A 72089-nucleotide genomic window follows, 5' to 3' on the forward strand; every position below is an offset into this window, starting at 1 on the left:
CAGCAATCTAACAGAAAGCAGAAAAGTCTTCAGTTGGTTATCAGACATATCTATACCCACGAGCAGCGTGACTACGGAAAAGTGACTTCTGTTTCCTAAACCCCATTTTCCTTATCGGTAGAGTGGGAGTAATGAGATATGTAAGATTGCTATCAGATTTACATAACATGTGACTGTACTATGCAAGTTATGATAAGCTATTCAAATAGAAACACAAAGAGTGTTTTATTCAAATAACAAAGAGAGCACAATAATTCTCTTTCTAACTTCATCAGCTCATATTCCATCAAATGCAAGGATGTCCTTCTCCAATTTTTACATCTTAACTGAGTAAACTTAGAATATTACCACCCCTCTTATAAAAAAATGACACTAGTAACCCCCAATCAGTTGGGAACATGGCTTAAGCAGTTTCTTCGTTCTTGCAGTTGTGTTTGTGGTTGGAAAACCACACTTCCTGCCCATCTCTGTTCACCTCATGACCAAGGCCATGCACGTTTGAGAGAATCTCAGAGTATGCAGTTATTCTAGTGAAGAAGTTCTCAGCACGTGCTCCAAGAACTTGTGGGAATCCATGGGACTTCTTTAGGAGTCTGTAAGGTTCTTTTTTTCAACTACACACCTATATGATGCTGGGTGTTCTTCATATTCTCCAACCAGAACGACTTATCCCAACATATGCAACGTGGAAGCAGATAATCCAGCACTTTTCCATTAACCCAGGCGTTCGAGTTTGCAAAATGGTAAAACAATGTTACTCGCCTGGTTTTTTTTTTTCATGTTTTTGATAATATAGCTATATATTTTTAGAATTATGTTACTTTTACTTTATTGTTATTATCAGTAAGTCAGTACTTTTTACATCCAGTTTCTGCTAGGGTAAATATTGCCAATATAACCCATACACACAAAAGTTCTTTGGAGTCTTCATAATCTTTAAGAATACAAAGGGGTCCTAAGAACAAGAAGTGGGAGAAACCTTATAGTGCAATCGCCAACCTGCGCAGCATTCCTAGCAACCCTCTTATTTCAGCAAGGGTAAGCTCTAATTAGCTTGTTTTCATTTACAGAAAGCTAATTACTTGCTTCTTATGTTTTCCTTCCTGCATAGGATCCACCCTTTCTTTTCATAAATTTTATGAAGAGGATAAATGAGTGAATATGGGCCAGGCTCTGTCGAAAACTTTGACATACAAAAATAATGGAGTCCTGCTATCAAGGAACGTGGATCCTAGTGGAAAAAGCAGACAGATAATTGAAATGAATCATAAAACACAGGAACATGGGGTAACACAAGAGGGCATTCTGCCATCTGCCCAGGAGATCAGAAGGACAGAAACTATACTCAGAACATGACAGGACATGACAAGACCTTTAAGCTTGTGGGTCAACCCTACTTCCAAACAAAGGTCCCCACTGTAGGTCCCATGGCTCAGCACTGCTCCATGTCTCTTTAGGAGACAGCCTGCATAGAGGGCAGCTGGCCAACAGCCTCCCCCTGTAATGACTTCAGGAACCACCTCAACTTTCCAGTCAAGGCAGACAACTAAATGCAGCTCAGGTATTAGGGCCTGACCATGTCTGCCTACATCAGGCTCATCTCTGCTGTGCTAGCTGGGGATCTCAGAGTTGTATTCCTGAGTCTCTTTCTCCACAACCCTCTTTCCTTCCTTCCTTTCACGGGAGTGAAATCCAAGGCTTTGCCCTCCTCTTCCTCTTTCCTCTCAACTTCCACTTTTATGGGCGTTGGTCCCTAATAAATTCTCTGAGTCTCAGATAATACTCTCCTCATACAATTGTGTGATAATTAAATGACCTAATATATGAGAATTATCTTGGTACAATGTAAAGTCCTACATAAATAAAATGACTAAGATGATTATTATGACTTCCAATGACAGAGGTGTACATGCAACCAAATAACATGCTACAACTATATGTCAAGTTTTTTCTTCTCTATTTCTAAGAGTACTATTTCTCTATTTCTAAGTATACACGCAACCAAATAACATACATAATGGTATGTCAAGTTTTTTCTTCTCTATTTCTCTATTTCTAAGATCTTTCATTATTTTAATATGCATTCCAGAACAGTGGCTTTCAAACTTACACTCAAGGCAGGGAACTTGGAAATCATGATGCTTTTTGCTCTTTACCATGAGATACAGGTACATTCATGTCCATCATAGTACTAGTCATTCAACATATATTTGAGAACTTATTGTGTGCCAGAAATTATTCAGCGTGCTAGGATTACAATAGAGAACAAGATTTGGAGCCTATTTTTAATTAAGAGGGATAAGTTTTCTAACAGAAATAAACACACTAATAAATGCAGTCAGATCTTCATAGAGATCTGTTATTTATTCATTTTGTCTTCTCAAAACCAGATGAGGCAGATAGGGAACACAATTATGTACATTTTATAGATGAGAAAATCAAGGCACAAAAAGAAGTAAAAATAACTTCCAAGATCAAACATCTGGTGAAAGGCAGAGGCCAGGCTTCCCTCTCAAGCAGTGTGACTTGAGTCCTTGCCAATGTTTAAACCAGTGATTCGCAACAATAGCTGTATCAGGAACTCTGGAAAGGGGATTGTTAAAGCACAGATTGCTGGGACCTACTCAGAATTTTCCTGATTCAGTAGGTTATGAGATAGGGTCAGGAATTTGCTTTTTTACAAATTCCAAGAAGATGTGGCTGCTGCTGGTCCTATTGGTTCTGGGACCACACTTTGGGAACTACTTCTAAGCAAGGCAGCCTCTCTATAAACTTACTTGTTATAATAATCTGAGAACCAAATTCTAGTTTGCATAGAAAATCAGTTGGGTTGTGGGGCACCTGGGTAACTCAGTTAAGCATCTGCCTTTGGCTTGGTCATGATCCCAGGGTCTTGGGATTGAGCCCTGTGACAGCTCCTTGCTTGGCAGGGAATCTCGCTTCTCCTTCTCCCTCTGCCCCTTCCCCTACTTGTGCTCTCTCTCCCTTTCTCTCCTTCAAATAAAATCTTTTAAAAAATCAGTTTTGTATCATATCATTTCGATACATGCCAGATTTTCAGGAATGAAACTTCCAGGTAAATCAATAGGAGATTGTACTTTGTTCTGCTGGGACTTGACCAAGTTATCTAGCACTGACACCTGACCAAGATTTATCCAGCATTGACACCTGACCAAGAGCTATCTAGCATTGAGACTTGACCAAGAGTTATCTAGCATCAACAGCTAGGTATGGTAGTATGGTAGTTGAATGACCTGATGAATATCTGATGAGATATTTGTGGGGTTTTGTTGTTGTTGGTTTTGTTTTTGTTTTTTGTTTTTTGGCAGGGTGCAGAGTAAGAGACAGAAAGAATCTTACTTAAGCAGCTCCATACCCAGTGCAGAGCCTGATATGGGGCTCAATCTCACAACCCTGAGATCATGACCCGAGCCAAAATCAAGAGTCTGATACTTACCGGACTGAGCCACCCAGACATCCTAATATTTGTGTTCTAACTCGCTGAAATGATTTCTGTTTTCAGAGAAAAGGTACCCGTCATTTTTATCCTGATTCTATAATTTTGCATAGAGGCAAAAAAAAGTATCTGAATATCTTATTCTGTTTTCCAGTATATTGATCCATGGGCATTTTAGATGTTGAAATATGTCTTTGAATTAGAAATTGAATTAAAAATTTGGCATATTTTTCTTTTTTATTAAGTATATAACTGGCTTATATGTACATTTCATTTCAGAGTAATAAAGATCTCTATAAAATATTTGTTAAAAATTAAAACTTAGGGCCGCATCAGTTTCAGAATCACCGATTTTCCTCCCTGCTAATGGAGACAGGGCAATATTTTATTTTGAGGGGGAACAGTTTGGGAATTAGTAGATAATTGGAGTAAACTAATTTTTTAAAAGATTTTATTTATTTATTTGACAGAGAGAGAAATCACAAGTAGGCAGAGAGAGAGGGAAGCAGAGAGCCTGATGCAGGGCTTGATCACAAGACCCTGAGATCATGACCTGAAGGCAAAGGCTTAACCCACTGAGCCACCCAGGCACCCTGGAGATAAACTAAATTTAAAATCAAGTTACCTGAGGCTTATTTTTGAATCTCAGTAACTGGCAATGTGACATTGAACAAGTTATGATCCCTGGATCTCCATTTTCCAATATTAAAATGAACCCGTTAGACTAAAAGGTCTGCAAAATCCCTTTTCAGTTATCATTCATTGAATAAAGACTATGTAGGGGCACCTGTGCGGCTTAGTTGGTTGAGTGCCTGCCTTCAGCTCAGGTCATGATCCCTGGGCCCTGTGATCAAGCGCCATGTCCCGATCCCTGGTCACCGGGAAGTCTGCTTCTCCTTCTCCCTCTGCCCTTCCCCCTGCTTGTATGCTCTCTCTCTCTCAAATTTAAAAAAAAAAAAAAAAGACTATTTAAACTTTCTTCACAATTAGGTATACTACTTTGATTACAGCTATCAAAGAAAATTACAACGGGACTGTTGAACTCTTTGACTCTTTGATATTGACAACATAGTAAAAGTTTTAATGTTTTAACAACAAATAGCTTGCTTTCCCAGGGACTTGGAAAGGCGGTGCTACATCTCTAAGTGTGTTAGCTTAATTACATGATGTCAACTTTGAATCTTAAGTATAGGACTATAAAATCTAAAAGGCCCCACCCCTGCTTTCGCAGTTTGTGCCTGCATTACTGAATATGTACACTTCCGAGCTTCCAAAGTGACTCCTCTTGCCAAACTGAAATCGGCTTTCAGGCTGAGAAACTGAGGTAAATATCAAGGAGAAGAAAATTTTCTTCTACCCTTCAGAAGTCCTTCTGGCAGGGCTAAGAACTAAATTGACATGGATCAGATTAACAGGAGGAAATAAAATGTGATTTTGTCTGTACAGGAACCCCACATACATGAGCACTTCAAAGCCAGAAAGGTGAAATGAGGTTATGTACGCCAACCTGAGCTAAGGACGGGATAGGGGCCTGGCACCTCAAAGGAGAGGTGTAGGATTCACACAGCAGTAAGAAGAGCAGGTATTTGATAATTAGATGTTTGCCCTACAACACAGATGAGTTAAAAAAAAAAAAAAGTTATCTCTGGTAATAACTCTCATTCTGAGAAAGATCCCATTTTAGATTCTTCTAGGTAGTTGAGGGGCAAACATGCTTCTCTTGACCTTGTAGTCTTAATTACCTTCAGCTCAAAACAGTCCACATGCACAAGGGGCACATTTTGAGAAGACTTGCTCTGAGCCCCTTCACTTACGTATTTAACACTCCAAGAAAGTTTGAGTGTTTTTGCATTAGGATCTAGGGAGACAAAGGCGAATCGTGTGGAAAATGTGCATATTTACTTGTAACCAGTGTGATGAGGGCAAAATGCATGTGCCCTACAGGGCAGGGACACAGAAAAGTTTGTTTTGTTCAACACTTGCCCTTGATGCTGACACAAGGCCTGACACGCACAATGGGTTTTGTGTGCAAAAGCAGCCCCAACTTCCACCAACAGCCAGGAAAGTCAGAGAAGCTCTCACAGAAAAGGGTGATATTTAAACTAAGCAAAGAGGCACTTGGAAACAGTGCTACCTAATAATTATTGGCAGTCAGACTGGCACACTGGAACCTGCTGGTAAGAGCAGCTTTCTCCCACCAGCTTCCTTCCTCACTCTGGGCAAGTTACTTCCTCTCTCTGAGCCTCCTGCTTTTCATCGTTAGAGGAGAAGGGGTTGAGTCACAAAATCTGACATCTTTTGTGCATGTGTGTGCTTGTATGTGTTAACCAAATCCTATAAAGTTTGCGGGGGTGGGGGGAAACGAATACTCAAAAACTGCAAGTTTGCACTGCAAATGAATTCTCTTGTGGGTAATAAATAACATTAACAGGAAACTAGACAAAACCAAGCAAAAAAAAAAGGTTGTGAAAGTTTTGTTGGAAAAACGGAAGGAAGAGCAGTTCTCAAACAGCTAGGGTGACTGGGGGTAGCGAGTAAAATTTTTCCGAGGAAGGGGGAAAAAAAAACTGAGTTGGTTGAGGACTAAGTGGAGAAGAAAAGCAAGTAAAAGAAAACCCCACTTATTAGATCTCTCCCTATCTGGGAATGTTTCCTGCCTTCCGTCTGTTCCCTCCTGCATCCCTAGCCTTATCTTCTTCAGTCTCCCACCGAGGACCTCTTTCTGATTTTGGTCTCCTCCCGCCCGCACACATTCTCTCTTTTTCTCCACGTACCCCTCACCCTGCCCAGTTACTTTTCAAGAAGCAAAGTCACTGTGGCTCTTAAGTCCTATTTTGAGACGTCCCATGGTCATAGAACGTGTGCCTCGCTTCTCCCACGGCTCAAGGTCCAGCGGCAGCCAGGTACCGAGGAGTGCGCACTCCGGGCGCCTCACCTGCGGGCGGGACTGCTCCCGAGCGCCCCTCCCCCCGCCCCCGGCGCCCCAGACCGCGCCCCCGCCCCCGCCCCCGCCCCCGCCGGCCGCGGGTTTCCGGCAGCTCTGGTTATTTTAAAGCACGCGCTGTCCGGAGCGCCTCGCTCTCGGCGGTCCGCTGTCTGTCTCTTCTTTTCCCCTCCGGAGCCCCGCCAGCATGGGTCCCTGTCCCCGCTCACTGCTGGCCGCCCTCCTCCTGGTCCTCTGCGGCGTCGGTCCCACACACGGCGATACACCTGCCAACTGCACCTACCCTGAGCTGCTGGGCACGTGGGTCTTCCAGGTGGGCCCCGTTGGTTCCCAACGCAACGTCAACTGCTTGCTTATGGGTAAGCCGCCGCCACTCCCGGACTCCCACCCTACCCGCTTTAGCCCGGGACTCCTTCCTTTCCGTCCCCCGAGCTCTTCTTTCCGCAGCGCCCACAAGGAGCGCGCCCACAAGGAGCGCCCCCACCTGGGGCCGGGGCCGGTGGGAAGCCGGATGGACCTAAAGCCCCTTGGGGTGCCCTTTACCGCTCCAGGACCAAGAAGGCTAAGTTCAGCAGCTGAGAACTTCTCATTTCATGTTTCTTTGGTTGTTACCGGACCTAAACACTTTCTTCAGGAACTTGCCATTCCCCTTGGGTTTTTGTTTTTTGGCTTTTTTTTTTTTTTTTTGTCTTTTTAGTTTGGAAGAGAGTGGAGACAGTGTAGTCTAATGATCTCCCTGTCCAATCTGAATTTTTAAAAATTTTGCCCATGGAAAATGAGCTCAAACACCGGAAAGCATAACAAGAAAATGTTTTGTTGTTGTTGTTGTTTGGTGTTTTTTTTTTTTTTCCCTTTTCTTAGCTTGTGGGAAAGAGCCCTTATGCCCAGCGTTTTTGATTTACACGTGTGTTGATGCTGCTTGTCCAAGAAAACTTTTGGTATGATGCTACATTGTTTCATGTATTGCAGGGAGATATATAAAAGTTGCCCCCCAACACTCCCTGTTTCTTTGTTTCCGTTCTTTTTTGGGAAATAACTCTTTAGTCTGTAATTATTTTTGGGAATGCCCAGAGACAAGCACAATGTCTGGCTGGTGGAAAGCTGTCAATAAATACCTAGTGTTAGAACACCACTGGGATATTCCACATGCCTTCAGATAACATAGCTACACCGAGGAGGAAGAGTTCAGTGAAGGGAGAAGGAAAAAAGCTATCTCCCGTTCAGAAGAGGCACTCTTGGCTCTACGCAAACCCTTAACCACCCTGTGGTATGTGCAGAGTAAGTGAATCTGTCTTCTGTGATTTCCTTGTCAGCAGAAGGATGATTGCCAGGTCATTTGTTACTAAAATAGACCTGTTCAACTGTCCAACTCCAAATGACTGTGTGACATTTCCTAATCCTGGGCATTCCAAACCTTCTGTTTTAAATGTGTAATGTGGAGGTCCAAAGGAGAGGGAGATCAGGATTGGTGCTATTCAGTCACATGCAATCTCCTGTTTCAGAGCATTAATCTGAAACTTGGAAAAACTGTCCAAAGTGTGAAACCTCCAGATGGACAGAGCAGAACCCTTTAGGCAGCCTGTGTCTGTAAGTCAGACCTTTGACTTTAATCTAGTAAAGACGCACACAGATCTTCTGTAAAACTTTCATCTTCTGAAAGTTGAAAGCTTAGTTCCTGTCAGCACAAAATATCTTTATAGGATAGAATCCTTGCATTTGCTGAATACTGTGGAAGGATTCAGATTCTGAGGTTCTGAACTAGAGAGCCATTGAGTTGAAAGAGACCCCTTTTCTTCTCTGAAGAGATAATTCCCTTTGTATTTATAATCTGATAGCAAATCCTTTTATATTTCCTTTTTTTTTTTTTTTTTTTTTGATAGGCATCCTGTATTCAACCCATTTCTGTGTATCATTTTAAACATCCTTTATTTCTCCTTTTCCTTAGTGGACAAATTTCCTCAGTGTTTGGATGTTCTGGGAAGGTAAGGGCTGTACTTTCTGGGGTCTCTGCCTGGTCAGCTACTTGACAGCTCTGTTGAGCCCTCATTTCACAGGCTTGCCTCAGATCCCTGTGGGAGTGTGCAGAGGGAAGCAACAGGATGGAGACTGGTATCTTCACAAGCTAGACTGGTCCAAATCCAGTAGCATGAAAGGAAAGCTGCTTAAAAATAATGGAAATTATAGAGGAGATTTCCCCTCCCATTTGTTGAAATCCAAATAATTTTCCTGTGTTGTGATTTTTTTTTTTTTTTTTTTTAGGACAACCGGAAAAAAAAGTAGTGGTTCATCTTGAGAAGTTGGACACAGTACGTGATGATCTCGGCAATACTGGCCATTTCACCATCATTTACAATCAAGGCTTTGAGATTGTGTTGAACGACTACAAGTGGTTTGCCTTTTTTAAGGTTAGTTTTGTTGGAAATGCGTTTGTATTTTCAGTGATTTGGTATCTGAAGCTTCTTCTTATCAGACCCTCAGGATTTTGATTTTTGGTTTAAGATAACTAGAAGTGACAGCACTGGGCATCTGGGTGGCTCAAGTCGGTTAAGTGTCCAACTCTTGATCTCCACTCCAGTCTTGATCTCAGGTGAGTTCAAGCCCTGCACTTGGTCTTGGGATCATGGGGCTGACTAATTCGCTCCTGATTCGCCCAGAGCCACAAGAGAGTGTCCTACTGCATAGTGCTAGCCCAGGAAAATACTAATAGTTCATTTCTGATTCTTACTGAATGTGTATAACTTTCACAACCTCGTAAAGCCCAAGATGGTAAGTTGGACCGTTGTAAAGTCGGGGACTGTTAGAATGTGCTAGATATATTAATGTGAATAACTCACTTTACTAAGCTGAGACAAAGAGAGAACTTGAGTTACTCCCTAGGCTAAAGTAAAAGGTAGCCCTGCCAGTGCAGCCTGTTTTCTTCTTTCACTGGAGAAGTCTTGTCCGTTCTTCTCTTCTAACACAGTGCTTCCAACTGCAGACACGTTTTAGGGTAATGTTAGCAAAGTGCTAACTGGTTTAAGTACATTCAGGACACAAACCTGAGACTTGCCGTTTCTTACTATAAATAGAGATAAACAAACAGACTTTCTCAGAAAGTAGGGTTTACAACATTTGGAACATCTGCTAAGAGTTAGCCAATTGTAGCGATTCATGGGAAAGTACGGAAAGAATCTGTTAAAGATGATGGAAAAACAAAGCACCAACAAAAACGTAACCTCTAAATGTATTGGGATTTCTTGCGATTTAATCACTATAGTATGGTGTTACATCCAAGCCAACTATTTTTCTTAGAATAATAACCCCCCCCCATGAGAATCTCCCTTTAGCATGAAAAAAGAAAAGCCGGAACAAGACGAAAAATCATCCCCTCATGCCAGGGTTGACTGCTCTGATATCAGTGGGTGGGCGCTGATCTGTCCTTCGGGCTGTGGAGGGCCGGCTGTTCATTTTAGTGGTTGGAGCTCATGCTTGACCATTTATGAAACATTTCACTATCACCCCTGGATACTGTGTATTTAAAAAAAAAAAAATACATGACAGTACCTGTATGAGTCTTTAAAGTTGTAATACTTTGGTAGTGAGTATAATTCATTGCGAATATAATTCTGGTCTGCACATTGATGAGCCTAGGGCTCCACAGACTTGTATGTACTCCGCTGCAGCCCTTTGAAAATTCTTTGCCTTCATGTTGAGAACCACTTGCCTGTGGAACTGAGGTACAAGGAGGTATTCAAGGCCACCCCCCACCCTGTCCTTTGTCGCCTGACACATACTACGCACTTGGTCGAGACTTTGTTCAAAAAAATGAAAATGAATCTGTGAAGTAGAATTCAGTTGAGAAAGAGATTGAATAAAAAATTATTTAAGGGTTAGATGGGAGTTGTATTTAAGTGTAGATGAATTAATAAAATAGTTTTACCCGTTTGGCTTAGGAAAGTTTTCCTTCTTCCTTTCTGTAGAATGGGAGAAACTATTGGACAGACTTCTAAAGTCACCACTTAATTTCCTGAGCCATAACTGGAAATAGATACAGACAAGTTTCCCTGCATTAGTACTTTAAGTCTGCTCTCAGCTTAAAGAAGAATCCAGAGCTGGTAGCGACAGAGGCAACAGCTGGTGGCTGGATGAGGAATTGGAATACCTCTTTGTGTTTCTCTTTAAATCACAGTGTAAGCCCATTTGGTATTTTTCCATAGCCTTAGAACATAAGTCCTAGGTCAGTAGAGAGCCACTTGATAACGCCAAATGAGGTTATAAGTGTACTCAGTCACACTGTTTTAGGCCAGAACCCTACCTAATCGCAGGCTCCTGAATGGTGTTCTCTGATTAGGAATAAAAATAGGAAGAATGTTCTTCCATTAACTGATTACAGTATATTCTTGAAGTGCCTGTTTGACCAGAATCGTTATCAGAGCTGTTTTCGTGCTAAGAAATCAATCACTCTGACTAGACAATAGTTAGGCTTTGTGATAAGATCATAATTTCAGTAAACAGAGCAGGATATATATAAGATAGTTGGCTTTAAAATTTCTGTTAACCTAATCAAGTAGTTCTAGGTCAACATGTTTTGTAGTGTGATAAAATCTGTGTCCTTTTAGCAAATCCAGCTGACAGGGTAATGAGGAACTGAATTTTTTAAAAATCTGAGAAAAATGATAAAGTGGAATTGAGGTTTTTTTAAAAATATTTTATCTTGTGGGAGCACCTGGGTGGCTCAGTGGGTTGGGCCGCTGCCTTTGGCTCGGGTCATAGTCTCGAGGTCCTGGGATTGAGTCCTGTGTCCGGCTCTCTGCTCAGCGGGGAACCTGCTTCCCTCTCCCTCTCTCTCTGCCTGCATTTCTGCCTACTTGTGATCTATCTCTCTCTTTCTCTGTCAAATAAATAAATAAATAATCTCTAAAAAAATTATGATTTATTTTGCGAAAGAGTACTATTGAAATGCACAAAGCACTCTTGGCTTCTTTTATAGACTTAGAAAATAGCTTTGAGAATCAACATTATTTTTAGAAATGAAGAATTACTGAGGTATAAGCAGAATTTTGTATTTAAAATGTGTCCTGTAAACTATAGCATCCTCCATTTAGTCTACCGCTGTTAAAGAAACATCTGACATTTTTGCCATGTCCATCTGTCCTCTTGATTTTGTCCATTGTTGGTCTACACATCAAGTGGATTTCTAGATTGCTCCTTTGACTCATAACAGACCCTATTGCTTGTTTCCCTTTGTCCTCTTCAGATATGCTTTCATTACATGACACATTTGCATTTGATTGTCTGTTACTGTTGCTACTAGAGTTTGGGAGCAGAGCAGGTGATCTGGGCAGGGTATTCTGTTGGGCTCCTGGGCCACCTGCTCCCCAGACTACCCTACATCTCAACAGAGCATACAGCTTCCATGTCATTCTCCCTGCATGCCAACTTTGAAACAGTTGTGATACCACTGCTATTGGTAGGAATTTGCCTTATTAAAGTTTGCAGGCCTCACTTGGAAGACGGGCATTTTTCATGACTCAAGGTTTGTAAGCCCTTTTCCTGTCACCCACCCCCCACCTTAGTTTTACCTGCTTGAGACACTGGGAGTGAAATCCCAGTGTGATTTTTTGCATGTGATTTCAAGCTAGATAAAAGCTTGGAAGGAGATACATCTTGACACTGAAAGTTTTTGGATAGTTTCAGTTTTGCAGGAAGTACTGGGTATATATTCTTAGACGGTAAGTTTTTTTACTCAACTTTCCACATACATTCAATTATCTGAACGCTTTGTAGGGGGTTACAAACTCAAATGCATTTAGGGCCCACCCAGGCAGGTACCTAAGCATTTGAAATGACCCTAATGTAAAACAGTAAGGAGGAGTTAGAACCTATCACAAAATGGAAACTTTCTTAGAGGCATTCATATTCAGTTTCCTTTTAAAATAATGTACTGGCCAAAATAAATGACAGTACTGACTGCAGGTTGTTTTCTAAGAGTCCTCAGATTTAATCACTTTACCATTTGGTTGTAATTCTCAAACCCAGGTACCGCTTGAGACTATCTGCAGATTAAAAACAGCTGACCTCTTTTTTTTTTTTTTTTTTTTAAAGATTTTATTTACTTGAGAGAGAGTGAGCAAGAGGGAGAGAGAGAGAAAAAGCACAGGAGCTAAGGGAGGGGAACGGAAGCATACTTCCCACTGAGTAGTGAGCCCGAAGTGGGACTTGATCCCAGGACTCTAGGATCATGACCTGAGTTAAAGGCAGACACTTAACTGCCTGAACCACCCAGGTACCCAAGCAGCAGACCCCTTAAATGAAAACCACATGTAATGAGACAGGATGTTTAATTATGGCAACTTGCTGTTGGGTGGATAAATGACTTTTTATTATTATTTTTTATTTTTTATTTTTTTTAAGATTTTATTTATTTATTTGACAGACAGAGATCACAAGTAGGCAGGGTGGCAGGCAGAAAGAGAGATGGAGAAGCAGGCTCCCTGCCGAGCAGAGAGCCCGTTGTAGGACTCTATCACAGGACCTGGGGACATGACCTGAGCTGAAGGCAGAGGCTTTAACCCACTGAGCCACCCAGGTGCCCCCAAAAATGACTTTTTAATGCTTTTATGTATTTTGCTCACTTTCCACTGTCTATCTAATTGTACAGAGGAAGAAAGTCATATGAAAGATACTAAGTCCCAAAAAACACCCCCAGGTTTAATAGACTTTCTAGCCTTTTCCTGCTTCTCATTTCACTTTCTCCGAGACTATAGAAAGAAGCAGTAGAGCAGGAACTGATTTTGTTTTGAAGATTAAGTCACTCAGGTGCTGAAGATGTATAGAAGGGAAACTAGACTCATGGCTGAAAATTTTGTTTTATGACCATCAAGCAAACTTCATAGATTTTGTTTAGGGCCCACTAGTCTTAGTAAAACTCTAAGCTAAAAAACACTTCTATGGGTATTCCAAAAGCAGGTTGGTACTGGAAACGAGCTGTATGTTGGGAAAGCCATACCAGAGGATTTATAGCTCATTTTGTGTGCTACTGACTTGTCAATTTCCAGTTTGTCTCAACAGCCAGAAGTGTCAATTATGTTTCTACAATTAAAGATTTGGGAATCTTGTCACATTTTTTTCACTCCGCTTTCTGGGTTCATTTTTAAGATCTGATGGTTCAGCTTTCGGAATACTTGTTTTTTTCGGGTAATTTATTTTAATATAGATTCAACATACTGAGATCCAGATTTTGGTGCTTTTTTGTTTTTTTAATTTTAACAACTTGTGGTTTACTCTTTTTTTTTTTTTTAAAGATTTTATTTATTTATTTGACAGACAGAGATCACAAGTAGGCAGAGAGGCAGGCACAGAGAGAGGAAGGGAAGCAGGCTCCCTGCTGAGCAGAGAACCCGATTCGGGGCTCCATCCCAGAACCCTGGGATCATGATCCAAGCCAAAGGCAGAGGCTTTAACCCACTGAGCCACCCAGGCACTCCTGTGGTTTACTCTTAAGAGTGTTTCAGTTTAGGGAATGGATGGGAAGTTTAACAGTCCGTGCTTAATTTCATTTTCTTTCATGGTGATGCTTAATCTTAACATGATGACTTAGTTTCCCATTGTGAACTCTTCATAGGATGTCACTGATTTTATCAGTCAGTTGTTCATGCAGCTGGGAACTGTGAGGGTACATGATTTGAGACATCTGAGGAACAAACTGGGTGAGCTCTGTTGAAATTTTTAACTTCTTAAAAGCGAGCAATGTTTGTTGATTCATCTGGGTGAGAGACTGGAAAGATTAGGGATTTTGCACAGATTCCTTGCTTCAGCCTGCTTATTTGCAATTTCTTACCTGCCTGCACTATTGTATGTGAGTGAGCTTTCACTTTATTCTCTTTGCACACATCAAATTGGTTCTCCCGAGTCTGATACTGCTACCCTGAGCAGACATAAACCCAAAAAGATCAAGACTCAGTTAAGATCAGCCCAAGGTTGTTTCACTTCCCTGAAGCAGCTGTGCCTCCTGGGGTTGCTCATTTTTTTTTCTAAAAGGGCTCAAGAGGGAACCATGGGAGGCTCTGACATTTTAGGTCTGTCTTCTGGTAGAGAGGGCAGCTCTTCTAGAGAAATCCACGTACCTGCCGCTCATCCTTGGGAGACTCCCCCATCTTTTTCACACTGGCTCCTGGTCAGAGCACAGACTACTGACTAGGAGGAAGAGGACCTTCTTCACTCTTTACATTCTCCTCATACTTAGAAAAGTTGTTTAAATCTCACTCTCACTGGATCCATAAATATAGAGGTCTTAACATTTTTATGGGCAAAGGGTGATTAGAGAGTAAAGTTGATAGGGACTTAACTATTCCTTGCATTTTAACACAATGTTATTTCCCCTTTCCTTACCTCTTTTACAATCTCTGAAGTACAGAAGGGGGGTATGAAAAAGGGAACTGGGGGCAAGTGTTGGAAGTTCCACAGCTTTATCCTGTATCAGCATTTTCCAGACTGTTGATGGCCTGGCAGCGGCCCACACATCTGCTAAGTAGGAACTGCTCATCAGTTCTGTTCACTCCATCCTGTGAACCTTTGAAGGTGGTTCCAGGCAGCTGCTGTGAATGGATCAAAGTAGAAATTAGCCAAAATTAATAAGCTTTTTTTTTTTTTCTGAATTCCTAGTACTTGAATAAGTATAGATGGTGTTGAATCATTTCCTTTATTTCAGAACTTATCAGGATCTTTAATATATTAGATAGCTGTTGCTTAGGAAGATAAAATAGGAAACTTTCCCCAGATAAGTTCATCACTTTTTCCTCGCAAAAAAATGAGGTCTTCTCATTTTTGTGCAGTTTACAAAATTCTGTCTTAAAACTCTCCCTGTTCCTTCTAATTAAAGGGACACCTCCATCAGAAGATAACTCCCCTCCCCCCTGAGTAGGTATTTGCTCTGTAAATGGGTAAATAGCCTGGTACATGGAAATACAGATCAAAACATCCTTAAGCCTCCATGTAGAATTTGAACGATACACGTGTTAATGCATCTGGGTTGTTAGATTAGCCTGTTTATTCTAAGTACATTTCAAAATTAGATTTCTGCAGTGGTAGTTAATTTCAAATGCATCTGCATGTGCTTCTTGAGCATGTTGGCTGTGTGCCTGATACATGTTGCTTAAGCATTCAGCTTTTGAGAATGGCAGCTTTTTGTGAATGTCTTAAATAGCACTAAAAATGTACAAGCATTTCAAATGCTAGTACTGTTTGTGTTTGTGTGTGTGTGTTTTACGTAAATTAATATAATTAAACATTCTTAAGAGACAGTGTGATCCTTGTTGGCTTGTAACTCTAGTTTTTATTGTCTTTTAGTTGTTAAATAAAGCATCTGTTGAGGGCCTCTTTTAAAACAGCAGCCACACAGAGACTTTGGGGCTAAGAGGCAGAGCCGCATGCAGCCATGGACCTGCCTTCCTCTGACAGCTAGCAGAGGCCTGGGGCAGCTGCATTCCCTTCTGGAGTCTTGTCTTTGCCTGTAAAATGCTGAGGAGTCCTGGTGACCTACCTCCAAGGCAGCTGCCCTCCTGAACATTTCCTTGGAAAGCAGCAACCGCCATTTTGAAATGTGAACAACCAGAGACTACACAGGAAAAAGGAAAGAAAAGTCTGGAAGTCTTAGGTGGCTCCACCATTCAGCCTTTGAATGAAAGGAACGATACGCAACTCCCGTTTTTCCCTTTCGAATATGCTCTATGGAGATGATTGTTTCCAGATTGATGAGGATTTGAATGTTGTGTTTAATTTATTTCATCGTGCAGATTTTATTTCCAGTTATATTATCTTCTTGTGCACCTTCTTTCTCTAATTACCTTGAGAAACCCCAGCACCTGCTGTAAGGAGAAAATGCTTCACGATATCTTGAGACGCACAGATAGGTTGTTGGTGGAAAGATGGTTCTGGTCTGGAGGACCGGGCTTGCTGAGAGATAAGTCAAACTGCTAAAAGGTAATTTTGCTGCAGATCATAGGCCTGCATTACCCTGGTCAGAAAGATGGGGTGATTAGTACTTTTTTTCATCTGTTTTTTGATTAGATGCCAGCTTTGTTCTAAGAACTTGACCTGCCTTACCTTACAAGAATCTTATGAAGTAGACATTAACTAACTTTATTTTATAGATGGGGAAGATTAGTCTCAATGGTGTTTAAGCTCACACTGCATCTAATTATAAAATGACAAGAGCTAATCTCTTAAGCCTAAGGACCTCCTTGGGGCTAAAGAGTAAAAGAAAACCCATTTCACAAAGAAACTGTGGTACTTGGAGTAATATTTCAGTAGATTTTCTGGTGAGTCCTAGTTTGTTAGCATCACAAATGCTAGTTTAATGGAATCAATTGCATTGCATGGCTCCTTTTGAAATTTTAGGAGAAGCTTCTATTTCCTTACCAAACTTGGCTATTCCCTTTCTTTCTATCAAGAGGATAACTTACCTTCTTTCCTTTTGTAGTCCTCCAGATTGGAAGGAGAGTTTTGTTAAGTTTCAAATTAATTACAAATTAAGTACTCTTGCCAAGTTGACATCTTTCATTACACTATTGTTCACACTGATGGATATCTTTCAGCTCTTTCCTACTAAACAATGTACTGGTTTCCTGCTCAGTTCAGAATTAATACCACCCATGGTAAATTGAAAATGTGGGGTTACACCTAGTCCCTATATTCTGGGAGGGCTTTTCTCCTGAATCTTTGCTTCAATGGAGGGAGCTCAAGATAACAGATTTTCATTATTTTATTGGTTCAGATAACTTTTATGATCTCTGAGAGGTCTGTTATTCTGGGCAGGTCATGCCTTATAAAGGTAAAGTCATCCTATACCCAAGTACTTAAACCTAGATGGTTTGTTCCATCCTACCTCTGGACCTGGTAATTCATCACTCAGGACCTTGATGCTGCCTCTGTGAAACCTTCCTCAGCTTTCTCTATTAGTGGGAGAAATGGCATTTGGTTCATGTTGTTCTTTGCAATCACCTCTGCTCAGGTAGAACTATTCTAAGTGCTGTAAATGTGGAGTGATGTTTGATAGCACGTTCTCACCTTCTTCCAGATTGAAAATCTGTCACTCTCCCTGTGTGTCTTCAGAACCCAATTACTTAGGATTTTTAAGTGTTTGGAAAATTGACCGCACTTCCCTTGTCTCTTCAAAGGCTTTTCATAAGTATTATCAGCTTACAAAGAATTAATTCTAGAGGATTCTAGAAGCACAAATCAGGAACAATGCTATTTAATATTTTTCATTCTTGTGTTCTAAAAAACATACCTGGTTACCTGTCTCCAGAGCTCTAAAAGAGTTGTGTATTTTCAACCTAACTTCCAGGATGTGAATACTGACAAAGCAGCTAATGTGTATAAGAATGTATTTCATATGGAATTTTAAATCACCTCTACGGAAGTCTTTTTTTTTCTTTTTCTCTGAGCAACTTTGCACATAAATGTTTTGATTATGGAGAAGACAACTTGATGGGTACAGAATTACAGATATTTGTATTAGGAGGCTCCATATTATATACTGCTTAGCATTCTCTCTCATGATTGCTGTTTGTCTTCTCTAGTCTTTAAATTCTGAGGGCAGGAATGTACTCTGTATCAACTAATCATTTTGTTCTCTATGTATAGCGTGATCTGTGATAAATAGACCGTTAATAAATGTCTGTAGAAGAAAATTGAGTAATATTTGTTGTGTTGTCCTGTTGTTTCATTGATGTGTTCCTGGGTGTTCTGTTACCTTTACGAACTGAAAGTCTGTTGTGGTGGACCCTCAGGCCATATTTGTTGAATGACATGGTAGAAAACAATGGAGACATTTAGACTTTATTTGGTTTGCTTAGATTTTAATTTTTGTGTGAGATTGTAAAGGCCAAGATAGGGCTCAAAATCCTAACTTTCAGAATTACTCAAAACTAAGTTAACTGTCGGGGTAAATAGTGAGCTTTATGATGGCAAAGCCTGGAGAGGCAACAACCAGGAACTAGTCTGGAATGCTCTAGGTTATGCCCTGCCTTCCTCTGTCTTTACAATAGTGAGAGGCACCAGCCAAAAGTTAGATAAGGTGAACTCTCAGATATCTCTTAGTCTCCCAGTTTAACAGTTTTATAAGCAAGGAAGTGAGGAGTTAGCCAAGCGATTTTGACTACTTTGTTGAGTGACAACCTGGTTTTAACTAGTTCTGGGATATATATTTTCATTTAAACTGAAAGTCTTTTAAGGAATGGAGGCAAATAAATGTATGCCCCTCCCTTTTCACATGCCCATCCAGCTGCCAGTTCCTTCAGTAAAATGCTAGAAGGTATTTTTGTTGCAACCACTATAATGATTTCCTAGCAGTTTCAAAATTCTTCGAAATTCAACTTTTTAAACAATAGTTAAGTCAGAAAACTAGAGCTAATCCTTGAAACTGACAGAGGGAAGTAGGTTTCTTTCTGAGGAAAAATGTGGTACTCTTGGGGGAAGTTTGGCCAAGTATCCATTTAGAGGGTGTGTCTTATTCTCTTTTGTTTGGCTTTTACCCACACTCTAGACCTGACTGCAATTGAAAGCAGTTAATCTACATTTACATAGATATATACAACAAACAAAGGGCAATATGCTAGTAAACATTTTTTGTTATTCAGCATTGCTGGAATGTAATATCTCTAGTATATGGTGTGCCATTAAGTCAATCAACTTCGTGCTGGGTGTTCTTTTTGGAAGACCTGGTACTCCAAAACTTTTATTATGTATTCCATGGTGTATAAAGGTACACTTAATAAATTATATACCTACAGTACTGTACTGATGTTCGCTGTCAGACACATGGCATATTAAATGATTAAATATTTGATTCACTTTCTATCACAAATACAGGTCCTGCCCAAACATATTTCATGATGATATTCTTTGAAAATAATAGAAAAGTATGCTTCATTATCATAAGAATCTGTTCCCTATAATTTTCATACTGAAAATTTTAAACATTTGGAAGCAGTTTTTCCACTGAAAATCTTTCAAAGATTTCACTAGTTTTGATTCATTTTGTTAAAAGTAGGAGTCTCAAAGTTCAGTCAAGTTTGGAAGAATTGATGTTTGGTATTAGGGTTAGTGACAGTTTAGTGGACAGTTTTTTAAATGGAAGTATAGTCAATACACAATGTTAGATTAGGGTCAGAGGTACAGTATAGTGATTCTACAGCTCTGTGCATTCTGCTATGCTCACAGGTGTAGCTGGACAAATTTTAACTGAAATGTTTGTTTTGTTGATAAATAAGATGAGAAGCTGAAGACTGCAGCAATGGAACCCTTCCAAAACATCCGATTTCAAAAACTCACATTTTTATATGGCTGACAGTTCCTACTAGGAATAGGACAGATGTAAGCTTTGCCCTTTTCTCACGTCTGCTTAGATTTATTTGCAAGTTCTGGTTTCTCTGCAAGTATTTTAAGCCATTTGTTCATTTTGTGAGAATTAGCCGAATTAAAGCAGAGACGTACATAAATCAGTTTAGGCAGGCACGAGTACAAGGGAAGATGCAGTGTCCTAACCATCGCACAGGGAAGATGCAGTGTCCTAACCATCGCACAGGTAAGCAAGCTGCAGGGCGGGTGAACGCCAGACCTTGAAACTGAGTGGTCCTGTCTCTGTCGTCTTGGATATTAGATAACAATGGAAGTGGGTTTTCAGTGTTATTTATATAATTACAAATGTAAATAGAAATTCTGTGTTTCCCCCATATTCGGGGGATCATCTTTTCGTCTCATTTTGAAAGCCAGTGGTTGACAGAATATGTTGAGTTGACAGATTGGGTTTAGTGTTTAAGTTCTTCCCTGACACAGGTAAAGTCTTAAAACAACTTTGTATCCCCCATGGTAACAGGTAGTAGTGTTTATATTGTTGCTTTTTGAGTGTTTCGTAACTTTTTAAACTCTTCACACTTCAGTGTTCTCTTTATCCTTCATAGGAATCCAGTGAAGTGTAGGTTTCCTTCCCCGGATCAGGTGAGGAAATTGGGGCTCTTCAGTTATGGCTTAAGTGTAGTAAATTGTTAAGTGGAGGAACGGGATTTAAAGGGCAAAGTCCTTTTACTAAACTGTTTTTTTCTCCTAGTGCATTACATAAAGTATTCAAATATTTGCCAAGTATATTATTAGTCAGGGAAACAGTGGAACAAATTGATTTGAAAGCCCTCCATGTCAAAAAGCAGTTGGGAGAGATCCAGGGTAAATAACATTAAGTTCTAAAATATCCCAGTCAGTTCTTTTTCATGTGGTGAATATTACTAGGTAAATGTTAATTGGAGAGTTGATAAAATGAGTGGGGACTTCAGGAGAGGTTGGAGTGTTTGGCAATCCAGCAGTAATTTTGAAGAGGCAAATGGATAACTATGGAATCCTAGTAGATTCCTAATGCTAAGGGCTGGCGTGTGGAATTTCTTTACATTTTCTGAAATTATCTATTTGTTGAAATTGGCATAAATGAATAGAATCTTAAATCATACCATCTGCACAAGACTGTATTCAAACACTGATGTTTACATAAATAAACCTTTCAAAAAATTTTTTGGATATATTTCAAGCTGGGTAGTGTGGCCAGAATTTCAACTTCTTAATTGGTAATAATGTCAGAAATCACAGAGAAAGTATTTTGTAATAACAGCCCAAAAAAAAAAAAAAAAATGACAGATACCATGAGAACGTTCCAGTCAAGAAAATAACAGAGCACAGCTTGTGGTCCTTGCAGGTTGGAAGGTCCTGAGCACTTGGCTTCTGAAGTTATGAATTCCTCCTTCTTACTGAGTCCTGCACAGTGATATTAACAACCATGTCCTACCTTTAATAAGGTAATTTCAGGGTCTCTCTAATATTTTAGGACATACTTCTGTTACAAACTTCATATCTTTTCTGAGTTTCTCGTGTTATTGCTAAATGGGACTTAACACTTGTTGTTCTTTCTCTTCTGTTCTTCATTTGTTTATTCACTCATTCCATAAGTACTTGCTTCCTAATACCAGTTTCCTACTTCCCCGAATAAACAAAAACTCCTGTGCTCATGGCGCTTGTTTTCAAGACCAGAATAACCTCAGAAGCTGCTGTGAGAATTAAATGGGTTAGTATGTATAAAACAGAATCTATGAGGTGGTGTCTTTTGTCATTCTGATTTTATGGATGAGGTCATAGAAAGGATAAATAATCTGCTTTAGGATCACATGGCCAGTAAGTTGGAGAGGTGGATACGGTAGCGGCAGTCCAACCTGAAGACCATGTCCTTGACCTCTACCCACCCCCCATCAAAAACCCTTGACAAAAAGTGGTAAAAAGACTGAACAAGCCAAGGCAGCATAGACACCTGACTTATGGGGAAGGACGGTTAACCTGTTAGGGCTGCTAGAGAATGTAGGTTGCCCTTAAAGGGCCTGGACAGCAAGTTGGACCTGACTTCTGGGAGTCAGTTAATCTTATCCAATTTTTTTTTTTAAGGAAACAATGGATGAAGCAATGATCCTATCACCTGTGAGCCCATACTTGAATTCTCTCTTGTCCATTTACCTTGCAAAACAAATTTATCCCCCCATGGGAAGAGTAATGCCTCTTATCCCAAGGAATCCTGTGAGCCTCAAATGATATAGACAGAAGCCCCTCACAGTTGGGATTTAAACCTTTGCTGCATGGCTTCTAGGTATCTCCTCTCCATGTTTGGCCTCTGACCAGTACATTTACTTCTTTAGCTCTTTGTGCGAAGATAAAAGGTATGAAGAAGTGGTCCGCAGTAGGGGGAAAACCCCTTGGGTCTAGGAACCCTTGGTTATAAATTCTCATTTGACCTTCTTTAGGGCTCTTTATCCCCTGAGACTCTATTATCTCTCTGTTCCCCTGAACTTCTAAGATTGTTGAGTGACCTGTATTTATAAAGTGTGAGGTGACAATAAATGTGGAGGTGCCATCACGCCGTAATGTCAGTGAGGAATCTCGAGTCCTCCGATAAATGTGGTGAGAGGCTGCCGTGAAACCAGTCATGCTCTGCTGAAGTTTTTCCCCCTTTCAAAATAACAAGATGGCCTTCCTGTCCCAGGGAAAGTTCATCTGGTCTTAGATGTGATGCTTGGGACTATGACTCAGAGTTGTCAAGCAGGTGTTTGAAACTACACTCTTAAAAAACATGGGGCCCAGTTCTTCCAACTTGAATGCCCCTAACTCTTTTGGTTTCGAGGGAAAGTTATTTTATCTGTGATCTAAATTTCTGTCTAGATGGGGAAGTTTCCTGGGCTTCTCCAGTATGGTTAACTTGCTGAACCACATGATGTCATTTTTACTTACATCTGTTTTTACATCTGAATTATTTACATCTGTTTTCTTCACTGAATTGTGAGCCTCCTAAGGGCTGGGCTGGGGCCCCTTCAGTACATGTGTGCATGTGTGCCTGGCACATGCACGGTGTCTGAGAAAAATGTGACCGATAAGTACTTGATAAATAAGTGAAAGACCCTAGCAAAATACAAAATCAGTTGCATAAATAACAATCTTTTTTTTTTTTTTTTTCCTCAGAAAGTGCTTTCCTAATTCTAAACAGAAGATCATGAGTAGCCTCTAACAATGTGTGGATCATCCCTCGGGGGTGTCCTCTTCTAGGACTTTGTGAGTCTCATTCTTAGGAAATAAGAGTCTTTTTTTAAGTGATTAATTTCACAAAATTTATTTTATAAACAAACTTTTTTTCTTTTTACAAACCTTCATTTTATAAACAAGAAAATTCCACCCAGAGACCCGTTCCACCTTTTGTTTCCATTTTTTAAAAACCTTATTTCAGAAAACTTTTATGTATTTGTATTCAACTTAAGCACTGTCTTGTAATTTTTTTTCTTTCTTAACATAGGTTTTGTTTTATTTTGTTTTTTTTTGTTTGTTTATTTTTTCTGTAGAGGGGTTGATGCACTTTCTCTTATAAGGCCAGATAGTAAACGTTGCAGGCTTTGTGGGCTGTGTTCTCCGAGGAAGCTACCCAGCCCTTCTGCTGTAGCGTGAAAACGGCCATGGACTGTGCAGACAGGAGTGGGCCTGGTTGTGCTCTGTAAAACTGTATTCATAGAAGGAGGCAGCCTTCTCTCGCCCTACTTTACTTACCTCTGTCTTACAGAACTCCCGTTTATCATGTAGAATGCTGTATAATGCGATTTGAGTTATTAATTTACTAAATTATTTTTGTAGATGAACATTTAGGACACACTCTTGTTCTTGGTTTTGTTTTTAAGTTTTCGGTTCTCTTGTGATGAGTGCCTTCCTGTGTTCAGCATTTTTTTTTTCGCTTATGTGTATCTGACAGTTTCTGTAATGTATATTTTAAGAACTCTTCAAAGCCTGGTCAGACCGCTTTCTGAAACTGCAGGGGTAGGGGGCCTTGGCCTAGCCCCACTGGGCCTCTCCAACCAGTACATAGCAGAGGAGGGAACGTGATTCAGAGCCAGAGCCAAAGAGAAACGGAATACAACACTAAGGGGTTTAGGTTACATCATATGAGGTTACCCATATTTCTGTGGTTTTCGTCTAAAAAAATAGCAGTTGTGTATAGTTTTGACATAATACATAAAAGTTTTAATAACCTTCTCATACAACACACCCTGTAATGCCATAGCTCAGTCATATCCTAGGCCTCTACTCAGTGTTCCTCGTCCTGGCTGGGGCTTTGGCAGCGACAGAAGGAATGGAAACCTGAAGTCCTGCAAGTCAAGATATTCTTAGCCAGAGGCAGACAGACAGCTCTCACGATATCATGAACCACCAACACAGATGCACAATGCTAAGTATGAATATCCATGATAACATATCCAGTGCTAGGGAGCTTAGTGGTCGTTGAAGCCCAAGATTCAAATCTAGCTCCTTGGGATTGTAAAGCCAGATGTTTTTAACTCCATTCCTAAACATATGCTTTCAATTTAGAAAGAGTCCGTTATAATACGGTAGTTTTACTTTATGTAGAGTTTAACCCATGCATTCCTCTAAACTCAGGGTTTGCAAACCACAGGCCTATTTTTGTTTTAAGATTTCTATTTATTTCAGAGAGAGAGCACAAGCAGGGGAGACAGGCAGAGGGAGAAAGGAAGAAGCACATTCCCCAATGAGTAGAGAGCCCAATGCAGGGCTCCATCCCAGGACCCTGACATCACGACCTGAGCTGAAGGCAGACGCTTAACCAACTGAGCCACTTAGGTGCCCCTCACAGGCCTATTTTTGTAAATAGAATTTTATTGCTACACATCCTACTGCATGCAGGTCTGTATTCCCTATACATCTTTTATATGGCAGTGGCAGAGTAGAGTGGTTTTGACAGAGGCCTTATAGTTTGCAAGCCTTAAAATACTGATTTTCTGGCTTTTAAAAAAGAAGCCTTGCCAACCCAAGCACACAGGTAAAGTAATATCCGTCGTATTTATTAGGAGTTCGCAAATGATATCCTGTGAACCGAAAATAACCTCCTGTGGACTTTTGGAAAGTATTACAGCACAGCTGACGCCGTGCCAGTTTGTTTGGTTGTCTGACTGCTTTGGGCTTTTGTTCTATTAGATTAAATCAAGGCCTGCCATGGGCCCAAGTCCCTCCTCATTGAAGTGGAGCCTGATTTGTTTCCTTCCTCCCACACTGTTCTCTCATTCTGCATATATGTCCCTCTTCCTTGAAGAGATATTATCACTTGAGGGGTTGTAAGCTCTGGAGCCTAACTATGAGTTCAAATCCCAGATCTCTCCTTTGTAGGTGTTTTTCAGTATAAACTTTGCGATGAGACAAAGGGCCATATTCGTGACATTAAATGGAGAGAATATTTAATAATCAGGTTTCTCTTAGCTCCCCCATAATCAGAATGTCCTACTCAATTGTGAGGTTGACAGAAGAAAAGATTTCATGTGTGGAAATGTTTCCCTCTTTGTTTTGTCGTTTGCTGGAGTCCATATTTTGTGAGTAGAAGAGGGTATAGTCTGAGGGCCTGAGCAGAATTTTGTTTCTGCCCCTTCACGGCTCTGTTTTCTTAGGAGCTCCGTAGCCTCTCTGAGCTGGACTTCTACTTGCTGGCTGGTAAAATGAGGTTATCGGAGCCTCCTTCCTCATAGGCTTCCTGTGAAGATTGAAGGAGGGAACTTTTGTAAAATGCCTGGAATGTGGCAGATGCTCTAAAAATGTTTCTTCCCCTGCTTTTGATTCCCAGAAATGTTTTCTTATGTAAATTTTATTTGGCACTCAGCGATGGTAATCATAGAAAAGTTTATTTCTCATCCTTTTCTAGGCTAACTTGCAGAATGTAACTCGCAGGGTAAAGTTTTTATTTTGGTTGGCAGAGTCTGGCTCCCAAGATGAAGCTTCTTGACTGAACGGGAGCCAGGGAAATGGACCTACGAGATGATCATTGATTCACTTGACGTTTCCTCCCCTGATGTAATTGCAGTATAAAGAAGAGGGTCACACCGTAACCAGCTACTGCAACGAGACCCTGCCCGGATGGGTGCATGATGTGCTGGGCCGGAACTGGGCTTGTTTCACTGGGACCAAGGTGGGAAGTACCCCTGAGAAGGTGAAGGTGAACACAGCTGATTCTGGGAGGCTCCAGGAAAAGTGAGTTGTCATCAGTGGGAGATACATTTAATTTTGCTGTAGATTATGTAGAAGTATGTGTCTAGGTTAGTTCTTGGAAATTTTTATTTTGATTACATAAAGTTTATTTGGCTTAGAAACAGAAGCCATATTCTGTAAAACCTCCCTGGTGTTGAGTAATGGAACTGAGAGGAGAAAGTGTTTTTCTCCATAGCACTCCCAAAGTAATGGACTAATGGTAGCTTTAAAGGAAATTTGTATGAGAGACCATAGAATTGCAGTGACTGATAAAGAAAAATCATTTTATTATTGCTATGTGATAACATGTTGTAGAACTCTCATAGATACATAATGTTTATGTTGCAACAAATGTTGGTGATACTAATAGAAATATATTTTACACAAGACAGTAAATAAGTGAAATAAAAATTCTTAGTATTCATGGAGTGTAGTAGTTTGCTAGGGCTACCTTAACTAAGGACCCCAGACTGAGTGGCTTAAGCAACAGAAATTTATTTTCTCACAGTTCTGGAGGCTACAAGTCCAAGATCAGTGTCAGCAGGTTTGGTTTCTTGGGAAGCTGCTGTCCCTGGCTTGACACGGCCACTTTCTTCCAGTGTCCTTACCACTGCCACCCTCTCTCTGTGTCCTCTCTTTTTCTCTTAAGCACACCCAATCTTAATCAGGGTTGGGACTGCCCATACAACCTCATTTTACCATAATTTCCCTAGTAAAGGTCTTATCTCCACATATAGTCACTTTCAGAGGTACTGGAGGTTAGGACTTAAAGCAGTGAATTCTGGAAGGACACAATTCAACATATAAAACAAGTAGCTAATATTCTTGTTAATAAGGTCCAGTTTAAGTAACTGAACCATACAAACAAGAGATTTCAGATTTTATTCACTTGGAAGGAGAAGACAAATGGATATTAATGGTAGCAACTTTTTCTGTTTCATTTCGTTTATGAAATCCACTGAAAGTACATATGAATAAATCCTCCTAAGCCAGGTCATGCTGGCAATGAATGATTCTGTTGTAGAGAGGTTGGGGGCATGGGTTTAAAGAGGACATGTCGTACTTGTCTGGAAAAGTACGCACCAAGATCTAAACTAATACATCCCCTCCATTTTGAATTTATCTTTTTAATTGCTTGGCTTGGCTTGATCCTTGAACAATGCATTTCTTATTAAACTGTTCACTTTTCACCCCACCATTTAGGAGATTTTATTTACTAATGTGCTCTTCTTGATTATTTTAAATGTTGCCTCATTTAATGAAGAAACTACCAGCTGGAGTGCTCAGAACCTGTGTTTGTTAGATCACCTATAAAATGAACACTGGGGACTAAATTCCCTTCAAGTCCCTTTCAGCTCTCAATGATCTGTCATCCCATAGTAAAGTACATTATTTTCAGTATCCTTGGATCTTAAACATTGAAAATCAGTGTTTGGGACCTAGCTTGTCATTATTACAATGCACATGTCTGTGTCTGATGGTTGCCAGCCATCAGCGATAAAGCAAGGGAAGTAGGACTGAGTTCTGCTTCTTGAATACGTCAAAATCAGTAGTGACTCATCAATAGAAAATACTTAAAAATACACATTTACAATTTAAAATTTTACCCCCACGTCTAAAGAGACAACTATAACTTGTTTTTGTTGTTGTAGGAGTGTTGTCAGAAATATGATTAGGGCAGTTTTAAAATGTCTTCAGTGAAGGTGCCTCTCTGGTTCCACACTTTGCACCAAGAAAGGAAGAAATTTGATAAAAACACACAAATATTCTGCATGTAGTTCCACATCTTTCTTACTGTCTTCAGTGCTCCCAGGTTTTTTGACTGTATCAGAATACTTCCTTGGTGAACATCTAAATAAAAAGAGAAAGAAAAGTTCCCAGTATGGCTAGATTTACTCAGATTAGGTATGTCTTGCTTTGGATAATTGGGAAGTCTTGGATAATGAGTTACGCCTAAGTAACAGACCCTTCCTTAGTAGAAATAATGTCGTATATTCTGTCATTCCTGGCACCTGGCACATAGGTTTGATGCGGGTTTGAATTGTGTGACTAATCAACTCCCCCAATCTTTTTGCTTTGTAAACATGCTTTTTGTGCTAGATTTATTTATATCTGTATCCAGGCATTTGATAACAGGGAAACCAGTGCTTCTCAAAATTTAGTGGTACTTTGAATCATCTGGGAATCTTGTTACGACATAGATTCTGACTTAGGTGGTTTGGACTGGATACTTAGAGGGCTTCCAGGTACAGCCGCTAATACGGAACTCAAGAACCAAGTTTGAGTAACAAGGTTATAAACCCAGGTCCCATGTAGTAATATATTGTTTTGCACCATATGGTAATAATGTTTGCCATGTTATATGTACATGATACACAGTTTCTGCCATCATCTCCTTTTATTATTATTATTACAATGTTAGAAAGGTAAATTGTAGGGGCACCTGGGTGGCTCAGAGGTTTGAGCCTCTGTCTTCGTCTCAGGTTATGGTCTCAGGGTCCTGGGATCGAGCCCTGCATTGGGCTCTCTGCTCTGCAGGAAGCCTGTTTCCTCCTCTCTCTCTGTCTGCCTCTCTGCCTGCTTACGATCTCTCTCTGTTAAATAAATAAATAAAATCTTTAAAAAAAAAAAGAAAGGTAAATTGTAGAAATTATAGAAGGTGAGGAAAGGTAGTGATCCTACATTGTCACTCAGACGTACCATTTTTGGCATTTGCAAAGATGTATTTAGAATATAAGCGTATTTTCATAAAAAGGGATTAATTCTAAAAAAAAAGGGATTAATTCTATCTAAACTTTGATAACTTGCCTTATTATTTAATAAAGTTTGAACACTCTTCCATATCACTTGTTAACATTAAAACTACCAATTATTTTACCAGCAAAAGATGGTTTTATTCGGGAATAGCAGGGAACCTCAACTGGGACAGACAAGCTACAGCAAAAACTGTAGGCAAGGCAGCAGAACAAAGGAGAAGCAGGCTCTTTTATAGGAGAAAGGAAGGGTTGGGAAGGCTCTATGAACAAAAAGTCCACTGGAGTAAACTAGGAGGTGAAAGTATCATGGCTTCTCATTGGCTGCGATGTGGCAATCTCTGTTGGCTGGGCTGTTCCTCTTACTGGTAGTAGACGGTGTTCACATGCAAGGTCCCTATTTTCCTGTTGGATTCACAGTTGATGACCAGTAGTAGGGCATGAAAGCTCCCTGCCAGCCTCCCTACTCCTGTTTTAGTGTGGTTTCCCTTAATACTCACACACTAAATGATTTCTATACAGTTTCACTGAATAAACTATGTAGTAAATGAAGTACCATTATTTCTTTAATCATTCCTTATCTTCAAATGCTTATTAGGTTATTTATCTTTTTTTTAAAAGATTTTATTTATTTATTTTAGAGAGAGAGAAAGAGAGAAAAGGAACAAGTAGTGAGCAGGCGCAGAGGCAGAGGGAGAAGCAGACTCCCCGCTGAGCAGGGAGACCAATGCTGGGCTCACTCCCAGGACCCTGGGATCATGACCTGACCTGAAGGGTGATGCTTAAACCCACTAAGCCACTCAGGCACCCCTAGGTTTTTTATACTGTATTGCTATTATTAAAGTGTTTCATTGACCATCCTTATACATATATATTGAATTTTTATTTTTATAGGTGATATTCCAATTCCAGGCTGTGCACCTCCTCAGGCAAAAGTAAAGGGTGCTTTTTGGACCCTCCTCATAGGTTGTCTCTTCATGTATGAACCAAACCCAAATTTGCTTTGGTACCAGGAAAACCGATTTTTGTTTGAACAAAAGATATCAACAGAAACTACTGTAAACAACGGTTTATTTAAAATATGAGGAGCAAGGAGCAGGATGCATTTCAGAAGCCTGATAACTTTAGAGCCAGATTAAGGGGATTTTCAGATTAAAAAAATTGGTAAAATTTATTGCTAGAGAGTCTGATGCAGTTACTCATGGCTCCCAAGGATTCTTGAGCTGGGTTAATGGGGTCATACTGTGAATGCCTCACTACAAAATGACTTGAGACCAGTGAAGTTTCATGAGGGTTAGGAATATTTCAGGGATCCGGGGCACCTGGGTGGCTCAGTTGTTAAGTGTCTGCCTTCAGTTCAGGTCATGATCCTTGGGTCTTGGGATTGAGCCCCAAATCGGGCTCCCCATGATTCTCCCCGCCCCTCTGCCCTTTGTGTTCCCTCTCTCACTGTCTGTCTCTGTCAAATAAATAAATAAAACATGTTTTTTTAATGAATATTTCAGGGATCAGTTTTTGTTTTAGTTCGGTTTTTGTTTTCTAAAGTTCGATTATTTTATCTGGTCATTTCAGTTTATCTAAATTTTGTGTTCTGAAAATGTGATGTTTGACTATACCATTGACTGCTATGGAAATTCAGTATCATATGTCTCTCTCTGCAGTGAAGTGCACTTAGCTTATGGATTTTTATACTAAAAATATAAAATAAAGATTATTTTATAGATTTGAATAAAGTGGTTCAGGTACATTACCAAAAAAATGCCTTCCTAAAAGATGATTACACATTCCACTTAAGGTCCAGAGCATAAGGGTACCTCTTTTAATGGAGTCTAATTACATCAATAAAGAGGATAACTGAGGCTACCTTATTTTTGTTGGCAGCTCTCATAGGCTCTATAAGTATAACGATGAGTTTGTGAAAGCGATCAATACCATGCAGAAGTCTTGGACTGCAACCAGATACGTGGAATATGAGACCCTGACCCTGAGAGACATGATGAGGAGAAGCGGTGGCCGGAGTAGCTGGAGAATGCCCAGGTAATAAAGCATATATCCCTGTATTGCTAATGAAGGTATTTGTGTTGAAGGTCACCCTCCCTTTCAGCCTGCTCTCCATGGTTTACCCACCATTCTATTGGCCATGGGAGCCTAAACTTTTTAGGTTATCTTTGTTCTGTCTCCCTCTCCTTTCCATAGGTCTTCTGGTGCTCTCCGAGTCCTATTTATGGGTCTTGCTTTCACAACATCTGCCACTTCCTTCGTTCCCTGGCCATTTTCTACATGCTGGTATAGGGTTTGATCACTTATCTGCTGCATTATGATCAGCCTCCCACCTCCTGTCTCCCTAGTGCTATCTAGTGCTATCTCTTGGGTCTCTTTCCCTCCCGGGCCCATTCTCAGCCGTTCTCTGAAATGCCAGTTTCATCTTCCTGTATCCAGCTATGGTTGCATCACTACCTATTATCTCTTAATACATTTACTGGTAACCAAAGCCATCTAAATGTGACTATGCCTATATTTAGTACCATGGCCCGTTTTCAAACAATATTACACAATTACCGAAATCTTTGCTTTCAATTTACCTCCATTCTTGCTTCAAGTATCCCTCACCTAGCCTATAATAACTCAGATTTGTCACCTATAAAAATCTCAAAACCTCTTTGTTAGAAGGTCCAGCAAAAAAAATTGCTTCTTCTATATCAATTTATCTCTATTAGCTACCCTCAGCCAGAAGTGACACTTCCCATCTATAGCTTACACACCCCATAGCTTACTTCTTTCTTAAGGAGATTGAGTCAAATATACTTCGAATTTATAGAGTTAGGAATTTGGCAGATTTTTAAAAATTTCCTCCAAACTGAATATACCAGAATATATGGTCCCTTAACATGGGTTAAATGACCAAGGATATTCCTATGATGCCATACTTTGTTCTGGGAGAAGAAATTGGTATAACTGAAGGGTAGAGAACTGGAAACCAATAGGGAGTCAGTGGGACTCAGTAAATTATGTAGGTCGGTTATTTTCTCTCTTAGTATGTTGAAACATTCTCCAGTTTTCAGAGAATACAATGATTATTTCCTTAACATCTATAGAGTTTTTGGTTCAGATTTTATTTGAACAGACCACTAATGGGTTAATTAACTAAAATGCATTTCTCAGGTTTGCTAAAGTGACAGAGTTCTACTGTGCATGTGTGAGACAGGAAGTCGAGAACTGTTTAGTGAAAATCCAAAGGAGCATGAGAGGAAGAGGTGTCAGCACTTGAGCCTGTGGGTCCCAGAGCTCCCACGTGAAAGAACAAGATTGCGTGGCCATGCCTCATGGGCCATGCTGCTTTTATGTTTGATGATTCTGTCCCTCCACCCAACCATCTTTGTTTTAGAGAAAGGCTAGCTTCCTGCAGGGCTGCTTTTAAGGCTAAGGCTCCATTCAGGAGTTTAAAGGTAGGAGGTAGAACTGAGTGAAATGGGAAATAACCAAAGTAGACATTGTGGTCTGGCTACTTGGTCTTTGGTAGCATTTTTGTACATGAATTAGTTCTTTTAGAAGAATCCAGTGACATAATAGAATCTCTTCAGAGATTCCTAACTTGAGGTTTATAGAGTCATTGAGACTGCCAGAAGTGTAGAATAATGTAGAATGTAGAGTAATGCTTTCACCAGATTCTTAAGGAATCTAGAGCCAAAGGAAGAGCCTGTAATGTGTAGTGCACCAGTAATGTTGGCAGTCTTCCTGTCTCACCAGTTCCTCTTTCACTCTTCGTTTTCACGTCATTGAGATCGATGATCACATTGTTGGTTTTGTCTGTCTGTACCTTGACAGGCAAACACCCAGCCTTATAGGATGCCAGGAAGAAGCAAGCTGACATTTGAGTGCCTGCTTTGGGCCAGATGGTTGCTTAAATAAATGTATCTGCATCATGTTTAGTCCTGTTACTGACACGGATGATGATAGCGGTAGTTACCATCATAAGAGCTTACTCTATTAAGGATTTGTAGAGACAGGAAGTGTTCTAAGCACTTGTTAATCATTACTATGTTGAACTTTTATAATAATCTTTAGAGGTATAGGTGATTATACCCATTTGTAGGAGTCAGTTGGAGTTTTGTGATGTTAAACTCTTTGACAAATGTCGCACAGCTAGTAAGTGGTGAAATCACTTGTAGGAGGTCAGTATGACCCTAAGATAGATACCTGCTCTGAAATTACATTTTGCTGCCAAACTTCTATTCCTTCTTTATCTTTCAAATTACATAGTGTATTTCTAAGTATATACAAGACAATTAGTTAATATCTGTTGATTGATCAAATCTTTTGGGCTCTCAGTGTGAAATCACAGAAACTATTTATTTCCTTCAAAAGTTGTTCGTACCCTAATGTTTACTTATAAATCTTAAAGGAAGTATCCAAGATTTGTTTCTTGGTTTGATTTTTCCCCTGCCCTATATATACAGTTTTCATGGTGCATAGCTTTTTTAAGTACCTTGGTTATTCCATGGGTACTATCCAAGTTGTATATTTTATGATATTACAACTTCTTTGTATTTGTGATTGTGATTGCTCTGTTTCATGTCTCTTAATGCTGACCTTCATATGGTCAAAGACCATGTCATGCTCATCTCTGTGTCACATACAGCTTCCAGCAGTGTCCTGGCTTAGTTAATATTTTAGTGAAAAGTTGACATTTCTGAATGGAATGTGCTGTCTATTTTTAATAATTCTCAAGGTTATGATGGCTATTAATATGTGATTCTTTTTTCTCTCCCTTTATTTCCTCTCCCTTCCATTGTGTCCTAGCCTTGACTTAACATCCTCTCTAAAAGAAGCATGTGCAGAAGGGAGCTCCTTGGGAGTACTTACAGAGGACATGAAGTCCAGAAATCATCTTTACCAGTGACTAAATTGGAATCTGGTCTAAAGTACAGGATAACCACTGAAAAGTTGGAATAGTGCAGTCTGGCAATGCCAAGTTGAATGAGAAATTCAAGTAGTTACAGTATCAGAAAGATACATATTATCAGGGTATAATAGTAGTGTCCTAACTAAAGAGTTGAAAGAGAAGAGCAGTGAGTTTTAGTTGGGGTCTGGTGACCAGGGGCTGCTCTGGGAGTAGTCCTTAAATTAGAAATCAGGGAAAAACCCCTAAAGGGATTTCTTCTAAGCAGTCAACAGGCATTTTAGATAAAAGGAGTAGCAGCACAAAGACATGGAACAATGAAGTCATTTAGCAGACTTGGAAAGCTCCCTAGAAATCTAGCATGTCTAGAGCTGGAATGCTATTTGTCTTAAATTACTAATATGAAGAAGCTTGTAGGACAATTTTCTCATTTCCAGACAATGTATCTATCTATTGTTCCAGGCAGCTCTGCTTTTCCTGTCTTACTTTCCAACTACATTGTATAGGCTACACTTCGATACTGATGAAGCATTTTGGTCTGTTGTTGAAGGAGCTGGTCAGTCTTCTTGATCCTTAGACCTCTAATATCTGCACCTCCTTCCCTTCTTTTCCACCTGCCTCACTCCTCTCTTTTCTCTGTATCCTTCAAAGGCCATCTTTAACTTCCCATGTGTCTACTTTCTTGGTCAAAATCTATTTAAGAGAATGCAGTTACTTAAGCATACTAGCAGTAGCATCTCCGTGATGTATAGAACCAGTGTCATTTCATAGAAGAAAGATAATAGATCCTGAAAAAGACACAGATAATAGAAGCCATTGACACAGCTTAGTGGTGTAATTGATACATTGCATAATCGACATGTTGTATAATGGAAACTCTGATGGGACAAGTGCTCTTTAGGCCAGAATCTAGATTCTAGGCAGCCAGGTAGCTAAAGTCATGGAATTAAAGGTTAGGAAGTTATCCTCAAAGGAAAGACTCTATATTGAAGTCTGATGTGTATTTCCATTCCAGGCCCAAACCTGCACCACTGACCGCTGACATAAATGAGAAGATATTACATTTGCCAGCATCGTGGGATTGGAGAAATGTTCATGGTACCAATTTTGTTACTCCTGTTCGAAACCAAGGTAAAAAAGCTTGATTTTTCATTTATTCATTTGGAAGTGTTTACTGGACATTTACTATGTGCCAGGCTCTTGGGTAGATTCAGGGCATACAGAGATGCAACAGGCATGATCCACTTTGTAAAGAAATGGAACGTACGTGGCCAATGGCCACCTCTTCCTTTTGTATCCATGACAGACCTGGATAATAGATAAGCTCTCCAGCAGAGCCCAGCATTCTTGGGCATCCTTCTCAAAATACGTTCTAGTTAGCTAATGAAATTAATCAGTAATAGGTAAGACAAACTCTGCCCTCTCTCGCAGGAGAGACTCCTGTAGAAACAAAGGATCGCCTAGAGTTAAAATTGGTCTTCCTCCTACAAGTGGTTTGGTGGAATCCTTCTTTGCTACTTGTCCACCCACTCTCCACCTCTCCCTGCCTCCCATCATTTAGTTTTAATTACTGTAAGAGCCCAGAAAAATGCATCCTTTAAATTTTTTTTTCTGGTAAAGTAGATTTTTTGAACTGTGTAAGGACATTTTCAATTCACTTTCTGTCAGAACATGACACATGATGGTAAGTATTAACCCCGCTTCCTGAATGGAGGCTTTACACAGCGCAGATTTACCAAAAGTGTCACTCTTGTTGCATTTTACCCATTATTTCTGGAAATTTGATCCAATATGAATAGATTTAATAACTCTTCCTCTAATAGTACTCAGTAAACAGCAAATTATCCTGTTATCCTAAATTTTAGCCAACAATCACATGGAGGATCATTTATGCCATACTCAGGTTTATTGCTTCTCAGCTCATTTTGAAGATAATTATAGTATGCATGACTGATTTGTTACTATAAAATAGATGTAGTATTTGTTGTCTAGAAACATTCTGATTAGTGTCTCCTGAGAGGATTATAAATTAATAGCACCCAAAGATAAATTGTCCTTCCCCTTCCCTAGAAACTCAGTGATAATCAGCCCCTCTCACTTCTCAGCAGTCACCACAAGCCCTTCAGTTCCAGGCTCAGTGAGTTCTTGCCAAGTGTTCTGAGTGGGCGGAGCTTCGAGCAGGTCTTAGAGCCCAGCCAGCCACGTTCCTGTCCTACAGAGGACATCAGACTCTTCTCTTTGCTTTTGCTTCTACACATTCTTCTGGGACTCTTCCGCTCTAGAGAATATGTAGGTCCTGGAAATTCTTCCCTACCTTTCCTTTCCCGGGGAGGGCTTTTTTGGAAAGGGGGGTTAGGAAATGAGAGAACTTGGAAGGTAAATTGAGGAATGAATGGAAAGTGAAATTAAAGGGATATTAAGAGAGGATTAAAATTTACTGTCATCAAGCATTCCCTATACCTGACAGGATTAATTATATAATGTATGTCAAGTGTTGATTATTGAAGGCCTGATGCATGGTTGCTTTTGCTGTATTATAGAGTATTTATAGAGCATCTAACGTCTGTTAAGATTTTTTTTTTAATGGCTGGGGATAAAAAGAGTACTGTGGCATGGCTCTTGGCCTAGGGACTTGCCGTTTCACAAGATCTGCAAGCAAAATACTAAAATACCAAAGGGTAACTACTTCACAGAGAGTTTTTTAAATCCATCGGGGGCATGGGAGATGGCCAAAAGAGAAGTTTAGTTCCACTTACTTCCTAAAAGATACAGCTGACTGGTGACAAGACAATAATCTGGGGGTGAGGGGGTGTTTTGCAAGGGGGCAGAAATTACACTCTTTAAAGCCAAATTCTTGGACACTGCTTTTCTTGTAGCTTGGCAAAAGCTATTATCTCTGATATCCCATATTGTTTGAGTGCTGTAAATATGGTTTGTACAGACATGGGCAATTTTTAAGGTTCCCCTTTTGACTTCCTTTTGGTTTTCTTTACTTAAGGTTGGGGAAATATTAGTTATTTTCTCTTCTTAAAAACAGGGCTACTTGGAAATTTCCACTGACTTCAGGAGCACCAGCATTCTAGAACACTCAGAATTCAGAATTACCCAAGTTAAGGGAATTCACAACTTTTCTGTATTCAGAGAGTAGATCAAGATTAATGAAAAGAAGAAATATTGGCAGGACAAATGAGGTCTCACCTTTGCACTTGAAAGCAGCTTTAAGCACCAGCCATGTAGCTGGATTTCTTCCAAGTTTGAGAGGGGAGGAGAAGCTAGGAAATTGGAAGGCTTGGACTTTCTGGGTTCTTCTCTGTGCTATGCTGTCTTTATTTACTATTGTATTTTCAAGAGAGAGGGGGGAATGTCTCTCAGGTCACGTTAGTTAGGAAGTGCAGTGTTTTCCTACTGTCTAAACTCTAGTTCATTTAAGCCTTGTTCTAAATACCATCTGTAGTACCATTAGTACTGGAATGCAGAGACCTTAACCCTGTCTGTTCCATGCTGTTCATTTTATACACAAGATAAAGAGAAATGCCAGGAAGGTCCAGTGACTTGCCCAGGGCCACACGGCTGAGTGACAGGCTGAGGATGGAGAAAACTCCCGACTCCTTCTTCTTAGCTCCATGTGTTCTCCGTTGTGGGAAGCTATAGCTGAAAACACTTAAACCGTGTAAAAATAGCATTACCTATTTGAGGTGGTGGAAATATATGTATTCACCACAGACCTCTGAATGAGTCAGATCCCCTTACTCTTTTGTTTTCTTTTTCAGATTTTATTTATTTATTTTTACAGACAGAGATCACAAGTAGGCAGAGAGGCAGGCAGAGAGAGAGAGAGGAGAAATCCCCACGGATCAGAGAGCCCGATGTGGAGCTTGATCCCAGGACTCTGGGATCATGACCTGAGCAGAAGGCAGAAGCTTTAACCCACTGAGCCACCCAGGCACCCCAGATCCCCCTTATTTTTTAAGCTGTAGTATTCTTAAGGGATAATAGACCTTTTAAAATCTGTATTCCAGCCTTGACTGAAGAGAGGCATTAATTTTCTTGGCAGCTGACACATTCTTCTGGGAACGTCACTGGCTTGAGGAAGGTCATCTCCTTACCTCATTTCCATGGTGTCTCTGTTAACAGCATACTGAGTTCTTGGATGGACACATGGCCTAGCCCTCTCACAGTGCTGGATGGTCTGATGAGAAGAGTTCTGTGTTTAGTAGCAAGAGTGATTATTTCTGTGGCCGCTGTGGCCCAGGAATGCCGGATGATCAAAATGGGACCATTTCCAGATTCCTGGGATGTTATTTATTAGAAGACTCATGAAAGGAACACTGGCTTTGTCAGTTTACTCTCGCTGATCTAGTTCTTTGACACTCTATCATTTGAAAGTGGGGTCCCAAGGATAGTGTTACTTGGATGGTTCTAAAAACAAAATGTGCCAGTTAACTTTGGCCTATTTAGTGACAAGATGATGGGGAAGAAAATGTGAAGATTGTTTAAAGTAGATGCAGACCTATAAACTGAAAAGAACACAGTCTGCATTAGAAGATTGTATTGTATCTAAAAAGGCATCACTAGGGCACCTGGGTGGCTCATTGATTAAGTGTCTGCCTTTGGCTCAGGCCATGATCCCAGGCTCCTGGGATCGAGCCCCACGTCGGGCTCTGTGCTCAGCAGAGAGTCTGCTTCTCCCTCCACCTCTGGTCCTCTCTGCCCTATGTGTGTGCTCGTCATGCTCTCTCTCAAATAAATAAATAAATCTTTAAAAAAGAAAAAGAAAATGCTGCTCTTGAGATACTGAAAAGCTCAGCTCACATATATCCCTCCAAAGGGATCTCTCAACTGAGAGGCTCCATGTGCTATAGACCTATATAATTTCATTGTCAAAAATACTGTCAAATGCTTTGCAGAGACTAGGGGAGTGTTTTGGATTTCATTTTGTTTTGTTTTGCCTCCTAAAATAGTCTCAAGGAAAGCCCCATGTCATAACATTTGCCTTTCGGTGAAAAAGCTGAGATCTTTATGTTTGGCTATGAGGTTAATAGTATTTATTTGTCGATTGAATCGTCTGTATTGGACTGATCCTTATGAACAACAGCAGCAGCAATCGGTATAAATATATTAACCGCAGGGCGCCTGGGTGGCTCAGTGGGTTAGGCCGCTGCCTTCGGCTCAGGTCATGATCTCAGGGTCCTGGGATCGAGTCTCACATCGGGCTCTCTGCTCTGCAGGGAGCCTGCTTCCTCCTCTCTCTCTCTCTGCCTGCCTCTCTGCCTACTTGTAATCTCTCTCTGTCAAATAAATAAATAAAATCTTTAAAAAAAAAAATATATATATATATATATATATATATTAACTGCATCTCTCCCCTCGGATTTGTAGATGTGTCCATGTTTCTTTGTAAGTGCTTCAGAGTTCCCTTAGGTTACATGTGTTTGCTTTTGATCACCAGCATCGTGTGGAAGCTGCTACGCATTTGCTTCGATGGGAATGCTGGAAGCGCGAATCCGTATACTAACGAACAACACACAGACCCCGATTTTGAGCCCTCAGGAGGTGGTCTCTTGCAGCCAGTATGCTCAAGGTGAGTGTCAAGTATTTCAGGCGCTATTTACCTGGGTGTATCTGGCCATGGTGGACAAAGGTAAAAGGATGGTGTGGCACAGAGCACAGTGTCTACAGTCAGAGCGCCTGGGTGCAAGTTCTGGAGTTCAGGCCTTCTCACTTACTAACAAGTGCTTCTCATGGAATTCAGTGCACCATTCAGCAAAATGTCAGTAGTTATTCTGTACTGAGTAAGCACCAGCTCTTCGGGGCCGTTTATGTACGTTATCCAACAACGCTCAAAACCCTGAGAAGTAGACAGTCCTGTTTATAGCCCTATTTACAGAGCCGGGACAGATGTGAAGTTGTTCTATAACATTTTGAAGGCCACATAGATTCTAAATATTAGAGGTTCAGTTCCAACTAAACTTTCACTCCGAATCTGAATTCATACTACAGCCACGCTAACACTGGTTTCTCTCTAGGGGAGAGTGACAGATTGTACTTGGCTTCCAGAATAGGCCTCGGGTGACGATGTAGAAAGCCCAGCTGCCATTGATTTAGAGCAAAACATTCTCGTCGTAAAGTTTTCTGCTGTCATCCCCAGATTTGGCTACTATGAAGTGAAACTGCTTAGGAATGATTCTTTGCCATTGGACCGTTTAGTCTTTCTGAAATATTTACAAAACTACCACCAAGGTGACTTCTAGGCCTTGGGGACTGAGTATCAAAGACAGTCCTTACCTTCATGACGCTTAGACTGAAGTGAGGAAAGTAGAAATTAAATAATCAAAGAAACGTTGAAGAAAAAATCCAGGCTTATGGATATGCATAATATGGCCAGGACTGGAGGAGGGTGATGGGAACCTGATTTAGAGCTTCTTTGCAGGTAGGTGGTGGTCAGAGCAGACTTCCTTCAGGAAGAGCCATGTTGTGGTGTCTGGCTATTTAATCATGACAAGAGTGGCCAACTTTTCCTGGTTTTACATGAAGTAACTAATTTACTCCCCCAAGGAAAGTTCTCTTCCTATCTGTATCTTACAAACAAGTCAACAGAGGGACATTCTGAGAAGTGAAATTCTTCCACAGTTTTAGGATTTGAACCTGCACGGTCAGGCTTCAGAGCCTCCCCACCTAAGCACTAGGCTATAGTTACTTCCAGCCCAGGTGCCAGATAACTGTGTGTTCATGCGATGGAGATGAGAGGACAGGCAGTAGAGGGCTGTGGGCCAAGCAGCATTTAAGCTAAGAACAGCTCCCGAGTGTAACAGGATTGATGGAGTAGAAAAGAATGGGGAAAAAGAAAAAAAAAAAAAAAAAAAAGGAAAGGAAAAGAGACCATTTCTTCCGTGCCGCTTTCTAACGGAGGGGTGACAAGTTGTGTGGTATTCCTCCTCAGGCTGTGAAGGTGGCTTCCCGTACCTCATCGCAGGAAAATACGCCCAAGACTTCGGGCTGGTGGAAGAGGCCTGCTTCCCCTACACGGCCGCGGATTCGCCGTGCAAACCCAAGAAGGACTGTCCCCGCTACTACTCCTCCGAGTACCACTACGTGGGCGGTTTCTACGGGGCCTGCAATGAGGCCCTGATGAAGCTCGAGCTGGTCCACCACGGGCCCATGGCCGTGGCTTTTCAAGTCTACGATGACTTCTTCCACTACCGCTCGGGGATCTATTACCACACGGGCCTGCGGGACCCTTTCAACCCTTTCGAGCTGACGAATCACGCCGTTCTGCTGGTGGGCTACGGCACCGACGCGGCCTCGAGCATGGATTACTGGATTGTAAAGAACAGCTGGGGCGCCAGCTGGGGGGAGAACGGGTACTTCCGGATCCGCAGAGGAACCGATGAGTGCGCCATTGAGAGCATCGCCATGGCCGCCACACCGATTCCGCAGCTGTAGGGGGCGCTCCCGGCCCTCCCCGCTCACCACGGGCGGTGGGGGGAGGGGTCCGTTCCCAAACGGGGAGCCCCTGAGAGCAGCACTTTCAGGGATTCCAGGTAGATGCCTATCAAGATTATTGCCTTTAAAATTAAAACTGCCTTTAATTTGAACTGACCTCTGGCCTACTTGACAGCTCTGCAGTAACAAAACGCAGGATTTTGTTAATCATGTGTAAGTCAAACATGTTACATTTTTCCCAAGCCTTTGTGAGAACACAGACTTACTTTTAAATTGTAAAAATCACAAGAGCAGGGCGCCTGCGTCCCTCGGTTGAGCGCCTGCCTTCGGTTCAGGTCATGATCTCAGGGTCCTGGAATTGAGCCCCAGGTTGGGCTCCACACTCAGGAAGGAGTCTGCTTCCCCTCTGCTTTCCTCCCCAGCCCCCATGACCCACACCCACCCTCCTGCTCAGGAGTACATGCGCCCGCGCTCTCTCTCAAATAAAATCTTTAAAATAAAAATCGCAAGAAAATATGGCAGTGATTATTACATTTTTAAAAAGTTTTTTTCTGTAAGTGTTCAGGTGATACAGATTACAAAATACATATACATGCTTAACAGTTTTCACCACTGACCGTTCAGTTAGATTCATGGTTATTATGTATGTAAGTACTTTAAAAACAAAGAATGTGAGTATATTTCAACTGAAAAAACAACAACAACGACTATGGACCTTTATGCTAAGGAACATACTCAAATAATGACTGGTTAGCCTAAAATTATCCCCTGGATATTTGATAAGCCAGAGGCCAAAGGGAGAAATGAATTTTGATGAAACTAGGTTGGTTAAACTTTTGGCTTATCTTGCATCTGAAGTATTGGTCAGCCTTCACTGGGTGAAATTTACAGCCTCATTAGTGGGAAGTTAACAGTTTAGATTGGGACAGATCTTTGAGATCTCCAAGGGATATTTCACAGTGATATGAAACCTCTTTGCTGAGTTAAACAGATGGCATCTATTAGAAATGATGTGACAATCAGGCAGATTGGTTGGTCAGAGTTCAAAAACATAAGCAAAACCCACAAGCCTCTTGGAACCCGCAGGAGCCATAGAGCTCATGGGATCTGTTCTTCTCTCTGCATAGAAAGAATGACTAGCTTAGAAAAGGGCAAGTGATTCAGTCAGTCAGGTCACCAAATGGTAATGACTGGGTCTGGTTAGAACCGAGATCTAAGGCCAGTTCTCCCTGAGCGCCCTATACACGGAGTCTCAGCATTTTCGACCAGAAAATCTAAAATGACCAGAGATACTAGGTGTACACTTGGAAATTTCACTTTGACGTTGTTAAGCGTCAAGAGTTTTGTCTGGAACCTCATGGGCTTTTTGTATTGCAATTCACTACAATGACGTCTTTTCTCTCCTTGCAGGAGTATGCCCTCTGTGTAAGGTGTGGCTTCTGGGGTGTCCTTGCCCCGGCCCCATACCTTTGACTCTCTCCCTCATGGTGACTCAAAAGCAGACACTCTGAATACTGTGCAGAGCCAGCACGTTTGTCATGTGGAAGGCTGCCAAGGAGCTATGAATGCTCTCTTAGTCTTGCTTTATTCCTTGCCTGCCTTGTTGCTATTGTGAAAGTGTAAATTGACTTTGAAACCAAGCATGGATTTATTTTTCACTAAAACTTATAGAGATATTACCTGTCAGATTAACCAATAAGGTATTATTTAACAGGAAAACAGGAGCTTATCCTCTGAATTTCTACCTGCACAGCTGTCTGCTGACCCCAAAGAGAGTAAGTCATGAAGATACAGGGAACCCATGGTTTTGCATAATTTCATGAGAACCCGGGATGAACTCTTAAGGAAATCATTGCTGGTATCATTCATAAAATACTTAAGCAAATATTGAAAGACTACATAGAGGTGGGAACTTTACTGGCGATGGGGAGCAATTCTCACAAGTGTGATTAGTTGACAAGCCGTGGTTCTCAGGGACCCTAACTTTCCTGACATTATGAGAGGGATTACCCAGACCGAGAATCCACTGCACTTCAACCTGCATTTATCTGCTATGGAAGTCTGCTTTTCCTGTTTCTAAATGACAGAGATCACTGCTTCATCCCCCGTGGCAGAATTCATTAAAGATGGCAACTGAATGGAACATCACTGTTCCTAAAGACCTGTGATTAAACTCTTAAACTGTAGAAAAAACAAATTTCGTAATCTCAGACTTGTTTATAGTGGTGCTAATAGAACATTTAATCACTGTTGACGGATTGAGCTCTGCAAAAAAAGTGGAATGGCTAAACTCTGGCTAAACTCCCCAAAGACCTATCCAGGAGAAAGGCATTGTACATGTGGAGACACCACCATCCACAAAGGAAAGTGAAGTTTTAGCTGGGTAGTGAAGCCACAAGCATGGCATTGACTTGGGTGACTTGGGTGCCTAGTGCCTGGATCACCTCTCTGGCTCTGCCTCATATTAGCATAAGGCCTGAGGCAGTTTTCCTTAACCCACCTGTTCTTCAGGTGCCTGAGCTGTGAACCAGAGATAACTGAATAGATAACCCTCCCTATGTGACCTCTCCCTCTAAACCCTGCTGTTGCAACCGAGGAACCAAATAGATTTGCTCTTTGGGGCACCATTGTTTGCTTTCCTTAAACTCAAGTCTTTCACCGTCCCAAGTGGGAAAACTGAAGTAGATTCAGATAACTCAGTTTCCCAGCAAGGCAGACTTGCTCACTGACCTCTGTTTGACCTCCAAGCATGAAAGCCAGGGACCGGATAGACTTGAATAGTAAGGGATATACGTAGCTACTTCATTGAGTTCTCTGAGGCTTAAAGGCCTTCCTATTAATGTAGAGCATGTAAACAGTGCTTGGAACATAGAAAGGAGTATGTAAATATTAGTTATTACTCAAGTCTTCCTTTTCTAAACTCAAATCGTAAGATAACTGTTTGCTATGAGGAGGCAGTTGAGACATGTTCTATTAATAAACAAGCTCTATGAGAGTAGAGGAGGGGCTTGGGAGATTCTTTTTCTTTTAAGGAAGAAAAGAACCTACAGAGGAACACTAATTCAAAGAAACAGAAAAACTTTCAAAAACTTAAGGGAGATAATTTTGATTTTTTGGTACAGATGTGGTTGTTTGTTTTTATTTATTTGAAAAAGAGAGAGCACAAGCAGGAGGAGCAGAGGGAGAGGGAGAGAGTCCCAAGCCGACTCCATGCTCAGTGAGTGCTCAATCTCACATCCCTGAGATCATGACCTGAGCGGAGACCAAGAGGCGGACGCTTCACTGACTGAGCCACCCAGGCGCCCCTTGGTACAGAGGTTTTTACATCCTTCACCACGTGATTGCTTCTGTGGCTACCTCTGGAGAGAAAAACAGTGAGAGGCCATCAAGTGTGAAGGCTACAGCTGAGAGAAAAGTCACCGCAATTTTGAAACAAAAAACACTAATCTAAGGTCATAATACGTTTCTCTTCCTATTTGGGATTTTCCTGTAAGGATAAGGTAAGCATAATGGGGTCACAAAACATTAGTGCTGGAAGGTCATCTGGTTCACCTCCCATTAAAATAAAAATGGGCTTACAGAGGTGGGTGAAGTAGCATACCTTTACTACCTAGTAGCATGCTACTAGGTAGTAAAGTTATAGATAACTACTAGTTCATAAAGCTAAATCTAGATTCCACTGTATCCAGAACTTTTACTATTCCTCCCAATTCTGCCTCCCAATTACAAAAGGAGGAAATCTGTATATTGTGAGACACATAAACTCACCTTGTTCTGTGAAATCATTTCTAAGTTATTTTCCAACTTTCAGAAATCCTATTATCTCTCAGGAGCTAGTAGTACTCTTAAGCTTCAGCCCACATGCTATGGTTTAGAAGGCTTAATTTAACAGTTGTCCTCTAAATACAGCGATATTAATATTTCTATTTCTTAACTGTAATAAAGATTTATTTTTGGATGAAGGTTAAGTGGAAACTTCCTGACCATAACTGGAAAGCTTTAAATATATCAAAGTCTTCTGCTCTGACAGGAATTGGGTGAACTTGAAATTGAATATTGGTAGCAGGTCAGTTAGCCACTGGGTCTTCGTTTCATCAGCTGTAAAACATTGGCCTCATTGAACCATAGTTGTGATTGGAAGTGTGAAATCGCCTGGACTGTAAAATAATTGAAACCTCAGCGGACCTGCTTGTGCTACAGAATGTCCTCGTGATGACAGCTGACCAAAATCTCAGGAGAGAAACTAGCCTTTGTACAGAAAACAAAACGCCTTTGCTGGTTTTCTCCTTTTTCCTTTCAAAAGTTTATCAAGACTACTTTTCCTTAAATGCTTTCTAAGAGTTAGCAGAAGTGAAAAATTTAACCTCTACTTTTCCAAATTTGAGGATGTGATGCAGATCCAAACATTGAGTTGGAGCTTTCTGTCCTAAAAGGCACATTTGTTTTTTTGAAATTCAGTTCTACAGGTCATTAAAAGGGGAAAGAATATGATAAACTCCAAACCTTTCAAGTTGGGAAAAATGAAAAACAGACATGTTCCTGCCTCTAATGCAGAAGGCCTAAAGAAATTGAAATCCTAGCAATCCATGGAAAAGAATTAAACTAGAAGTAGGCTTCCCCTGTGGAAATGAGGGAAATGCCATGAAGCTAGGGTTGTGCTTTAAAGAAATCATGGAGATGATTTTTTTTTTTCCTGGAATGTATTTTCTGACCCTTCAAAAGGATTGAACAGTTGCAGTGTAGTTTTAAGTGGTAGAAAATGAATGCTATTAATACCATCATTCTCTTTTGTGGGGTTCTGGAGAGCTAAAAAAAAAAAAAAAAAAATTAAATAAATTAATTTTCCCTTGAATTAACTATTCCTGTGACATCTTAAGAAATGCTCAGTATTCCCAAGAGGCAGTAGACATGATCCCCGGTCTGCAGGCTGAAATACAGTTGAGCAGTAACAAGGAGTCTCTAGAGAGAAAGTAACCAAAGCAGCGTTGTGCTCTGAAAATACCGTGAACTTTGGAAGCAGACAATCCTGACTTTGAGTCTTCGCTGCTCTCGTGTTCGTTATTTAGAGTTCAGTTATTGAACACAGATTTTTAGCCTTCGGTGTCTGTCTGTTAGAAGGCAGTGGTAATATTTACCTCTCTGGATTATGTGTGGCAAAGGGTAAAAAAAGCAGTAAGTGTTTATTACCTGCCCCGTAAAGAGTTTGAAGTGCTTTGTAAAGGTAAAGCACAGTCCAAGGTGAGCTCAGAAGCCAGGGGTGAACAGCAGTAAAGGAAGATAAAGGTAGGAGAGTGGGCTATGACCCTGAATTAGGTCTGTACAGAGTCTAACACATCATATCGCCTGATACGTGAAGATCACGCTTCAACAGTGGTTCTGAGCCGGAGGTGATTTGTCTCAGGGGCCGTTTGCCGATGTTAGCAGACACTGGGTTGTCATGCCGGGCGAGGAGAGGCAGTCCACAATGAAGAGTGGAGCCATGGTGGAGAAAGCCTGCCTACAACACGCTCACTGCCTGACGCATTTTTCCCAGCACCTAAGTGTAATATAGACTTCAGAGAAGGCAGAGAATTCCAGGGGGCTAACACTATCCCAGAAGCTTCCAGAGAATACATGAAATTTGAGCCGGGCTGTGAAGAATGAAGACCGGGGAGTAAAAGATGTGCAAGGCCCGAGCGGTTGGGGAAGATGGAAGAAATGAGAGAAGACAGGCCAGTTCTTCTCCATATGAGGACAACAGACTGGGCCCATTTTATGGTAGCCTTCACCCCGTAAGAACCCACAATATGATCTGAAAAAGATGTTATACTTATTAAACGCTTAGCCATGTAGTAAGAATGGAGCTCATTAGTGGACCAGAAATTGCTGAATCTGTATTTTCAAAATAGAGAGGAGCAAATGGGAAGATAGAATGGTAATTGGAGGCCAGGTGTATGAGAAAAATCTGCCATAGAAGGTGAACACCCCATCTCAACTCAGCAGACTTTTGACCGAGGGAAAAACTAGACAGTAGTATTTGTGCTTAAAAAGAACATTTCTTTAAAACATCGTTCCTTTGTCCTTGCGAGGTCATGGACCATAGACGCTGAGATAGATAAAAGTTCTGAGACTGATAAAATGATGGATTCGTTTCCCCATCAAAACAGCACACACTAATCCTAAATTCTGCATAAAATTTCAGTAACCCCTTGGAGATGTACAAGCCCCAGCATAGTGAAGCATACTTCTGTGCCTACAGTCACTTTTTCTCCCAGTGAGTAGTCATTTCACAGTGGAGATATTACACATTTTCTTTCAGCTATAGATTGGGAGGAACCATTTTAAAGGGTTCGGCAGGTGGGGCTCAGGGGGTCTGTATCCAGTGGGTAACTCAGTTTGCTCGGTCAGATCCTGTTTGGACACTGAGCTCCCCATTTGTTCTCTGAGCCCTAGTGGCTCTTTTGGTTCCAGCCCCTTGTCTTGGTCTCTCTGGGGTCGGGACCTAGTCTTACTCCTCCTGTTGGTGTCTTCAGAGCAGGGCTCTGATGGCAAAACCCCACCTGGCAAGAACAGTGCTTCCATTAGTGGAGAGCCTCTTCTGTTGCTTGCTTTCAAGAATTCTTCATTTTGTGCAGTACTGGAGCCCCACGACTGTGCTGCCACTGATAAGGGAACAGAAGGCTGGCTGAGATCAAAGCAAAAGGTGACACCCTCCAACCTTCCCCCACCCCCCACTCCTGGGTGGGACATCTGTGACATTTTTTTTTTTCTTTTCAGCATAACAGAATTCATTTTTTTTTACACCACACCCAGTGCTCCATGTAATACATGCCCTCCTTAATACCCACCACCTGGCTCCCCCAACCCACCCCACCTCTGCTCCCCCCACCCCTCGCCCCTTCAAAACCCTCAGATTGTTTTTCTTAATACCTTGTGAGAGGGCAAAACAACCTTGGCAATGGCAAGGCCTCTGGTATCTGTATCTTGTAGGTCCTCTTTAGCATATGAAAGTTCTACTGAAACCTCCCTTTTCCTTACCTCTCCTCAACTCCATGGTACATAACCTGCCACCCCTCACTACCCCGGGGCCAGCAGCTCTTCCTGCCCACGGGTCCTGTCCCTGCACTTTAACAAAGCACCATTTGCACCAAAGATGTCTCAAGAATTCTTTCTTGGTCATCGGCTCCGGACCTCACCCCACCAAACGTAACCTATATTCTAGAACTTCATCTCCGCCATCCACACCAGCAGCATCACTTATGGCCTCTTCCCCTGAACCCACTGCTGCCCCCTGCCCACTGTGGTAGCTTCAGCTAGGACATTCCTTGGTGGTTCACAGACTGCACACACACACACACACACACACACACACACACACCGCCACTGTGGTAGCTTCAGCTAGGACATTCCTTGGTGGTTCAGAGACTGCCCCCTGCCCCCAACGCCATACTCAGAGGGCAAGGAGAGACTGAGGAAAGAGGGAGGTCACTCCGGACTGATCTGTGGCAGGTTTAATAAGCAAGAGAACTTACAAGGCTCGTCTGAAGCAGCCACAAGATGGGTAGATCTCTGCACATGCCTGCCAGCATCATAAGAGGACTTACCTGGTTTCAGGCATGTGTACCATCTGGATGGCCTTGAGAACACCTTCCTCAAGGTAATGGCATTAGAAGAGCTCCCACTGTGGGAAAGGGCAGATCGCACATTCCAAGCAAGGCGAGGAGGTAAGGAAATTCAGGTCCGGCTTGGGGGTCAACCCGTGGTCACCTCCTCGCCATTATCTCTTCCAACTTAACTCTGCCAGATGTCCTAGATTTTTGCACCCAGTTAGTTTTTTTTGTTTTGTTTTGTTTTTAAAGATTTTATTTATTTATTTGACAGAGATCACAAGTAGGCAGAGAGGCAGGCAGAGAGAGAGAGGGAAGCAGGCTCCCCACTGAGCAGAGAGCCCAATGTGGGACTCGATCCCAGGACCCCGAGATCATGACCTGAGCCGAAGGCAGCGGCTTTAACCCACTGAGCCACCCAGGTGCCTCCAGTTAGTTGTTTTTATTGATAATGATAGCTACCATTTATCAAAGTCTTACTTTGTGCCAGATGGTGTGGTAAGCCCTTTAACAAAAAGACAGGGAGAGTAATAGGGACCATTTCCTGAAAAAGTCAATTCAACACTATCACTTATTGATCCAAAAATTTTGATCAATGGAACAATGGGGCGGTTCTTCAACAGAACTGGGGAAGGCAGAGAAAGAACATTTTGAGGGAGGAAGAACAAAGCTGTACTTCGAAAACACAGAGACCTGGTTTCTAATCCCAAGTCAATGAGTGAGTTCTACTTAACCACTCTGATTCCTAATCTGTAAAACTCTTTACAAGGAATTGAATGAGACATTGTATGTAAGGGGCTTACTTACTTCCTTGTCCTTTTGTAGGTAACTATCATACTTGCACTATCCCTGAGAAATGAGAAGATTCCTTCATCATCTTAAACCAGGATGAACAAAAGAAGGATGATCTCAGAGACAGAGAGGTTAATCAGGAGATGAAAAAGGAAAAAGGCATGACATTCTATTTTAAACGTGGTGAACTTGCAGCTGACCACTGCAAAAGCAGTAAAAGCTTTTCCTTTCAAAAAGCATCTCACCAGAAATGTTATAGCGATTCTTTTTAAGGATTTGGCAAACCCAATGTTTAGCAGATTTGCAACAATTGCTACAGGCTCAAATGGAAGATGTCTTCTGGTAGCACCCTTGATGCTCCGAGGGAGAGTAGATTATTTTACTTGTAGTGCAATGGCAAGTAAGTTATTAAGGACAACCACGTTTCTTCAAATATGAAAAATAGGAGGCACCTGGGTGGCTCAGTCGGTTAAGAGTCTGCCTTTTCAGTCCAGGTCATGCTCCTGGGGTTCTGGGATACAGCCAGGTATCTGGCTCCCTGCTGGGTGGGAAGTCTGCTCTCCCCTGTCCCTCTGCTCCTCCCCCTACTCATGCTCTCTCTCTCTTTCTCAAAGAAGGAAAGAAAAAAATCTTTAAAAAATATATGAAAACTAGATAAATAAAAAAAGAAAGGTGATTGCGCCCCTCTGCTCTATTTCTTATGCCTCTAGATGTTGGTAGAAAGACAACCTAGGGTGGGCTCACTGAAAGTTTAACATCAATCTGAGCACTCAGGGATCTCTTTCTGTATATTTCAACTACCCACCTGTTGGGCTTTTGAAGTCTGGGATAATGAAAGAAGCAAAAAGAAAGAGCCCCTGCAGTTTTTGCATGAATTTTTATTGAATTCAGCTCAGAGCCCTGGGTAGCCGGAGGAGTGCTCCTTTTGGCAAGCATCCAGAAAACATCTTTTAGGATGAGCTGCGCTATTTTTGTTTGGGAGCAACATTGCACAATTAATCACAGTGTTATTTACATTTATGAAAAGTTGGAAACAACCTAGAGATCCAACAAATAGGAAATAGATCATTTATAGTATGCAAGCTTGACAATATTATGCAATATTAAAAACAACTCTGCTGCTGATACATGACACTAGCAAATGTTTACAATATATACAAAGGTGATGCTTTGTTGTTCTGTAAAATGCAAATGGACACATAAGCACCTTCTAAAGGGCAGGAAGATGGTGAATGAACGTTATTTCTTTATTGTTTTTGTTATAACAGCTTAGTTATAAATACCAGAAAATGTAATCAAAATTTGCATGACCAAGAAGGCCTTACACGCTCAAGTCTCTCTCCCCTCATAAAAAAGCTACTGGCTTTTCATCTTACTGCAAATAGCACATTATTCTTTCCTTCTCTTAACAGCTTTGCTTCTTCAAAGAAGTTTCTTTTCCCTTCTCACTTTGTGTTTTCTCCTCAGTCTGTTGAAATCTGCCTTCTGCCAGGTCACTTCTTTGAAACTGTTCACATCAAAGTAAGCAGAAAACACCGTGTTGCTAAAAGCAGTTTTCAGTCTTGATCTCAGCATTTGATACTGGGTCACGCTTTCCTTAACCTTCCAATTCGCACCTTTCAGATCTCTCCTTCTTTATAGTTCTCCTCAGGCTTGTGGTCCCCCTTCCCTCCCTTAATTTTGCTCTTCCTCCAGGGGCCCCTGGGTGGCTCAGTCGCTTCAGTGGCTGCCTTTGGCTCAGGTCGTGATCCCATGGTCCTGGAACCGAGTCCCATATCAGGGCCCCTGGTCAGCAGGGAGTCTGCTTCTCCCTCTTCCCCTGTCGCTCCCTCTGCCGCTCCCCCTGCTTGTGCTTTCTCGCTCAGGAGCTTGAGCTCAAGCTCTCTAATAGATAAATAAAATCTTTTTTTAAAAAGTTTACTATTCCTCCAGCTTCTATACCAATCTCCTTTTCCCCATCACTACACATTATCTTTTGTTGAGCTTTTCAGCATAAACCATCCATTTAGCATAAATGTTAGCATAAACCATCCATTTGCTGGTGAGTCTCCAATCTAGGTCCCACCGCCAGAGCTTCATGTATTGGTTATCTGTACGGGCAAAACCCATTACCCAGAAGCCTAATGGCCTAAACCAACACACATTTATCGTCTTACAATTGCTGTGGGTCAGGAATCTGGGTTCAGTTTCACTGGGTTTTCTGCTTCCTGGCTTCTCACAAAGAAGGGACTCAGGGTGTCATCAAATGGTCTGCATTGTGATCTGAAGACTCAGCCCGTGAAGGCTCATGCAGCCACTGGAGGCAGTATTCAGTTCCTTGCATGCTTTTGGATTAAAGCCTTCAGTTGCCTGCTGGCTGTTGGCCAGAGAGCATGCCGTGGACCTCTCCAGCATAGCAGCTGGCTTCATCTAAGTGTGCCCCCTGTGAAGGCAATGGAGAGGGCACCCTAGCGAGATGGGAGTCACAGTCTTCGTAACCTAATCTTGAGAGACGTCTCCTCAGTGTTCCCACATTTTGCTGGTCGGAAGCCAATTCATCAAGGTGAGAGGTGTACAGCGAGCCGGAATGCCAGGAGGTAGGGCTCTCTGGGGCCAGCAGAAAAATACCTGCTGTGACTTGAAACCAGATCTCTCACTTCCCACTCATACATCGATGTACGAGTCCCATTACCAATAGTAAAATGCACAGATCTGCGTACATCATCCTTTACCCATCCCCAAAGTAAGCTCATCTTCACCCTTTAAGGGTGCTGCCATTCACCACATTCCCCAAATCAGAAACGAAAGGCGCTGTCATTGATTCCCTCTTCTTCCCCTCCCCCAGTGTTCAGTTAGTCATGACCTCCTACTTGTGCTCACTTCTGAAGACGTATCCTGTCTGTCTGTGCCCATGGGTCGGTCTGAAGCTCTCAGGAGTTGCAACTTGTGTCACCGTCCCAGCCTCCTGTCTCCCCCTCCTACTCCCAGGCTCGCCCTCTTCCGGTCCTCACTGAGGTCATGGGGACCGTGTCACACCCCTCCTTGGTCTCCAGCTGGCTCCCCATAGCTCAGGAATATTTAAAGGTGGAAAAGGTAAGGAGTCTGAAAATGCACCTTCAGGAAACTTGTGGTTTTCAGAACGCCAGGCTACAGGAGTTCAAAGTCAACAAAATCTTCTTGGCCAGTAGAGATACACCAAGTTGAATGACAAATATTGTGAGGGGGAATAGCTTTGTATCTGACTAATATCAAAACTTCTTAGTAGGATGTAAGTGGTTTATTGTGGTATTGCAAGTATGTGGGATGTAAACTTGTAAGAGTTGTTTATTTGCAATAACTTCTATTAGGTGTTCTTTAAAAAATGATCTTCTTGGGCACCTGGGTGGCTCAGTTGGTTAAGCAACTGCCTTCAGCTCAGTTCATGATCCTGGAGTCCCGGGATCGAGTCCCACATCGGGCTCCCAGCTCCATGGGGAGTCTGCTTCTCCCTCTGACCTTCTCCCCTCTCATGCTCTCTCTCTCTCTCAAATAAATAAATAAAACCTTTAAAAAAAATTATCTTCTTGGAGGGCTGAGTCCCCTGAAAGTGTTTCAGTTATTAACTTTTTTAATGAAAGGAATTGATTAATAATTTATAATAATTAATAATTTATTAATAATAAATGGCTTCATTTATTGAAGTTTCACACCCATTCTAAGAAACTCAGACCTATTTATGCTATCACTTCAGCCTCTCCAGATCCCTCCTGATGCACAGGGTGGCAGTGCAAGAGGGGGAGGACATTCCCGAGCACGTCCTGGCTGCCTGCACACATCAGCGGAGCCCTCATCCCTCCCCAAACCATCTACATGAAGATTCTAGCTGCCGGGAATGTAGATGTTGTGATCTGCTCTGGACAGACCTCCTTTTTCTAATGTGGCCACAAGAGAGGGACGGCTGAGAGTGGAAGGGGCATTTTCTCTTTAGTTATAAGGTGATTAGTTGTCACATATTTCAAATATTTCCTCAACTGCCATGCCCTCCCAGGTGTCGATGCCGATTTTGGAATATTCATCTGGGAGTTTGTCTGTGCAGAAGCAGACTTGGGAATACCAGTCAGCAACTGGAGACCAGACCCCCATGTTTATTTCGGTCGGGGCTGCCCATGCCTTCAAGACATCAGTCACTGGCTTCCCTAAATACTCCTCCTCCTTAGATTCAGTTTAACTGGATCAATTTCCTGGACCTGGACAAGAGTTGATACTTGTTATCCTGACAGCCCCATTCAAAAATGAGATATGAAAAATAACATTTTCATGGTGACATGTGGGAAAGAACTATAAAAACCCTTAAGACATGGTTTGGCAAAGATATTTTCCCAATTCAAAAATGAGTCGTGTTTCTGGCACTTGCTGTAGTACTTTGTAGCTGGCAGCTGAATTATCTTGGTTTCTGCCCAAAACCCTGGCTTCAAAAGCTGATCTTCAAATCTCCTGTGTTAAAGAAGGATTTAAAACATTTAGTGGTCATTTGCATGTCAAAAATAAGCCATTATATTAACCTGATTATGAGACACTGTGCCTGTCTAAATGGCCATAATAATAAACACATTAATTACCTTTTGCATGGTAGTTTAATATTTGTATTATTCTTCCAAACAACCCATGGGATAGGACAGGTTTTAATAGCCCATTTTATAGATATAAAAACCGAGATCCAGTGAGACCAAAAGCCAGCTTCAGGGTATTTGGAAGAATCAATACTCAAACCTATAACTCTAGACTTGAGCCTCTTGTGCTCGCTTTGGCAGCACATATACTAGACTTGAGCCTCTTTTCTTTCCACTTTGCTACATTATTTTCAACGTTTTTTACCTGGAATGCAATGCAGTAGACAGCGTGTTAGTAATTCTTCCCTTAACTGTGCCTCACAGAAAATTCTATACCACCCTTAGCAATAATGACTTGGAGAATTATTTATACCTTCCTTAGCATTAGTACTTTTATAGTTTCTGAAGGTAATTATCCTACTTGTGATTGATCTGTTATTATAAAACAGGTGTGGGCTCGAGTGTCTAGAAATGTGCCTATAAGTCAATATGTCTTGATGTCTTAAGTATGTGTTGATGCCCACATTCCTTTTTCTTAGAAAATTTATTTCAACCAGGATCTCCTGCCTCTGAAACGTCACTATCCTCTAACCCATGACCTCATATCATTTAGTGGTTTGAGACCTCTAAATGGGTTCTCTCCATTGAGATGAGGGCATAGCTTGTCTTCTGTGTTAAAGGTGATAGCATTAACTCACTCTCTTTCAATCTGATGATAATTCTGGCTGAGTTCAGTCCTGTGTGCATTTGCTTCCCATCATCCTGGCTCTTTTACTTGGAGAAGGGAGATTACAAGTCAGCAAGGAGAGAGGCAAATGGAACCATGTTATATAAACTTGTGCTTGGAAAGCAATCTAGGACCTCAGAGGTGGATTGGCAAGAGATAAAGGGAAGCATCAGTCCAATATATGGACTTTAAGGAAACAAGGTGATGGGATCCAGGCAGCATTGATATATCTACGGGGAAATTTTAGTTGATGGAAGATGGGTATGGGCACAAATGGAGGCCGTAACATGGTTCTCAGTTTTGGCAAATGATTCCGAGCTAGTGCCTAGATGCAGTAGGTAGGCCTATCACCAGTACCCAGCAATATAATGGCTACGCAAGATATCTGGACCCAAGAAATTGGGCTAGGGCTCTGGGGGGTTAACACAGTCCTGGAGAGTGAATGTTCAAGGTTCTGGGGAAAAAGGAAGACTCCAGCTTTGGGCCTGGATTTCAGCCCACATACTTTGGATTTTAACCCTTGTAAACAGATACCCCTACTGGTGAAGATAGGATCAGCGGGGAGAACAATTTTGTGCAGGAAGTAATATGATCCAATTGTTATTTTGTGAACATTTTTATTTGTTGTTAAGGAAAAGTTGAAAGGAAGGGTTGACTGGAAACCATGAAATCGATGAGGAGGCTGTTGGTTTCTTCAAAGCATTTTCTGTCTCACCTTCCCCCTTGTCAAACTCCTTTTTCCAGAAATCTTTTTTTTTTTTTTAAGATTTTATTTATCTATTTGACAGAGACAGAGGTCACAAGTAGGCAGAGAGGCAGACAGAGAGAGAGGAAGGGAAGCAGGCCCCCCGCTGAGTAGAAAGCCTGACGTGGGGCTCGATCCCAGGACCCCGAGATCACAACCCGAGCCGAAGGCAGAGGCTTTAACCCACTGAGCCATCCAGGTGCCCCTTTCCAGAAATCTCTAACAGTCCCTCCTACCAAATTGTTGAACACTCAGTATCTGTTTCTGTTTCATTCTTCTCTGATGCAACTGTAAGCTTCGATGAATTTTATGTACTTAATTTGCTTGCTTATAGCATTAGGTTAGTGATAAACAATAAAAAATACATGGGTGCTTTGCAGTGAAAAAGACAAAGCATGAAAAATTATGGCATTAACAGAGAAATGGAGGTACGTTGTCCTTAAGAGTATCCATGAGTCAAAAGGGAAAGGTTGATTGATTCCAAGAGCAGGGTGTTATTATGTGGGCGACTTCTTGAATCAAAAGTTACACCATCTTTCTTACATTTAAGGTTCAAAGGTATATTATTTTATTTTATTTCTTTGTTATTCAACTTGTTTGTGTTTTTACGTGTTACTTGTAAACAGTATATAGGTGGGTCTTTTTTTTTTTTTTTATTCTGTCTGGTAATCCTTGAATTTTGCTACAGTGTTGAATCCATTTATACTTAGTGTAGTTACTGAAACAGCTGGATTTGAGTCTGCCATCTTGGTGTTTACCATCTGTTTGTCCCATTTGCTCTGTACCCCCCTGTTTAGTTATCTTCTGTGCATGGCTGTCCTCAAATTCCCCATGACAGTGAAGCTTTGTCCTCATTGGTGAGAGGCCAGGAGCACTAGCAGGGGCCTTGCAGTCCTCCTGCACACTAGGTGATCCCCTGCCTGCCTCTCAGGAGGAGTGATCTCTTGCAGCACTCTGTCCTGCCCTTCCTCCTGCAGCCATGACTGCCTTCTCCCACAAGCAGGCTCCTCTCAGCTCCCTCTCTTCACCCTCACTTAGATGGCCACATACCTTGCACCACAGAGAGTATCTCTTTAATTTCTTCTTCTCTGTCCCCAGTCTTTTTTGCGAGCACTGAAGGTGAAGTGAAGTGAAGGCCCAAGGAAAGAGTGAAGGCCCAAGGAAAGAGTCAGTGAGGGGATGCAGAGATCTCCATGCCTCAGCATTTAAAAATTAATTAAATTCCATCTAGCTTCTTTTTCACATATATGGCAGCCCCCTCTTCCTCTAAGTGCTCTGTGGAAGGCGGATCTGCTCTCTCATCCAAGAAAGGCCCATCACCTTGTGTTCTTCAATTCCCTAGGCTACCGCATGGCCTCTGTTCTCTAATACATTTAAAATCTTCTGTGTTTTTGTATAGTATGCAGCTTGTTCTCACTATTAGAGTGGAAACAGCGTCATCCTAAGGAAATGTAGATCTCAGATGATACATGCTCCATACTTTGCACAATTGCTGACCCCTAACTGCTGTTCAAAACATGTTTGTTAGTTTCATGATATGAATAGTCCCATCTACTATTCAGAAACCTTTAAATTACTGTTCAATTTAATCTGTGTTTATATTCAGAGTTTGTTTTGGAGAGAAGGAATAACATAAACTCTAAAAAAATCACTCCAGCATATCATGTACGTAGGTACATCAATGAAGAGGAAAAATGTTATTTCCGTTGTGCTAGATAATAGCAAATCAGGGCAAAGAAGGAAGAAACCTGCAAGGCAGGCCTTTATGATCACCAGAGATATTCTGTCGGTTTATAACCCTCTCTGCCTTTTCCAGACAGACCTTTACCTCATGCACACACATAACGTGCCTTACTTCATCAGACTTTATTTCTGGGTCTTGAGTGAATCTGTGGGGCATACTTGTTATGTAAACATTGTATTGATCTCTGATAACTTCACAGACATTCTGAAGTATGGAGGATGGGGATATATTTAGAGATCATCCAGGGGTTATATAATAGAGTAATATTCTGCATAATAACATCTTGAAGTACTGTCCGGGGAAGTAACCAGATCACTGCAGAGTATCTAGGTCAACAGCCTCACCTCTGAAAAATAGACTGGCTGTTAAGGAGGGAAAACATGGACTCCTTTCTTTTTGTAACCAGAATACCAAGACCTCATATCCCATAAAAGCAAAGATCGACTAAAATATCATGAAATAGACCTGGGTTATGCAAAATAAAAAAGCTATTTCTTGTTGCTCTGAGTCTTTTACTTGCTTATAGAGGAAGACCCTGTGCAGGCTTTGAGAAACTCTGAAACACAAGAATAAATTATTAAAAAATACAAGGAAACCAAAGAGCATTCTGAATTAAATGAAAGGGAACAATTTTCTATCCACATTGTCTGGAACTGAATTTGTTTAAACACAATATATCAAAGGAAAATTAATCACTAAAGTATGCAGGCATCTGTGTGTGTGTGTGTTTATATACGTGGGGATGTACACACATGTATGTTTATGTGGAGATGTGTGTGGGAAAGAGAGAGAGAGAGAGAGAGAGAGAAATTGAGAACTGAAGGCCAAGTGTTGAGAGGAATCTGGTTTTCATCAGTTTACAAGTAGAAATTGGGACTGTGCCTGGTATGAAGATGAAATATTTTGAATCCATTCGGCTCTCTTTGAGTTGCAATTGCTAGGGCATAGGATTTGCAGCACACACACACACTTGCTTTGCAAGCCTGTACTTAGGGATGTTTAAACTCGGGGCCTCGGGTATCCCTCTGGAGCTCACTCTCAGTCTGGTCCTGGAAATGCTGAATATCTGATTGATCTCTTCATGAATCCAAGGCTGTTTTATCTCAAGGTTTGGCCTGCTGTCAGTAGTTCAAAAGTCCTTAGTCCTGCCATTAAGCTAGGTTTTTGCCTCACAGGAGAAAAGAGGGAGAACTAATGCTTTCTGAAAAACCAGCATGCAGGGTGACCTTGGTCTGAACCCTTTAAAATCATCAAATGGCTTCAGGGCTGTGATATATTTATCTGGGTTATTTTGAGTCACATATATTTCTAGCTTCTTGGCACAGAATTATTTTTATGCTTAATTTTACTAGCGATGCTGGGAGCTAACCTTTGCATCCTCACGTATTCTCGATTTTATCATCTGAGTGATCTTTATAAAAACCAAATCTGTCTCAGGTTGTACCTAAAATTTCATTGATTGAAATCGTTACAAGATCACCACTGTCTTGGGGTTCAAATTCGGCCTGAAAGTCGGTATAACAGAGAGATCAAGAGCACACACACTTGAATCAGACGGACAAGCTTCAGTCCCAGGTGCTCCTACCCACCAACGCCCATCTCTGGCTCTTTGATTCCTCTGCTGGACAATGAGGTTCTGAGAGCTCCCAACTCATACAGTTGTGCAGTGTTAAAGAAGATAATTTACCTGAAGCTGTTCAAAACTTGCCTGGACCACTCTGAGTGTTTAACGAACGCTCATTAATATCATTGTTGACACAGAATGCAAAGCTCTCTGTGGATGGACCCTTACTTGACTTTTAAATAACCGTGGCTCAGGAAGTGGACTTAATTTCTCCGATTATGATTTTGTCCAATATTTACGACAGGCATACTAGATAGGTACTACTCTTGTGTTTAGGGGTAGAAAATGGGTATTTCATCACTACCAGCAGCATTATTATAATCACGTTTGCCTTCATCATGTATTATCATTCCAACTTTCTAGAGAAAGGAAGCCCTTTGCATGGACTTGAATAATTTTTTATTTTTTTAAAAAAGATTTTATTTATTTATTTGACAGACAGAGATCACAAGTAGGCAGAGAGAGGAAGGGAAGCAGGCTCCCTGCCGAGCAGAGAACCCGATGCAGGGCTCGATCCCAGGACCCTGGGATCATGACCTGAGCCAAAGGCAGAGGCTTTAACCCACTGAACACCCAGGAGCCCCTGGATTTGAATAATTTAAACAGAGCACATCAGTCTGAAAGGGAGAGAGGGAGACAGAGAGACAGACTTGTTAGCAGGAGCAGAGATAAATTGCAGGAGTTTTCTACTCCTGGCAACAGTATTTTCTTGAGACACAGCAGCACTGACATTTTTCTGAATTTGCCCTTTCTCCTTATATTGGAATCCCTGTTTTGGCTATGGCTACTTTTTCCTTGTTAATTAAAAAGCTCCGACTGCTCATGTGTAGGAGAATACAGAGGACGAAAATCTCACAGGTGGTGTGATAGGTGGTCTCTGGACCAGGTATTGGGTTTGCTGGGGAAAAGCACGGGAGACAGAGAGGCCAGCTTGTATGCTGGAGGGTACTTGATGGCATAGCCTGTTCTGGAGCACAAGAGATCCTACTCACCCTTCCCTTCATTCAGTAAATGTCTCACTACTTCATAGTTACACATCTACAAGTTTCTACTGAAGGGACTCTACCCATAATGCTGACTGCTTGCTCAAAGCGGACCTGCAGCCTCTACTTTTAGACGTTAATTTTTATTGCGATCTCCCCGGACGCTGAACTCCCTGACAAATTCCCACACCTAGGAAGTGGGTAGCAGGCTGCCAATGAGACAGAGGCTGAGACGGATGCTCCGAATTCATAAAGGCTCAGAGAGGAACACGATCATGCTGGAACGTGCCCAGCATCCCCAAGGCACCGAGGCTGTGATTGAGGTGGGCAGGGATGCTGGACACTGTCCGCAGAAGCGAGCTCTGCCAGTACCGCCACACTCACACTCGTGCCTCTTGCCCCCGTTCCCTTTGAGATGCCCAAATTACAACCATAACCGCTGTTTCTGCTTCTGTACCTTCGCTTGCTAAACCAGGAGGAGATGGAAAATTACCAGCAAACTTTCCGGAGGCCCTCTGTAACCACACAGCCCCCGCCCAGAATCGAACCTAGCAGAGTGGCCGCTCCCAGACCCCCATCCGGCTCTGGGCCGAGAGGTAACAGCCATCTGGCGCCAGAGAAACCCCCACCCAAAACTGGACCCCCCACCCAGCTTTGGGTATGGGAGATAATAACCATCTGGCTCCCCGCGGCTTGACAGGGAGACCCCGGCCAATCCTGAGGGGGCACGTACCCTAGCAGCGCCAACTACGCAGTTTGAAGAATGACAGCCCTTTGACCTAACCAATAATCTATTCCCAGCCTTTTCCCGCTCTGTAGCGCACATTATAGATGTGCAATGTAGTCATATTATAGAGTTGCCGTTTGATTTTCCCGCGGTATGTAGTGATTTGTTAGGAGATACTATGATGTATGCTAAGTCCCTGCCTCCCCAAAATAGAGTATTAAAAGTGCTGTGATCCTGAGCTCAGGACCTCTTAGCGTCACCGGCAACGAGTGCGTGGAGGTCCGGGTTCCAACTCATAATAAACGACCCTTGCTGTTTGGCTTTGACTCTGGACTCTGGTGGTCATCTTTGGGGGAGTCTCGGAATCTGGGCACAACACCATCACAAACCTCTGCTCCACGTGGTCCCATACAAAGTGTTTTCAAATGTTATGTCAGAAGAGTGAAGGCCTGGACTCCTTATGGAAAGTCCAGAAACTAGTCTCAGAACTACTGGTGGCTCAGAACTAAGCTGTACTCTTCTGTGCTTTCTCCCCATGCCTCCCATTTTCACTTCTGTTATTCTAGTTTCCTACATATCTTAAAACTCCAAATGAACGACGTTAGTTCAATGTAATCTTTCTATTCTGAATGTGAAAAATCTTCAACTTAAACTCTGTGATGCTGAAAAAGGCAGGGTGATTTCATTATACAGAACAATAAGCCAGCAGAATCCTTAAGAAAACATTTAACGAATACTGTTATGCTGAAAATAAATTTTAAAAATTTAAAAAAAGAAAACATTTAATGTAAGCTTCTTATTTGTTTAATGCAAATCACACACACCCACATAGTTAGAGTTTTAAAATGCAAAGGTTAAAAAGGGTGATGCAGTAAGTTCCTTCCTGCTTGTATTTCTTTCAAGTATAATACTGTGTATTGATGTTTTCAGGCATCCCAGATCTCAGGAAATAAAAAACCTCAGAGTTAGTTTTGTAAAACAAACTCTACTTGATAATGAGATTTGGAGGATGCACTGATGTATTTTAAATAAAAATTTCATGAATAGAAAAAAAGGGGTTAAAAATGCTAGCACCCAATTATTATTGACACATAATGATATTTCAAAAGAAAGGGGTAGAAGGAAAGAAGGAATAATACATAATTGTACTAATTTCTCATCTATCACAGATGGTAGTTAACAGAAATTCTAAAATTGAAAAAAATTCTTAAAAATATGACTCTAACTTCTCAATTTTAAAGGCACATGTAATAAATAGAAATATATTTTAGGAGATATCTCTTGTGATATAAAAAGAATTTAAAAATACAGTACTTCCCTTGGACTACTTAATTTTTTAAAATAAACTCTTTGCTTTAGAATAGTTTAAGATTTACAGGAAAATAGTGAAGATGGTACAGAGAGTTCCTACCTACCTACACAGCCAGCTTCCCTATTATTAACAACTTACCTAAGTATGGTCCATTTGCCAACATTGATGCATTCTTATTAACTTATGTTCATAGTTTAATTCCTTAGTTAGAATACCTTAATTTTTATCTAATGTCTCTTTCAATTTCAAGAATGCCATCTAGCATATCACATTACATTTAGTGATCACATCTCCTTAAGCTCCCCTTGGCCATGACAGTGTCTCAGACTTCCCTTGGTTATGATATCCTTGACAGTTTTGATGAATACAGGTTAGGTGTTCATAGAATATCGCCCAATTGGGATTTATTTGGTGTATTTTTATGGTTAGGCTGTGGTTACAGTTTGGGGGAGGAAGATCCCAGAGGTGAAGTGCCATTTCCATCCCATTATATCAGGGGTTCCTACTGTCCACATGATTCATCACTGTCAGCCTTACTCACCTGGTTGAGGTGACAGCTGTCTGGTTTTTCAACTGTCAGGTTATTCTTTTTCCCATTTTTCATACTTTACTCTCTGAGGGAAATAACTATACACAGCCCACACGGAGTTCAGGAGTTACGCTTTACTTATTTGAGGATGAAGGATCAACATACATTATTTGGAATTTTTCTTTTACAGAGGAAATTTGTCTATTCTAACATATTCTATTGATTGATTGATTGATAATTTATATATGCATTAAATTTCTATATGTATCGAATTGTTAATAATGTGAAGATATCAAGAATAAAATCACTTTTTAAAAAAAAATTATTTATTTGACAGACAGAAATCACAAGTAGGCAGAGAGGCAGGCAGAGAGAGAGGAGGAAGCAGGCTCCCTGCCGAGCAGAGAGCCCGATGTGGGGCTCAATCCCAGGACCCTGGGATCATGACCTGAGCCGAAGGCAGAGGCCCCAACCCACTGAGCCACCCAGGCACCCCAAATCACTTATTTTTAAAAAGGAAAGAAGAAAAGAAAGCTTACAAAGAGAGAATTCTGGAACTGGAGTTGCGGTCCTTCACACAGGGGACCTGAACAAATCAATCTCTCCTAGCTCTATTTCATGACCTGTCCTGAAAGAGTTGAGGAAGCTTTTGATTTACTAATTTGTGGTTGACAGGAAAGTGACAACATTCATAATAACTGTTTTTTTCCAATACTGCCTCCTAGGGTAGTATTTTTGAAGGCATATTTATTAACAGTTAGGGTCCTAAATATAAAAGCTGAAATTTAACGCCCAGTATAGTGCAAGTAACTAAACACAGGTGAGTATTAAATAAAAATTTTCTCCTCTCTCTGTCTCTCTCTGTCTCTTTCTCTCTCTCTCTCTCTAACACACACACACACACACACACACACACACACACAGCGAAATTTGCATATCTGGAGGCAATGACATCTTGTAAACGAAGGCTAGCTCTTTTTGGCTTTGAATTTTGAGAAGCATCTTTTTTTTTTAATGTAGACATTAAATATTATTTTAATTTGAAACAGCAATATAGGGTAGGATTTTTAGTATCTTCACTAAAATAGTTCCATTTTTATCTTTTTTTAAATAATTTTTAGAGTACATATCTTTCACATCCTTGTTTATTTTTTTATTTAATTTTTTCTTTTAATAATTTTTTTTTATTTTTTATAAATATATATTTTTATTCCCAGGGATACAGGTCTGTGAATCGCCAGTTTACACACTTCACAGCACTCACCAAAGCACATACCCTCCCCAATGTCCATAACCCCACCGCCTTCTCCCACCCCCCTCCCCCCAGCAACCCTCAGTTTGTTTTGTGAGATTAAGAGTCATTTATGGTTTGTCTCCCTCCCAATCCCATCTTGTCTCATTTATTCTTCTCCTACCCACTTAAGCCCCCATGTTGCATCACCACTCCCTCATATCAGGGAGATCATATGATAGTTGTCTTTCTCCGCTTGACTTATTTCGCTGAGCATGATACGCTCTAGTTCCATCCATGTTGTCGCAAATGGCAAGATTTCATTTCTTTTGATGGCTGCATAGTATTCCATTGTGTATATATACCACATCTTCTTTACCCATTCATCTGTTGATGGACATCTAGGTTCTTTCCATAGTTTGGCTATTGTGGACATTGCTGCTATAAACATTTGGGTGCACGTGCCCTTTTGGATCACTACGTTTGTATCTTTAGGGTAAATACCCAGTAGTGCAATTGCTGGGTCATAGGGCAGTTCTATTTTGAACATTTTGAGGAACCTCCATGCTGTTTTCCAGAGTGGTTGCACCAGCTTGCATTCCCACCAACAGTGTAGGAGGGTTCCCCTTTCTCCGCATCCTCGCCAGCATCTGTCATATCCTGACCTGTTGATTTTAGCCATTCTGACTGGTGTGAGGTGATATCTCATTGTGGTTTTGATTTGAATTTCCCTGATGCCGAGTGATATGGAGCACTTTTTCATGTGTCTGTTGGCCATCTGGATGTCTTCTTTGCAGAAATGTCTGTTCATGTCCTCTGCCCATTTCTTGGTTGGATTATTTGTTCTTTGTGTGTTGAGTTTGCTAAGTTCTTTATAGATTTTGGACACTAGTCCTTTATCTGATATGTCTTTGCAAATATCTTCTCCCATTCTGTCAGTTGTCTTTTGGTTTTGTTAACTGTTTCCTTTGCTGTGCAAAAGCTTTTGATCTTGATGAAATCCCAATAGTTCATTTTTGCCCTTGCTTCCCTTGCCTTTGGCGATGTTCCTAGGAAGATGTTGCTGCGGCTGAGGTCGAAGAGGTTGCTGCCTGTGTTCTCCTCAAGGATTTTGATGGATTCCTTTCTCACATTGAGGTCCTTCATCCATTTTGAGTCTATTTTTGTGTGTGGTGTAAGGAAATGGTCCAATTTCATTTTTCTGCATGTGGCTGTCCAATTTTCCCAGCACCATTTATTGAAGAGGCTGTCTTTTTTCCATTGGACATTCTTTCCTGCTTTGTCGAAGATTAGTTGACCATAGAGTTGAGGGTCTATTTCTGGGCTCTCTATTCTGTTCCATTGATCTATGTGTCTGTTTTTGTGCCAATACCATGCTGTCTTGATGATGACAGCTTTGTAATAGAGCTTCAAGTCCGGAATTGTGATGCCACCAACTTTGGCTTTCTTTTTCAATATTCCTGTGGCTATTCGAGGTCTTTTCTGGTTCCATATAAATTTTAGGATTATTTGTTCCATTTCTTTGAAAAAGATGGATGGTACTTTGATAGGAATTGCATTAAATGTGTAGATTGCTTTAGGTTGCATAGACATTTTCACAATATTTATTCTTCAAATCCAGGAGCATGGAACATTTTTCCATTTCTTTGTGTCTTCCTCCATTTCTTTCATGAGTACTTTATAGTTTTCTGAATAAAGATTCTTAGCCTCTTTGGTTAGGTTTATTCCTAGGTATCTTATGGTTTTGGGTGCAATTGTAAATGGGATTGACTCCTTAATTTCTCTTTCTTCTGTCTTGTTGTTGGTGTAGAGAAATGCAACTGATTTCTGTGCATTGATTTTATATCCTGACACTTTACTGAATTCCTGTACAAGTTCTAGCAGTTTTGGAGTGGAGTCTTTTGGGTTTTACACATAGAGTATCATATCATCTGCAAAGAGTGATAGTTTGACTTCTTCTTTGCCGATTTGGATGCCTTTAATTTCCTATTGTTGTCTGATTGCTGAGGCTAGGACTTCTAGTACTATGTTGAATAGCAGTGGTGATAATGGACATCCTTGCCGCGTTCCTGACCTTAGTGGAAAAGCTTTCAGTTTTTCTCCATTGAGAATGATATTTGCGGTGGGTTTTTCATATATGGCTTTGATGATATTGAGGTATGTGCCCTCTATCCCTACACTTTGAATGGTTTTGATCAGGAAGGGATGCTGTACTTTGTCAAATGCTTTTTCAGCATCTATTGAGAGTATCATATGGTTCTTGTTCTTTCTTTTATTGATGTGTTGTATCACATTGACTGATTTGCGGATGTTGAACCAACCTTGCAGCCCTGGGATAAATCCCACTTGGTTGTGGTGAATAATCCTTTTAATGTACTGTTGAATACTATTGGCTAGTATTTTGGTGAGAATTTTCGCATCTGTGTTCATCAAGGATATTGGTCTATAGCTCTCTTTTTTGATGGGATCCTTGTCTGGTTTTGGGATCAAGGTGATGTTGGCCTCATAAAATGAGTTTGGAAGTTTTCCTTCCATTTCTATTTTTTGGAACAGTTTCAGGAGAATAGGAATTAGTCCTTCTTTAAATGTTTGGTAGAATTCCCCCAGGAAGCCGTCTGGCCCTGGGCTTTTGTTTGTTTGGAGATTTTTAATGACTGTTTCAATCTCCTTACTGGTTATGGGTCTGTTCAGGCTTTCTATTTCTTCCTGGTTCAGTTGTGGTAGTTTATATGTTTCTAGGAATGCATCCATTTCTTCCAAATTGTCAAATTTGTTGGCGTAGAGTTGCTCATAGTATGTTCTTATAATTGTTTGTATTTCTTTGGTGTTAGTTGTAATCTCTCCTCTTTCATTCATGATTTTATTTATTTGGGTCCTTTCTCTTTTCTTTTTGATAAGTCTGGCCAGGGGTTTATCAATTTTATTAATTCTTTCGAAGAACCAGCTCCTAGTTTCGTTGATTTGTTCTATTGTTTTTTTGGTTTCTATTTCATTGATTTCTGCTCTGATCTTTATGATTTCTCTTCTCCTGCTGGGCTTAGGGTTTCTTTCTTGTTCTTTTTCCAGCTCCTTTAGGTGTAGGGTTAGGTTGTGTACCTGACACCTTTCGTATTTCTTGAGAAAGGCTTGTACCGCTATATATTTTCCTCTCAGGACTGCCTTTGTTGCGTCCCACAGATTTTGCACTGTTGTGTTTTCATTATCATTTGCTTCCATGATTTTTTTCAATTCTTCTTTAATTTCCCGGTTGACCCATTCATTCTTTAGAAGGATGCTGTTTAGTCTCCATGTATTTGGGTTCTTTCCAAACTTCCTCTTGTGGTTGAGTTCTAGCTTCAGAGCATTGTGGTCTGAAAATATGCAGGGAATGATCGCAATCTTTTGATACCGGTTGAGTCCTGATTTAGGACCGAGGATGTGATCTATTCTGGAGAATGTTCCATGTGCACTAGAGAAGAATGTATATTCTGTTGCTTTGGGATGAAATGTTCTGAATATATCTGTGATGTCCATCTGGTCCAGTGTGTCGTTTAAGGCCCTTATTTCCTTGCTGATCTTTTGCTTGGATGATCTGTCCATTTCAGTGAGGGGAGTGTTAAAGTCCCCTACTATTATTGTATTATTGTTGATGTGTTTCTTTGATTTTGTTATTAATTGGTTTATATAGTTGGCTGCTCCCACGTTGGGGGCATAGATATTTAAAATTGTTAGATCTTCTTGTTGGATAGACCCTTTGAGTATGATATAGTGTCCTTCCTCATCTCTTATTATAGTCTTTGGCTTAAAATCTAATTGATCTGATATAAGGATTGCCACTCCTGCTTTCTTCTGATGTCCATTAGCATGGTAAATTCTTTTCCATCTCCTCACTTTAAATCTGGAGGTGTCTTCGGGCTTAAAATGAGTTTCTTGGAGGCAACATATAGATGGGTTTTGTTTTTTAATCCATTCTGATACCCTGTGTCTTTTGATTGGGGCATTTAGTCCATTAACGTTCAGGGTAACTATTGAGAGATATGAATTTAGTGCCATTGTATTGCCTGTAAGGTGACTGTTACTGTATATTGTTTCTGTTCCTTTCTGATCTACCTCTTGTAGGCTCTCTCTTTGCTTAGAGGACCCCTTTCAATATTTCCTGTAGAGCTGGTTTGGTGTTTGCAAATTCTTTCAGTTTTTGTTTGTCCTGGAAGCTTTTATTTTTCTTTCTATTTTCAATGATAGCCTAGCTGGATATAGTATTCTTGGCTGCATGTTTTTCTCATTTAGTGCTCTGAAAATATCATGCCAGCTCTTTCTGGCCTGCCAGGTCTCTGTGGATAAGTCAGCTGCCAAGCTAATATTTTTACCTTTGTATGTTACAGACTTCTTTTCCCGGGCTGCTTTCAGGATTTTTCTTTGTCACTAAGACTTGTAAATTTTACTATTAGGTGACGTGGTGTGGGCCTATTCTTATTGATTTTGAGGGGCGTTCTCTGAACCTCCTGAATTTTGATGCTCGTTCCCTTTGCCATATTGGGGAAATTCTCCCCAATAATTCTCTCCAGTATACCTTCTGCTCCCCTCTATCTTTCTTCTTCTTCTGGAATCCCAATTATTCTAATGTTGTTTCGTCTTATGGTGTCACTTATCTCTCGAATTCTGCCCTCGTGGTCCAGTAGCTGTTTGTCCCTCTTTTCCTCAGCCTCTTTATTCTCTGTCATTTGGTCTTCTAGATCACTAATTCTTTCTTCTGCCTCATTTATCCTAGCAGTGAGAGCCTCCATTTTTTATTGCACCTCATTAATAGCTTTTTTGATTTCAACTTGGTTAGATTTTAGTTCTTTTATTTCTCCAGAAAGGGCTTTTATATCTCCCGAGAGGGTTTCTCTAATATCTTCCATGCCTTTTTCAAGCCTGGATAGAACCTTGAGAATTGTCGTTCTGAATTCTAGATCTGACATATTGCCAATGTCTGTATTGATTAGGTCCCTAGCCTTCGGTACTGCCTCTTGTTCTTTTTTTTGTGGTTAATTTTTCCGCCTTGTCATTTTGTCCAGATAAGAGTATATGAAGGAGCAAGTAAAATACTAAAAGAGTGGCAACAACCCCAGGAAAATATACTTTAACCAAATCAGAAGAGATCCCAAATCGTGAGGGGGGAGAAAGGGGATAAAAGGAGGTTCAAAAAAAAGAAAGGAAAAAAAAAAAAAGGAATTAAAAAAAGAAAACGAAGAAAGAAAAGTATGAAAAAGAAAAAATATATATATTAGATAAACTAGTTAAAAAATGTTAAAAGTGAAAAGGGTAAAAGTTAAAAAAAATTTTTAAAAATTTAAAAAAAATTAAAAAATTTAGCAAAAGTAGAGAAAAAATGAAAAAGAAAAAAATTACTTTAACTGTAAGACTAAAAAATCACAGGGAGAAAGCCATGAGTTCCGTGCTTTGCTTTCTCCTCCTCTGGAATTCTGCTGCTCTCCTTGGTATTGAAACCGCACTCCTTGGTAGGTGAATTTGTTCTTGGCTGGATTTCTTATTTATCTTCTTGGGGAGGGGCCTGGTGTAGTGATTCTCAAGTGTCTTTGCCCCAGGCAGAATTGCACCGCCCTTACCAGGGGCAGTGCTGAGTAATCCGCTGGGGTTTGCTTTCACGAGCTTTTGTTCCCTGAGCGCTTTCTGTAGAGTTCCGGAGGCTGGAAATACAAATGGCGGCCTCCTGGTCTCCGGCCGGAGGAGCCGAGAGCCTGGGGCCCCACTCCTCAGTGCGCCCTCAGAGAACAGCACCCAGTAACTCCCATCTGCCTGACCTCTGCCCGCGCTCCGAACTCACCGAGCCTGCGACTGGTTCAAGGTAACCCCAAACTGCGAGCTTACTGTGGGCTCTGTCTCTGCAGCCGTTTTTCTTGCTCCAATACCTGCAAGCTCTGCGACACTCAGACAGCCCCGATCTGTGACCTTGCGGGACCTGAGGCCACACTGAACCCACGTGAGCTTCGCCCCGGTTTAGCCTCTGGAGCGATGTCCCTCAGCGAAATAGACTTTTAAAAGTCCTGATTTTGTGCTCCGTTGCTCCGCCGCTTGCCGGGAGCTGGCCCCTCCCCCGGGGTCTATCTTCCCGTCGCTTTGGATTCACTTCTCCGCCAGTCCTACCTTTCAGAAAGTGGTTGTTTTTCGGTTTCTAGAATTGTTGTTCTTCTTCTCTTCGATCTGCCGATGGATTTGCAGGTGTTTGCAATCTTTGGATAAGCTCTCTAGCTGATCTCCTGCTGGCTGAAGTAGTCTCAACCTGCTACTTCTCCGCCATCTTGACTCAGTTCCCGAGAAGCATCTTGATTTCAAAAACATTAATATATGGAGAGGGAGTGCACCGTAGAATTAAGACACTGCACTATTTATCATTTTTAGCAAAATATAGTGCTGAATCATGAACCAAGAACAGCCATATAGATCAGAGTCTTTGATTTATGCCACAAAAACATCATTTTATCTAGGTTTCTAAGAGCCAATACTTCCTATTAATTAGCCATTCATTCTCTGCATCTATAATTCATTTATAATTGGAATTTTTCATATTGAATTAAAAGCAACCTTACAACATAGATCATCAAAAAGTAAAAACCTTACAAGATAGATTGTGAAAGAATAATTTGTCAATTTGTTAACATATGCTTTTATGTTTTAATTACTTGAAAATTGGCAGGTCATATGAACCACATTTGGAAAAATCCCCTCAAAGTATAATCAGAGTAATTAAAGCAGTAAAGTCTTGAAATAAAATAGGTTAAACCCCTCCCCAAATATACATACATCCATTTCTTAGGGTAAAGCAACTGGAAATGAATTTCCTAAATTCATTGCAAAATTAGGAGTGAAATCCAAACCTCCGGTCTCTGTGCCCAAGGCCCTTCCCACTTCATTATCTAACTACGTGTGTTTTTTTTTTTTTTCCTTGACCTATAATAGGTACAAAAAGATCTGCAGTAAATAACTCATGATTGAGAGCAAACCTTATATAGTTGGTCAAGGCAAGCCCATCATCCATGGGATAATATAGGAGGGATCCAATCTGCCAGTAGGTTCTATGATCCCTGCCTTATCTGTGAATCTACTCCCTTCGCTTAAAGCTTATTGATCAAACCTACTCTTAAGTATACAGGTGGCTTGAGAAATAGAATATATGATTCGGTTTCATTAAAACAACAACCACGTTGTAGGTATTATCAAGAGAAAACATTATTTCAGCCTAGAAGCTTTCTTCTAGAAGTCCAGGAATGTATATTATGGAATGTTCTGCATTCTAAAAGCTATGTTTGTTTTCAGTCCATTTTAAGTGGAATATTTTTCACCCTTCTGAGTAGGGCAAAGGCTTTAATTAAACAAATGTCACATGGGAACTCTTGCCCCAAAAGCCTTTATTGGCCCTAATTAGCAGATGCAGCTGTAGACTCTATCAATATTAGATGGTCTGTTTATTGTGTCCATTTATATCACACTCATCAGGGAGCATGTAGAAGGCACCCCAGAATTATCAGCTTTAATTAAAACTGGCTCAAATGGTGGAGGAAATATCGCACACAAAAGTGGGTCAGGTAAAAGAGGAAGATTAAAAAACAAAAAACAAACAAACAAAACAGTGACCACAGCATACTGAGAATATTATATTACCAAGGCTTCTTTGGGAAAACTGGAGGAGGGTATTTGCTGATCTGTCAGCAACTGCCTGGAGCGGCGTAAGCAAAAGGGCTGGGCTGAATTATACAGGTAGGCGAGCCCCTGACTCAGAATATTTTCTTCTCCTGCCCAGGGCTCTGCAGTGACTCAGGGTTTTTCATTCTAACTAGATAGGGAAGGAGAAGTTACACATTCATTTCATCATATTTGCTGAATTCATCCTCCAAGGAATTATATAAAGCTAGATCTGGAAACTCCTAGAATGTTATTCTGTGTAACTTAAATACAATATCTAACAAAATTACTATTATTTATTTCAACTTCTGCTATGCTTTTATATATCATTCTTATCCTCACAACTCAGCACTGGGTTTTGGAATCTTCTAGATAAAATATCTTAGGCTCAAAAAAACATTAAGTCCTTTCTAAATGTGATAGAGTTGGTACAAGACAGAACTAGGATCTAAATTTCTGTGTGATTCCAAAGCCTAGACGCCTTTCTCTGTGCTATAGGTCTTCTCTATAGAAGTAAAAAGAATTTAGGATTTTTGGCCGACAACTTGTTAACATAAAGGAGCTGTAATTTTTGAACACCAACAAACTTGAGTTTAAACCCTTTTCCATTTTCTTAATTTCTCTGAGCCTCTGTTTCTTCACTCAAATCAGAATAATACATAGTTCCTGAGAACTGCATTATATGAGATCAACTTTGTGAAAAGATTCTGGCCTGTGGAAAACTCTTGACAACCATGATCACTCATTCCATTCTCACTGATCACTCCATCATGACTGTGTTTTGAAA

General features: G+C 41.0%; 1 protein-coding gene across 2 annotated transcripts; it reads left to right on the forward strand.

Moving 5' to 3' along the window:
• Nucleotides 1-6506: 6506 nt before the first annotated feature.
• On the forward strand, nucleotides 6507-41575 carry CTSC (cathepsin C). Of its 2 annotated transcripts, XM_044258348.1 has the most exons (7): nucleotides 6507-6760; nucleotides 8661-8806; nucleotides 25813-25979; nucleotides 30611-30766; nucleotides 34645-34760; nucleotides 39079-39210; nucleotides 40570-41575. In XM_044258348.1, the coding sequence occupies exons 1-7, from the start codon at nucleotides 6589-6591 to the stop codon at nucleotides 41070-41072; spliced, it is 1392 nt and encodes a 463-aa protein (XP_044114283.1). In that variant the 5' UTR covers nucleotides 6507-6588; the 3' UTR covers nucleotides 41073-41575. The 2 variants fall into 2 exon arrangements, with proteins under 2 accessions (XP_044114283.1, XP_044114284.1); XM_044258349.1 differs by lacking the exons at nucleotides 25813-25979; nucleotides 30611-30766; nucleotides 34645-34760; nucleotides 39079-39210; nucleotides 40570-41575 and adding exons at nucleotides 14005-14089; nucleotides 15729-18073.
• The last annotated feature ends 30514 nt before the right edge of the window (nucleotides 41576-72089 follow it).

This window comes from Neovison vison, chromosome 7, assembly GCF_020171115.1.
Source record: "Neovison vison isolate M4711 chromosome 7, ASM_NN_V1, whole genome shotgun sequence".
Classification (NCBI taxonomy): Eukaryota; Metazoa; Chordata; class Mammalia; order Carnivora; family Mustelidae; genus Neogale; species Neogale vison.

Coding starts and splice junctions, on each gene's coding strand:
- CTSC (XM_044258348.1), top strand. CDS start 6,589: ATGGGTCCCTGTCCCCGCTCACTGCTGGCCGCCCTCCTCCTGGTCCTC. Junction 6,761..8,660: donor CGTCAACTGCTTGCTTATGG/GTAAGCCGCCGC, acceptor TTTTTTTTTTAG/GACAACCGGAAAAAAAAGTA. Junction 34,761..39,078: donor TACTCCTGTTCGAAACCAAG/GTAAAAAAGCTT, acceptor TTTGATCACCAG/CATCGTGTGGAAGCTGCTAC.